Genomic DNA, 71629 nt, shown 5'->3' with positions numbered 1-71629 from the left:
GTCCCACGATGAGGCAAAGGGAGGGATGGATTGACAAGAGGCTAGAATTCTATTTCTCGCAGGACCGTTTTTCAAAAATATGCTATTAAACAGCCCCTCATCCAGTAACACCTGCCGACAAGTCAACCAGGTAAAATATAAGCTAAATGGGACAGTCTTAAAGGGATCCAAGAAGAGGGAAACCCAGAAATATTTGTCTACAAATGTTTTGAAGGTGGCAGGACAGATTAACAGAGCAGTTAATGAAGCATATGAAATCCTGGACTTCATAAATAAAGGCAAAAAGCCTATATTAAACCTTCATAAAACATTATTTCAGCCCCATCTGGAATATCCAATTCTGGGCATCACACCTTATGGAGGATGTGAAGGCTTTGGAGAGGGTGCGGAAGAGATTTACAGCGATGGTTCCCGGGATGGGGAATTACGTCAATGGTCTGGAGAATTGGGAGTTGTTTTCCTTGGGGCAGGGCTGCTTAAAGGAGATTTGATGGAATTGTTTCAAATTATGAGGGGTTTAGATAGAGTAATTAAAGAGAAACTGTTTCCAAGGGCAGAAGTGTCCATAACCAGAGGGGACAGATTTAATGTGATCGATAAAAAAACCAGGGACAACATGAGGAAAATCTTTTTCTATGCAACAAGTGGTTAGGATTTGGAATGCACCTCCTGACTGGGTGAGGGATACAGGTTCAATTGTGGCTGTCAAAAGATAATTGGATAAACACTTGAAGGAGAGCAATTGCAGTGATTTGAGGAAAGAATGAGTGAGTGAGACTAACTGGATTTCTCTTTGAAAGAGCTGGTGCAGACTCAATAGGCTGAATGGCTTCGATCTGTGCTGTACTAGTCTATGATTCCATGATATATTCCTTCACTTTCTTTTTGCACTTTTTAAGTAATGAAACCAAGGTGTATCAGATAAAGAGATCTCTCAAAGTCCAGTTAAGAAAGCAATTGTAAATAGAGTTGTTAATGATCTATTTTTAAACTGTGTGTCAAACAGGGATTGTAAAAGAAAATCAAGATCCTTATGTAACTGGAGCTCAGAAACTACTTGACAAGGACACTGTAATCTCTATGAACAGTGAACATGTTTGCTTGTCGCTGGTCGGTGATGTCAGTTTGCATACTGTTTTTTCACTTATGTATTAATTCAAATGATGAGATGTTCTGAAGAGGCAAAAATACACTCGCACTGTAATCAGGTGTCCATCAGAGTGATGCTAAAATACCGAGTTAAAGTTTAAAGAATCCTTTATTTTCTGCTAATGTGCTTTTTGTGAAGTAATTGTGCTCTAAACACTCCTGGGGTGAGAGGCAGCAGGATTTAGATCGTTCTGCACAGTGGAGTTCTGTGCTTTCCTTGCAACTGATACAGTCCAAAGTCCAGGACTACATGCAGAGGGGCACACTGAAGCTTGGGGCATTCACTGCAAAGGCTCACTGGGGAAAGGATAGTGTCTAAGCCCCTCCTGCCATTGTAGACTGAGGGTCTGGAAACTGTGTAAAGCCCATTGGGCTGTATACTTGGCATGAAACAGGTATTGTAAGGATAACCTGTGATTGAAGTGACTCACTCCACTTACAAAGTGCCACATGATGCAATGAGAGAAATGAATAAAGTACATTTTGGAAAAAAAATGCTCCTTTTCAGGAAAGAGAAGGAAGAGCAAATCACTCTAAATTCATCCTATGTGTATCTGACTAGGCACTTATGAGATTGGAAGAGATTCGGGAACGAGCTTTGCCAACCTTCCCTCCCTGCTCCAAGGTTGATCATTCATTCGCCATGTTCCTACGCTTTAGAATTCTCTCCACCAAACCCTGTCCTTTCTATCAAATTGGACTCACACACTTGAAAAGGAAAAAAAATGGCATATCTGTGGGATGAAACAGCTTGAGAGTGGGACTAAGAACTGGCACAGGCACAATGGGCTGAATGGCCTCCTTCTGAGCTGTATCATGCAACATAAGTTTCTTAGGCTGCAGTTATACTGACACCTTTTCATTGATGTTAGGCAGTTTTGCACGGGCATTGCCGCAATACTGGCAGTAAACTCAGACATAGCCAAATGCACTGGAGTCCCGAGGTGTGAGACTTGCCACCTGAGAGCACCTTGGTTTAATACTGCATCCAAAAGACAGCTCCGCCAACAGTACAGCACTCCTTCAGCACTGTACAGTAGTGTCAGTCTTCATTCTTGTGCTCAGGTCTCTGGGGGTGGTGGTGGGGGGGCTGCTTGAACTCACAACCCTCCGAGTTCTCTCCACTCCTCCAATCCTTGTCCCTTGCGCATCCCCGATTTTCATCGCTGCCCCACTGGGAGCTCAGCAGCTTGGGCCCTGAGATCTGGAATTCCCTACCTAAACCTTTCTACCTCTATGTCCTCCATTAAGATTAGTTCCTGTTATCTTGTTGAAAAATGTTCAAATAATATTTACCTCTAACGCCTTAAGAAAGGGTAAGGATCACGCTAAAGAAGAAAGATGGACAACTGCCATCTTTAAAGGTGTTCAGTGAACGTCAGCCCACCCCAAACTAGATTGTACGTACAAACATACGAATTAGGAGCAGGAATAGGCCACTTGGCCCCTCGAGCCTGCTCTGCCATTATGGTTTTGAAACTGCCCCTTTCTACCCGTTCTTGTGTACAACATTTAAATTGTGCACCATTATCATTTTCAGACACGGTTTTACATACGGAGTGGGATTTTGTCAATAACCTGCTAATCCCGACGCTGCAACTGGAAATCGGCACCACTTCCCATCTCCGGCTCCTTGCCCTTCCCTCCGCGGTGCCAGTGCCGCTGGTGCACTTGGGGAAACGTGTGTGATTTTGCGGTGGAGGAAACCTTTCATTGGTGAAACCCCCCATCAGCTGACTGTGCTGGCAGCTACCAGCGAGCTATCGAGGAGCCTCCTGGATGAAAAAAGGGAGGCTCTGCATCACGGGCTCAACTTCCCTGCCAAACGCCGTTGCCTGTTTCCTGTGATACCTTCCCTGGACGGCTGCATCCTGACCAGCTGCCCCCTCTGGGGCTGCCGGCTGCTGCTGGTGTTGCTGCCTCTGTTGTTGACCAGCAAGAGCCCTCCTTTGTCACATCCTCTCCTCCCACTCCTGAGGTTGGAGGGATATTGGGTGTATGAGACCCATTGGTATCCCAGCAATTGAACTGTGTGAAGGAGACAGACAGTGTCATGAGAGCATTTTTGTCCATGCATTTCACCCACGGAGCTGATCGACAGGGAGATTTTCAACTCTTCCCATTGCCCATAACCATAATTCCACCCCCCGCACACTGGGCTCCTCCCACTTCGACCTGTAATCCTGACACCGCACGTGCTTCTGAAGACATTACAAAAACGGTCATTGTAATGCTTGCACCATCCTCCTGTCACCTTCACAATCGTCCCATCACCCTTGACCCTTCCAACATCACTTTGCACCTTCCCTCCACAACCCCTCAACTTCCCCATATTACCTCGGACCCTATCACCGTCCAATCGGAAATGTCATCTCTCCCGCCTGAACCTACGCCCGTCCCCGCCAACATTTCCCCTCTGACCCTAGACTCTCCCTGCATCAGCCTTAGAGTTTTTATTAGATCCCTTGACCCGCCCAACAACACCTTTGATTGTCCTAGTCTCAGACCAGACCTGTTCCCTGGATCAAACCAACATTGTCCCTGTGACTGTGAACATTCCCTCTGCCAGCTAACGCCCTGAGATAGAGCCTCACGTGGACACTTCTGACCCCACTCTTTAGGCCTCTCATTTTCTTACCTTGACTGACTGTTTCCTACACCCACCCATCCACTGCATACGCAGGATATCAGGCCCTTCCCACTTCACTCCTCCATGCCCCCGATCCCATCATCTGTGCTACCTTGGATCCCTCTTCCATCCCTCCGGCACCACTCCACATCCCCACCCACCGCCATTGACTCGCGCCCGCTGGTCCTGAGCCTCCATACAAGCTGCCATTCTCCTGCTCCCCCCCCTTGTGCCGTAGAGTTCAACAAGGAAAGCTATTGACCTCAAACATAACAGCACAAAGCCAACTGGTGTACGTTACATTTAAACAAACCTGAACTGGATACAAAAAGATTCTTTTGCGCTTTCTTTATCTTGAGGATAGGACATAATTTTAAAAAGTTTCACACTCATGAGCATTCAAGCTATGCAAATGTATTACAATAGGAACCCGCCACAGGCCACGTGAGGTTTGACACGTCACAAAAACGCAGCTGATTTAATCTTTGCATCTCAACCTACCATTGGGAAAGCAACATTTTGCATCCTGCCTAATTAAGCCATCCTGCACTCTACATTTCCTATTCTTTCAGGATCCATAAAATCGGCCCCTCCCACCATGTAGAATAAGAGCACTGTGGGATATGTCACATAGTGGGGGATATGGAGATCCGTGTGATTATAGAACTATGAGATGTGGAGATGGTGGGATATGGTGCTGTATGGGATATGGAAGTATGGAGGTATGTGAGATATGGAGGTGTGTGAGATTTGGTGGTGTTTGGGATATGGAGGTGTGTGGGATATGGAGGTGTGTGAGATTTGGTGGTGTGTGGGATATGGAGGTGTGTGAGATTTGGTGGTGGTGTGTGATATGGAGGTGTGTGTGATATGGAGGTGTGTGTGATATGGAGGTGTGTGTGATATGGGGGTGTGTGGGATATGGGGGTGTGTGGGATATGGAGCTGTGTGGGATATGAAGATGTGTGAGATCTGGTGGTGTGTGGGATATGAAGGTGTGTGAGATTTGGTGGTGTGGGGGATATGGAGCTGTGTGGGATATGGAGCTGTGTGGGATATGGAGCTGTGTGGGATATGGAGCTGTGTGGGATATGAAGGTGTGTGAGATTTGGAGGTGTGTGTGATATGGAGGTGTGTGTGATATGGAGGTGTGTGGGATATGAAGGTGTGTGAGATCTGGTGGTGTGTGGGATATGAAGGTGTGTGAGATTTGGTGGTGTGTGTGATATGGAGGTGTGTGGGATATGAAGGTGTGTGAGATCTGGTGGTGTGTGGGATATGAAGGTGTGTGAGATTTGGTAGTGTGTGTGATATAGAGGTGTGTGGGATATGAAGGTGTGTGGGATATGAAGGTGTGTGAGATTTGGAGGTGTGTGAGATTTGGAGGTGTGTGTGATATGGAGGTGTGTGTGATATGAAGGTGTGTGAGATTTGGAGGTGTGTGGGATATGGAGGTGTGTGTGATATGAAGGTGTGTGAGATTTGGAGGTGTGTGGGATATGGAGGTGTGTGTGATATGAAGGTGTGTGAGATTTGGAGGTGTGTGGGATATGAAGGTGTGTGAGATCTGGAGGTGTGTGTGATATGAAGGTGTGTGAGATATGGAGGTGTGTGGGATATGAAGGTGTGTGAGATCTGGTGGTGTGTGGGATATGAAGGTGTGTGAGATTTGGAGGTGTGTGGGATATGGAGGTGTGTGTGATATGAAGGTGTGTGAGATTTGGAGGTGTGTGGGATATGGAGGTGTGTGTGATATGAAGGTGTGTGAGATTTGGAGGTGTGTGGGATATGAAGGTGTGTGAGATTTGGAGGTGTGTGTGATATGAAGGTGTGTGAGATATGGAGGTGTGTGGGATATGAAGGTGTGTGAGATCTGGTGGTGTGTGGGATATGAAGGTGTGTGAGATTTGGAGGTGTGTGATATGGAGGTGTGTGTGATATGGAGGTGTGTGTGATATGGAGGTGTGTGTGATATGGAGGTGTGTGTGATATGGAGGTGTGTGTGATATGGAGGTGTGTGTGATATGGAGGTGTGTGTGATATGGAGGTGTGTGTGATATGGAGGTGTGTGGGATATGGAGGTGTGTGGGATATGGAGGTGTGTGGGATATGGAGGTGTGTGGGATATGAAGGTGTGTGAGATCTGGTGGTGTGTGGGATATGAAGGTGTGTGAGATTTGGAGGTGTGTGGGATATGAAGGTGTGTGGGATATGAAGGTGTGTGAGATTTGGAGGTGTGTGTGATATGGAGGTGTGTGTGATATGGAGGTGTGTGTGATATGGAGGTGTGTGTGATATGGAGGTGTGTGGGATATGAAGGTGTGTGGGATATGAAGGTGTGAGATTTGGAGGTGTGTGGGATATGGAGGTGTGTGGGATATGGAGGTGTGTGAGATTTGGAGGTGTGTGAGATTTGGAGGTGTGTGAGATTTGGAGGTGTGTGAGATTTGGAGGTGTGTGGGATTTGGAGGTGTGTGGGATTTGGAGGTGTGTGGGATTTGGAGGTGTGTGGGATTTGGAGGTGTGTGGGATATGGAGGTGTGTGGGATATGGAGGTGTGTGGGATATGAAGGTGTGTGAGATTTGGTGCTGTGTGGGATATGGAAATGTGTGAGATATGGTGGTGTTTGGGATATGGAGCTGTGGGTGTATTCAGATATATTTAGATATCAACAGTGTTAATATTTGTTGGTTTGCATTTTTGTATTTTGTTCTATATAACAGTGATTATACTCACATAACAACACAGACTTACAGAGTGATTAATAACATTGTCAAAATACCTTTAGTGGGTAAAAATATTGATGTTAAAAATAGGACTAGAAGAAGCCACACCTTTATGATCTATCTTAAGCTGTTTATGTCTCTGAGGGACTGTCTTCTGATTCCTTCTGGCTCTCTTGTATAAACCAGCAGCTGTGAGCAGAGCAGTCTGTGGCTCACAGCTATCCACATGTGATATAATGTAATTTTCAGAGAAATTATCTGAGGTTCATTCTGGCTATGTTCTATATTACTCAATTTTCTAGTTATCCCTTGATCGAGCACCAGGATCAACCAGTTGCTAATCTGCAAGGCTGGTACAAAGAAACAAGAACATCAAATCTGTCTGGCATTACTCAGGCCACTCTGCCTAGGTCCTTCTACTATGCTGGAAATACAGCCAATGAGGAAACTCCGATTCTTGGGGGCAACAAATTTCAGAAAATATAACCAGGAGGCTGAGTAGATGAGAACATACACTCCTATGTCCAAAGCTCAGTACATATCCTCATTCAACTAGACCACAAGGAATATAAGCAGGATAAAAGCAAAAAACTGCGGATGCTGGAAATCCAAAACAAAAACAAAAGTACCTGGAAAAACTCAGCAGGTCTGACAGCATCTGCGGAGAGGAACACAGTTAACATTTTGAGTCTGTATGACTCTTCAACAGAACAAAGGAAAAATAGAAAAGAGGTGAAATATAAGCTGGTTTAAGGGGGGGGTGGGGGTGGGACAAGAAAAGCTGGATAGAGGGCCAGTGATAGGTGGAGATAACCAAAAGATGTCACAAGCAAAAGGATAAAGAGATGTTGAAGGTGGTGATATTATCTAAAGGAATGTGCTAATTAAGGGTAGAAAGCAGGACAAGCAAGATACAGATAGCCCTAGTGGGGGTGGGGTGGGGCGAAGGAATCGAACTAGGCTAAAAGGTAGAGATAAAACAATGGATGGAAATACATTTAAAAATAATGGAAATAGGTGGGAAAATGATCAATTATTGGAAAAAACAAAAAGGAGGGGGAAAATCAAAAGGGAGTGGGGATTTACTCCCATAACTACCTCGACTACAGCTCCTCACACCCCACTTCCTGTAAGGACTCCATCCCATTCTCTCAGTTCCTTCGCCTCCGTCACATCTGTTCTGATGAGGCCACTTTCAAAAACAGTTCCTCTGACATGTCCTCCTTCTTCCTTAACCGAGGTTTTCCACCCACGGTAGTTGTCAGGGCCCTCAACCGTGTCCGGCCCATCTCCCGCGCATCCGCCCTCACACCTTCTTCTCCCTCCCAGAAACATGATAGGGTCCCCCCTGTCCTCACTTATCACCCCACCAGCCTCCGCATTCAAAGGATCATCCTCCGCCATTTCTACCAACTCCAGCATGATGCCACCACCAAACACATCTTCCCTTCACCCCCTTGGCGGCATTCCGTAGGGATCGTTCCCTCCGTGACACCCTGGTCCACTCCTCCATCAACCCTACACCTCAACCCCCTCCCACGGCACCTTCCCATGCAACAGCAGAAGGTGCTACACCTGCCCCTTCACTTCCTCTCTCCTCACCGTCCAAGGGCCCAAATACTCCTTTCAAGTGAAGCAGCATTTCACTTGCACTTCCCTCAACTTAGTCTACTGCATTCATTGCTCCCAATGTGGTTTCCTCTACATTGGAGAGACCAAACGCAGACTGGGTGACCGCTTTGCAGAACACCTTCGGTCTGTCCGCAAGCATTACCCAGACCTCCCTGTCGCTTGCCATTTCAACACTCCACCCTGCTCTCATGTCCACATGTCCATCCTTGGCCTGCTGCATTGTTCCAGTGAAGCTCAACGCAAACTGGAGGAACAGCACCTCATCTTCTGACTCGGCACTTTACAGCCTTCCGGACTGAATATTGAGTTCAACAATTTTAGATCATGAACTCTCTCCTCCATCCCCACCCCCTTTCCAATTTTCCCCTTCCTCTTTGTTTTTTCCAATAATTTATATAGATTTTTCTTTTCCCACCTATTTCCATTATTTTTAAATGTATTTCCATCCATTGTTTTATCTCTACCTTTTAGCCTTTTTCGATTCCTTCGCCCCCCCCCCAGCCCATCCCCACTAGAGCTATCTGTACCTTGCTTGTCCTGCTTTCTACCCTTAATTAGCACATTCCTTTAGATAATATCACCACCTTCAACACCTCTTTGTCCTTTTGTCTGTGACATCTTTTGGTTATCTCCACCTATCACTGGCCCTCTATCCAGCTCTTCTTGTCCCACCCCGCCCCCCTTAAACCAGCTTATATTTCACTCCTTTTCTATTTTTCCTTAGTTCTGTTGAAGAGTCATGCTGACTCGAAACGTTAACTGTATTCCTCTCCGTAGATGCTGCCAGACCTGCTGAAATATAAGCAGGAGTTGGCCATATATGGCCCTCTATGCTCCTCCATTGAAAAAGATCATAGATCACTACATAAGCTCCACTTTCTCTCCTGTTCCCATATCCCTTGATTACCTCAATGCCTAAGAACCTATGGACCTCAGCCTGGAATGTGCTCAATGACAGAGCATCCACAGTCTACAGAGGTAGAGAATTGCAAAGATTTACAACCCATGTTTCAGAGACACAGCAACCTCCCCCGAAGCTCTGTTGCTCCACCTCGTTGGACATATCATCAAGGGTCTGGCATGTGTGCTTCTGACCTCTGGTTGGTCGGATGGGGACTTTTTTGTTTCATCTCCAAGGATTTAAAGTGTTTTATCGTGAGCCATGCTGTTCATCATCATGTTTACGAGGCGATCCTATAGTACTTCAGACAACGGACTGATGTTTAGGCTCCTTCTGGAAGGAATGTAAATAAGTTCTTTTTGGGTTAAGGTGGTTCTAAGATAAGGAAATAGGAACATAGGAAATAGGAGCAGGAGTAGGCCATTCAGCTCATCGAGCCTGCTCCACCATTCTGCAGTATCATGGCTGACCTGATTGTGGCCTTAACTCCATTTTCCTTCCCCCCACCCCCCCACCCACAAACCTTAAGATAAAAGCAAAACACCGCGGATGCTGGAAATCTGAAAGAAAAACAAAAATTGCTGGAAAAACTCAGCAGGTCTGACAGCATCTGCGGAGAGAAAGGCAGAGTTAACGTTTTGAGTCCGTATGACTCTTCTTCAGAACTAAAGAGAAGTAGAAATGTGGTGAAATATGTACTGTTTAAGGTGGGGGTGCGGTGGGACAGGTGGAGCTGGATAGAAGGCCAGTGATAGGTGGAGGCAAAGAAGAGATTGGCAAAGATATCATAAACAAAAGATCAAAGGGATGTTGATGGTGGTGATATTGGCTGAAGGTGGTGCTAATGGTGACATTAAGAGTAGAAAGCAGGATGAGCAAGTGAAAGATGGCCCTAGTGGGGGTGGGGGGGAAGTGAGGGAGAAAAGATTGAAATAGGCTAAAAGGTGGGGATGAAACAATGAATGGAAATACATTTTAAAAAGTAATTATAAAAATGTAAAAATAAATATTGAAAAAAGGGGATCAAAAAGGGGTGAGGATGGAGGAAAGAGTTCATGATCTGAAGTTGTTGAATTCAATATTCAGTCGGGAAGGCTGTAAAGTGCCTAGTTGGAAGATGAGGTGCTGTTCCTCCAGTTTGCGTTGAGCTTCACTGGAACAATGCAGCAAGCCAAGGACAGACATGTGGGCATGAGAGCAGGGTGGAGTGTTAAAATGGCAAGCGACAGGGAGGTCTGGGTCATACTTGTGGACAAACCGAAGGTGTTCCGCAAAGCGGTCACCCAGTCTGCGTTTGGTCTCTCCAATGTAAAGGAGCAGCAAATGCAATAGACTAAATTGAGGGAAGTGCAAGTGAAATGCTGCTTCACTTGAAAGGACTGTTTGGGACCTCAGACAGTGAGGAGAGAGGAAGTAAAGGGGCAAGTGTTGTACCTCTTGCGATTGCATGGGAAGGTACCGTGGGAGGGGGATGAGGTGTTGGGGGTGATGGAGGAGTGGATCAGGGTGTCACGGAGGGAACGGTTCCTACAGAATGCTGCCAGGGAGGGGTGGGGGGGGAGCGGGTGGTGAAGGGAAGATGTGTTTGGTGGTGGCACCATGCTGGAGTTGGCGGAAATGGCGGAGGATGATCCTTTGAATGCGGACGCTGGTGGGGTGAAAAGTGAGGACAAGGGGGACCCTATCATGGTTCTGGGAGGGAGAGGAAGTGGTGAGGGCAGAGATGCGGGAGATGAGTCGGACACGGTTGAGGGCCCTGTCAACCACCGTGGGTGGAAAACCTCGGTTAAGGAAGAAGGAAGACATGTCAGAAGAACTGTTTTTGAAAGTGGCATCATCAGAACAGATGTGACGGAGGTGAAGGAACTGAGAGAATGGGATGGAGTCCTTACAGGAAGCGGGGTTTGAGGAGCTGTAGTCGAGGTAGCTGTGGGAGTCGGTAGGCTTGTAATGGATATTTGTGGACAGTCTATCACCAGAGATTGAGACAAAGAGGTCAAGGAAGGGAAGGGAATTGTCAGAGATGGACCATGTGAAAGTGATGGAAGGGTGGAAGTTGGAAACAAAATTAATAAATTTTTCCAGGTCCAGACGAGAGCATGAAGCAGCACCGAAACAGTCATTGATGTACCAGAGAAAGAGTTGTGGGACGGGGCCAGAGTAGGACTGGAACAAGGAATGTTCCACAAATCCCATAAGGAGACAGACATAACTGGGGCCCATGCAGGTACCAATGCCACATCATTATTTGGAGGAAGTGAGAGGAGTTGAGGGAGAAATTATTCAGTGAAAGAACAAGTTCAGCCAGACGCAGAGTGGTGGTGGATGGGGATTGTTCGGGCCTCTGTTCGAGGAAGAAGCGGAGAGCCATCAGACCATCCTGGTGGGGGATGGAGGTGTAAAGGGATTGGACATTCATGGTGAAGAGGAGATGATTGTGGCCAGGGAACTGGAAATTGTTGATATGATGTAGGGTGTCAGAGGAATCGCAGATGTAGGTGGGAAGAGACTGGACAAGGGGAGAGAGAATGGAGTCAAGATAGCAAGAAATGAGTTCCGTGGGGCAGGAACAGGCTGACACGATCGGTCTGCCAGGACAGTCCTGTTTGTGGATTTTGGGTAGGAGGTAGAAGCGGGCAGTCCGAGGTTGGGAGACTATGAGTTTGGAAGCTGTGGAAAGAAGATCTCCAGAGGAGATGAGGTCAGTGACAGTCCTGAAAACAATGGCTTAATGTTCGGTGGTGGGGTCAGGGTCCAGGGGGAGGTAGGAGGAAGTGTCTGCGAGTTGACGCTCAGCCTCTGCGAGATAGAGATCAGGTCGGCAGACAACAACAGCACCATCCTTGTCAGCAGGTTTGATGACAAAGTCAGGGTTGGACCTAAGGGAACAGAGTGCAGCAAGTTCAGAAAGAGTCAGGTTAGAGTGGGTGAGAGGAGCAGAGTAATTGAGATGGCCGATGTCACACTGACAGTTTTCAATGAGAAGATCAAGGGTAGGTAAGAGGCCAGAGGGAGGGGTCCAGGTGGAGAGAGAATACTGGAGGCAGGTGAAAGGATCTGTTGAACGGGGAGAGGACTCCTGCACAAAGAAGTTAACCTTGACTCCCTTGTCAATCAAAAATCTGTCCAAGTCAGCCTTGGATATATTTAATGACCCAGCCTGCACTACTCCCTGGGAGAGAGAATTCCAATCACCAATGACCCTCTGAGAGGAGAAATCCCTCATCTCTATCTTAACTGGAAGACCCCTTATTTATAAATTGTGGTCTCTAGTTCTAGATTTCCCAGCAAGAGGAAACATCTCTCAGCATCTGCCCTGTCAAGCCCCCTCAGAATCTTATATGTTTCAATAAGGTCACCCCTCATTCTTCTAAACTCCAATGAACATAGGCCCAACCTGCTCAGCCTTTCCTCATAAAACAAACCCCCTTCATCCCAGGAATCAGCCGAATGAACCTTCTATGAAAAGCCTCCAATAAAAGAATGACCGTATTTAGGTAAGGTGACCAAAATTGTACACAGTGCTCCAGATATGGTCTCACAAAGGCCCTGTACAGTTTTAGCAAGACATCCCTACTTTTATATTCTATCCCCCTTGCAATATAGGCCAATATTTCAATTTGCCTTCCTAACTACTTGCTGTACCTGTTTACTAACTTTTTGTGATTCATATACAAGGACACCCAGATCCCTCTGTACTGCAGCATTCTGCAGTCTCTCCCCATTTAAATAATATTCTGCTTTTCTATTCTTCCTGCCAAAGTGGACAATCTCATATGTGCCCACATTATACTCCATCTGCCAAATTTTTCCCTCTCTCACTTAACCTACCTATATCCTTTTGCAGACTGTTTGCATCATCCTCACAACTTGCTTTCCCACCTATCTTTGTATCATCAGCAAATTTGGCTACAATACAGTTGCTCCCTTCATCCAAGGCATTAATACATACTGTAAATAGCTGAGGTCCCAGCACTCCCCTAGATACAGTTTACTAACCTGAGAACGACCCATTTATCCTGACTCTCTGCTTCCTGTTGATTAGCCAATCCTCTATCCATGCAAAATATCATCCCCAAAACTTATCTTGCGCAGTAACCTTTATGTGGCACCTTATCAAATACCTTTTGGAAGTTCCAATGCACCACACCTACTGATGGTGATGATGTGCATGGTGGTGAAACAATCGACATTTCGTACTGCACTGTGGAATCTGATACCTGAACCAGACTGGCCTTTGCTAGTTAATGACTAGTTAATTCAGGAAATGTGATCACTATTTGCGCACAGCAAGCTCCCACGAACAGCAATATGTGATCATATTATCCATTTTTATGATGCTGGTTGCTGGATACATGTTGGCCCGGAGACCGGGACAACTCCCACGCTCTCCTTCCAATAGTTCCATGTGCAACATGAGAGCTTAACATTTGACGGTGCTTCTGACAGTGAGCACTAAGTTAGCGCTGCACTGAGGCGTCAGCCTAGATTTTATGCTCTCGTCTCCAGATGCACCTTGATCACATGACTTTCTGACCCATAGGTGGGGGGTGCCCATTGCCCCTGCTACCCTGGCGCATTAGTGGAAGCAGTAAGCTCTCCGGCAAGCTGCATACATTGGTTAAACTCCAATGGCACCTCTGTGAACACATGGTGGGTTTGGAGGAGGAGTGGTCTCCCTAAACCTTGGCTCAGGTGGACTTTGGTAAGTAGTTTGTGTCCTTACAAGGAGAGTGTGTGCACTCCACACTGGACAGACAAAAGCCCTTCAAGCGGGCCTACATTTCTCAGTTGGTTAATTTTAAACATGGTGATGGTTTCAGCACATGTTACTCACTTGCATGACCATAAAAGGAAGTAATTATTAACTGATATTATCTTTTCTCTCTGCCGGAAAAGATATTGTAGATATTTATATACGACTATAAATATATCTAAACAATGAAATACCATTGAAATAGACCACTTCACAGATGTTGCAAGTCAGCCATGGTTCAGTGGATAGCATTGAGGCAAAAAGTTCATGAGTTCAAGTCCCACCTCCTGCCACTTGAGTCAAATGGGACCAGGGCCCGATAATCTACATCCCCAGGTATTAAAGGAGGTGGCCATGGAAACAGTGGTTGTCATCTTCCAAAATTCTGTAGATTCTGGAACAATCCTGGCAGGTTGGTGGGTGGCAAATGTGACCTCATTATTTAAAAAAGGAGGGAGGGAGAAAACAGCGAATTACAGACCAGTTAGCTTCACATCAGTAGTAGGGAAAATGCTAGAGTCTATTATAGAGGATGTGATAACAGGACACTTAGAAAATATCAACGGGATTAGACAAAGTCTACATGGATTTATGAAGGGGAAATCATGTTTAATAAACCTACTGGAGTTTTTTGAGGACGTGAACTAGCCGAATAGATAAGGGAGAACCAGTAGATGTGGTGTATTTGGATTTTCAGAAGGCTTTTGATAAAGTCCCACAAAAGAGGTTAGTGTGTAAAATTAAAGCATATGGGGTTGGGGGTAATAAATTGGCATGGATTGAGAATTGGTTAGCAGACAGGAAACAGAGGGTAGGAATAAATGGGTCTTTTTCGGAGGGGCAGGTAGTGGCTAGTGGAGTATCGCAGGGATCAGTGCTTGGGCCCCAGATATTCACAACATGTATCAATGGTTTGGATGAGGGAACCAAATTTAATATGTACAAGTTTGCTGATGGCACAAAATTTGGTGGGGATGTCAGCGAGGGTGTTAAGAGGCTTCAAGGCGTTTTAGACTGGTTGAGTGAGTGGGCAAATACATGACAGATGCAGTATAAAGTGGATAAGTGTGAAGTCATCCACTTCGATAGGAAAAACAGAATGATGGTGTATTATTTAAATAGTAATAGATTGGGAAATGTTGATGTACAAAGGGATCTGGGTGTCCTTGTACACCAACCACTGAAAGCAAACATGCAGGTGCAGCAAGCAGTTAAGAAGGTAAATGGCATGTTGGCCTTCATTGCGAGAGGACTTGAGTACAAGAGTAAGGATGTCTTAGTGCAGCTGTACAGGGCCTTGGTGAGACCACACCTGGTGTGTTGTGTGCAGTTTTGGTCTCCTTACCTAAGAAAGGATTATACTTGCCATTGAGGGAGTGCAGCGAAGGTTCACCAGGCTGATTCCTGGGATGGCGGGACTGACATATGAGGAGAGATTGGGCTGACTAGGCCTACATTCACTGGAGTTTAGAAGAATGAGAGGAGATCTCATTGAAACATAAAACTCTGACACGGATGGACAGGCTGGCTGCAGGGATGATATTTCCTCTGGCTGGGGGCTTCTAGAACAATGGGTCACAGCCTCAGGATATGTGTAGGCCATTTAGAACAGAGTTGAGGAGAAACGTCTTCACTCAGAGGTGGTGAACTTGTGGAATTGTCTACCACAGAAGCTGTGGAGGCCAAGTCACTGAATATATTTAAGGAGGAAATAGATTTCTGGACTCTAAAGGCATCAGGAGATATGGGGAGAGTGCGGGAGTTTGGAGTTGAGATAGAGGATCAGTCATGATGGTACCGAATGGCAGAGCAGGCTCAAAGGGCCGAATGACCTACTCCTGCTCCTATTTTCTAGATTGACACCTCGGTACAGGCCTGAGGGAGTGCTGCACTATCGGAGATGGAACTAGGGGGCACAGTTTAAAAATAAGGGATCTTCCATTTAAGTCAGAGATGAGGAGAAATATTTTCTCTCAGAGGGTCATGAATCTTTGGAGCCCTCTTGCCCAGAGCGGGGTGGAGACAGGGTCATTGAATATTTTTAAGGCAGACGGAATGTGGAGTTGAGGCCGCTCTCAGATCAGCCGTGATCTTATAGAATGATGGAGCAGGCTTGAGGGGTTGAATGGCCTACTCCTCTTAATTTGTATGTTCATATTTCACTGGCTGTAAACTCTTTGAGATGTCCTGAGTTTGTGGACATGCATTTTTTCTTAAACTAGTTATTTTGGGATGTTTATAGGAAAATTGACCTAAAAGGAAATATTTCATTTGGCCTCAAGGATGCAATTGTCTGGAGAGGAGAGACAACGACAAAAGCAGCTGAGTGTAACTCAGGCCAATATTGGATGGGCAAAAAAAGTGGTATTGGAAATAGAATAGCGGATCACTGTAGTAGCACCAGACAGGTTTTTTTATTAGTTATGTTAGAAGTCAGAAAATGATTAGAAACATCGATTATTTGAGGATTTCTTAGGAAGATAGAGATTTAAAGATTAGTTTCCCTTTCTGAAGACGAACCTACAGTGCAGTGTACAGGTAAAAATACTTCAATAGATGTTATTGGTGAAATGTTCTTAACTAAGATTAAGATGCTTCCAGTTGATAAGGTTGGAAGACCTTTTTGTCTGATTGGTCCACTGGCCTTAGTTCAGAGCAGCAAGATGTGGCCACCAGTCACAGCCCCACAGCCTGTCTGTGGTGGGGGAAGGGTGTGGGTTTGGGGGAGAGGTGATAATAGGAAGTGGTGAAGCCTTCAATTTATTTTCTGACATGGTAAGTCGTGAGGTTATGAAAGGTGCTATATAAATACTAGTTCTTTCTTCCTTCCAATGTAGCTGATCAAGCATCTCCTCCCTTTCCTCCGGCAGTTGTGGTTTTGTACTGCCTCCATCCCATTAACTTTCTGCCCAGTTACAATCCTTCAAAATGTCCTCTCTCTCTTACCCACATCACAATGTAGCCCACTCCCCACTTCGCTTGTACTCTATGCAACCTCCCCTCTCTCTTTCACACCCCTTGTGGCCAGAGATGGCCAGGGTGAGCCAACCTCGAGTAGATCCAGTTCAGAATGCATCAGAGAAGAGTCTGTGAGAATGACATAGGAGGTAATTGAATTGATGTGAATTGCAAGATCATAATGAACAAATTAAGCAGGTGAAACCATATATCTCATAAGAACATAAGAAATAGGAACAGGATTAGACCATTCGTCCCCTTGAGCCTGCTCCGCCATTCAATAAGATCATGGCTGATTTTCTTGCATTTCGATTTCCACATTCCCATCTAACCCCGATAACCTTTGATTCCCTTGCCTAACAAGAATCTATCTACCTCTGCCTTAAAAATATTCAGTGGCCCCGCCTCCACCACCTTCTGAGGCAGAGAGATCCAAAGTCGCACAACCCTCTGAGAGAAAAAAATTCTCCTCATCTTTGTCCATAAGGGTGACCCTAATTTTAAACCAGTGCCCCCCCTAGTTCTGGACTCACCCACAAGAGGAAACATCCTTTCCACATCCACCTTGTCAAGACTGTTCAGGATCTTGTACACTTCATTCAAGTCACCCCTCACTCTTCTAATCTCCAGTGGAAACAAGCCCAGTCTGTCCAACCCCTTTCCTCATAAGACAACCCATTCAATCTAGTAAACTTCCTTTTAACCGCCTCCAATGCAGTTACATCCTTCTTTAAATAAGGAGACCAAAACTGCACACAATATTTGAGGTGTGGTGTCACCAATGACCTGTATAACTGAAGCATAACATCCTTTTTATGTTCAATCTTTCTCGTAATAAAGGATAGCATTCCATTAGCTTTCTTAATGACTTGCTGTACCTAACTTTTTGTGACTCATTTACTAGGACACTTAGATCCTTCTGCACCTCAGAATTATGCAGCCGTTCTCCATTTAAGTAGTACTCTGTTTTTTTGTTCTTCTTGCTAAACTGAACAACTACACATTTTCCCACATTAAACTCCATTTTCCAGATCTTTACGAATACACTCAACCTATCTATATCCATCTCCAACCTCCTCTTGTCCTCTTCATAACGTACTTTCCTACCTATCTTTGTGTCATCTGCAAATTTAGCTACCATGTCTTCACTCCCCTCATCTAAGTCATTGATGTAAATCGTAAAAAGCTGAGGTCCCAGCACAGACCCTTGTGGGATTCCACTCGTCACACCCTGCCAATCAGAAAAAGACCCATTTATGCATACTCTCTGCTTTCTGCCAGCCAGCCATGCTAATATGTTACCCACTACACCATGAGCTTTTACTTTCTGTAATAATCTTTGATGTGGCACCTTATCAAATGCCTTCTGGAAATCCAAGTACAGCACGTCTACAGGCTCCCCTTTATCCACAGCACATGTTACTCCTTCAAAAACTCTAATAAATTGGTTAAACTTGATTTTCCTTTCAGAAAACCATGCTGACTCTTCCCTATTACCTTGAGTTCTTCTAAGTGCCCAGCTATAACCTCCTTAACAATCGATTCTAATAACTTCCCCATGACAGATGTCAAGCTAACTGGTCTACAGTTTCCTGTTTTCTGCCTCCCTCCTTTCTTGAATAGAGGGGTTATATTTGCTACTTTCCAATCTGATGGAACCGTTCCAGAACGTAGTGAATTTTGGAAAATTAACACTAGCGCATCAACTACCTCATTAGCCACCTCTTTCAAGATCCTAGGATGTAGTCTGTCGGGACCCGGAGACTTGTCAGCCCACAGCTCCATTAACTTGTTCAGTACTGTTTCCCTGGTGATTTCAATTTCACCAAGTTCCTTTCTCCCATTCACCTCCTGATTTGCAGCTATTACTGGAATGTTTTTTGTATCCTCAATAGTGAACACAGAAGCAAAATATTTGTTCATTTCTTCCACCATTTCCTTATTATCTACTATTAACTTCCCACTGTCACACTCTAGAGGACCAACACTCACTTTACTTACTCTTTTCCTGTTTAAATACCTGTAGAAACTCTTTCTATTTTTACATTTCTACCTAGCTTCCTCTCATACTCCAATTTCTTTCTCCTGATTAACCTTTTAGTCATTCTCTGCCGTTCTTTATATTCTGTCCAATCATCTGTCCTGCCACTCAACTTTACGGGGTTGTATGCTTTTTCCTTAAGTTTGATGCTTTCCTTAACACCTTTACCATCAGAGCCTCAGACTGATTAGACCACGATTACCTCCCAAGTGAAATCAAGTTACTAATGAGATCAAAGGGACCTCACAGCCGCTAACTTATCCCAACGGAATGAATCATCACTGCAGACCAGTAATTTCCCCTCTCTCGTATAATATTTAGGCTTTTAATTGTTGTGAAGAAGCGGCTCGGAAGGTTTTACTTGTTGCCTAATTTTGATCATTTGCAGGATGATTTTGAATAAAGCATCAGGACTTTAGGGACAATAATCACCACTTAGTGTGATTGGACATTCCAGGAGTGACAAATGTGCCTTTTCTATGCTTTATTCCACCAGTTTCATTTCTCGCTGGGTGAATGGACAGACTGAGAGGTCCTGAGTCCAAGTACCTGCAAATGTTCCCACTTGTAGCGTGTTGTTAGGAGATGCTTAAGTTTGTCCTCCTTCCAAGTGATGGAACTTCACTTGACATCTCCTCATGGCTCCTCAGTCGATCCTGTAGGGAATATTTTGTGCATAGAGGGGTGACAGCCAAACTACAAAGGCTAAAGTTTCTGACAACATCCTGCTAATTGTACTGAAGGCTTCTGCTCCAGAATGGCCCCACTCGTCGCCAAGCTGTTCCAGTACAGGTACAACACTGGCATCTAACCAGCAATATGGAAAATTGCCCAGGTATGTCCTGCCCACAAAAAGCAGGACAAATCTAATCCAACTAATTACCGCCCCATCAGTCTACTCTCGGTCATCAGCAAAGAGATGGAAGCTGTTGCCGAGAGCTATAAAGTGGTACTTACTCAGCAATAATCTGCTCACTGATGCTCAGTTTGGGTTCCGCCAGAGCCACTAGGCTCCAGTTTCCATTATAGCGTCGGTCCAAACATGGACAAAAGAGCTGAGTTCAAGAGGTGAGACGAGAGTGACCGCCCTTGACATCGAGGCTGCATTTGGCTGAGCGTGGTGGCATCAAGGAGCTTTAGAAAAACTGGAGTCAAAATATGTGGTTAGAAGCTCAATCCAAGTACAAACACGACACCAAGGTTGCCCGAACAGTTTGCCTCAGCCTCAGATCAGACAACTGCCAGCAAAGAAATTATAACTCTTATCAGCAATATGTGGTCTGGCATTGCAACAGATATAAATTAATCTGCATTTCTACATGTGTGCCTATGCCTCCAGTATGTATTAATTTAAATATATGTGTACACCTCTGTACATGTGTATATACACACACACACACACACACACACACACACACACACATGTCAGACAATGTTGGGAGAACAAAGAACATTCTGATCACCAACAGCGATTTAGGCTGCAAACACATTAAATGTTTATGAATGTATTTTATGTTAAAGAGATGCTCCATAACACAATCCCTTTTGTGAGGTGGTTACTTTCAGTAATTGTTTATTTTTGCCCTCAGCCTCTTCCTGCTGTTGCTGTCACTTCTTTTTGTTTTGGTTAGAGGCATAAAGGGATTTTCCCAAATCGTTTTCACCTCTGACAAAGGGTCAAAATCAGAGCATCAGCCTGTCTTTCTCTTTCAGATGAGAGACAGACTCGATGTCTAGTTTCAGTTCTAACTTTCAATTTCCTTTTGGTTGCCTTTTCGTTTAAGCATGTTGATTGTTTGTTTCCCACATCACAATGGGGTTTTTGGAGCGAGTGCCTTGGAATCCCAGGGAAAGCCAGCTGTCAAGCCTTGTGTGTATACGGTTCCCTTTAAAGGGTGTGAGGATTATCGGCAAGGCCCAATTTGATAAGAGGATAGCTGGGGTGATAATAGAACCGGCAGATAAAAATCTCTCCGTAGAGGATTGGGCAATCCTGACAATGTTGCAGGATCAGGCTGACAGGACTGTACAGTAGAGTCTGTACAGGGGTGTGTTTGTGGTGGGGGAGTCTCTCTCTCTCTCTCTCTCTCTGTATCAAGGGAGGTTTGGTGTGGGGGGGGGGGTCTCTCAATCGGGGGGGAGTTTGGTGTGGGGGGGTCTCTCACTATCAGGGGGGAGTTTGGTGTGGGGGGGGTCTCTCTCTATCGGGGGGTCTCTCTCTATCGGGGGGAGTTTGGTGTGGGGAGTCTCTCTCTTTCGGCGGGAAGTTTGGTGTGGGGGGTCTCTCTCTATAGGGGGGTGTTTTTGGTGTTGGGGGGTCTCTCTCTATCAGGGGGAGGGTTGGTGTGGGGGGTCTCTCTCTATCGGAGGGAGTTTGGTGTGGGCGGTCTCTCTCTCTATCAGGGGAGAGTTTGGTGTGGGGGGGTCTCTATCAGGGGGAGGGTTGGTGTGGGGGATCTCTCTATCGGGGGGTTTGGTGTGGGAGGTCTCTCTCTATTGGGGGGGTTTGGGGTGGTGGGTGTGTCTCAATCGGGGGGGGGCGGTTTGGTGTAGGGGGGATCTCTGGTATGGGGGAGTGTCTCTCTCTTTGAGGAGGGTTTGGTGTGGGAGAGTCTCTCTCTCGCTATGGAGGGGGGTTTGTTGTGGGGGGGAGTCTCTCTCTCTATGAGGGGGGTTTGGTGTGGGGGAGTCTCTCTAAATCTGGGGTGGGGGTCAGGGGGGTGAGTCGATTGGGGGATGGTTTGGTGTGGTGGAGTCTCTTTTGCTCTGTGAGGGGGGTTTGGTGTGGGAGAGTCTTTCTCTCTCTCTATCTATCAGGGGGTTTTGTGTGGTGGGGTCTCCCTCTATCGGGGGGCGGGGGGGTGTGGTGTGGGGGGTGGGGGGGGGGTCTCTCCCTATCCGGGGGGGTGGGGGGGTGGTTGTTGGTGTCGGGGTGTCTCTCTCTATCGGGGGTGGAGATTGGTGTTGGGGGGTCTCTCTCTATCGGGGGGGGAATTGGGTGTGGGGGGGTCTCTCTCTATCGGGGGTGGAGATTGGTGTTGGGGGGTCTCTCTCTATCGGGGGGGGAATTGGGTGTGGGGGGGTCTCTCTCTCTCTCTGTGGGAGGGGCTTGGTGTGGGGGGGTCTCTCACTATCGGGGGGGAGTTTGGTGTGGGGGAATCTCTCTCTCTCTCTATGGGGGGGTTTGGTGTGGGGGTCTGTCTCAATCGGGGGGGGGCGGTGGTTTGGTGTGGGGGGGAGTCTCTATCTCTCTATTGGGGGGGTTTGGTGTTGGGGGGAGTCTCTCTCTTTATGGGGGGAGGTTTGGTGTGGGGGAGTGTCTCCAAATCTGGGGTGGGGGTTGGGGAGGTGAGTCGATTGGGGAATGATTTGGTGTGGTGGAGTCTCTTTTGCTCTATGAGGGGTGTTTGGTGTGGGAGAGTCTCTATCTTCAGGGGGTTTTGTGTGGAGGGGTCTCTATCGGGGGGGGAGTTGGGTGTGGGGGTGTCTCTCTCTATTGGGGGGAGGGTTGGTGTGGGGGTTCTCTCTCTATCGGGGGGAGTTTGGTGTGGGGGGTCTCTCCAAATCTGGGGTGGGGGTCGGGGGGGTAGTCGATCGGTGGGGTGGTTTGATGTGGTGGAGTCTCTTTTGCTCTATGCGGGGGTTTGGTGTGGAAGAGTCTCTCTCTCTCTCTATCTATCAGGAGGTTTTGTGTGGGAGGGGTCTCTCTCTATCGGGGGGGGGTTCTCTCCCTATCGGGGGGTGCAGTGTGGGGGGGTCTCTCCCTATCGGGGGGGGGTGGTGTTGGTGTTGGGGTGTCTCTCTCTATTGGGGGGGGAGTTTGGTGTGTGGGGTCTCTCTCTATCGGAGGGGGAGTTGGGTCTGGGGGGTCTCTCTCTCTCTCTCTATGGGGGGGGGGTTTGGTGTGGGTGGGGTCTCTCTCTATTGGGAGGAAGTTTGATGTGGGGGGTCTCTATCGGGGGGCGGGTTTGGTGTGGGGGGGACTCTCTCTATCAGGGGGAGGGTTGGTGTGGGGGTCTCTCTCTATCGGAGGGGAGTTTGTTGTGGGGAGGTCTCTCTCTCTCTCTATGGGGGCGTTTGGTGTGGGGGGTCTCTCTCTATCGGGGGGGGTTTGGTGTGGGGGGTCTCTATCGGGGGAGGTTTGGTGTGGGGGGTCTCTCTCAATCAGGGGGTGGTTTGGTGTGGGGGTGATCTCTGGTGTGGGGGAGAGTCTCTCTCTCTATGAGGGGGGTTTAGTGTGGGAGAGTCTCTCTCTCTCTATGGGGGGGGCTCATGTGGGGGAGTCTCTCCAAATCTGGGGTGGGGGCTGGGGGGGGGAGTCGATTGGGGGTGGTTTGGTGTGGTGGAGTCTCTTTTGCTCTATGGGGGGGTTTGTTGTGGGAGAGTCTCTCTCTATTGTGGGGGGGTTGGTGTGGGGGTCTCTCTATCAGGGGGGAGTTTGGTGTGGGGAGGTCTCTCTCTCTCTCTATGGGGGGGGTTTGGTGTGGGAAGGTCTCTTTCTATCGGGGGGAGGGTTGGTGTGGGAGGGTCTCTCTCTATTGGGGGGAAGGTTGGTGTGGGGGGTCTCTATCAGGGGGAGGGTTGGTGTGGGGGTTCTCTCCCTATCGGGGGGAGGATTGGTGTGGGGGCGTCTCTCTCTATCGGGGAGAGTGTTGGTGTGGGGAGGTCTCTCTCTCTCTCTAGGGGGGGAGGGTTGGAGGGTTGGCGTGGGAGGGTCTCTTTCTATCGGGGGGGAGGGTTGGTGTGGGAGGGTCTCTCTCTATTGGGGGGAGGGTTGGTGTGGGGGGTCTCTATCAGGGGGAGGGTTGGTGTGGGGGTTCTCTCCCTATCGGGGGGAGGGTTGGTGTGGGGGCGTCTCTCTCTATCGGGGAGAGTGTTGGTGTGGGGGGGTCTCTCTCTCTCTCTAGGGGGGGAGGGTTGGTGTGGGGGGTCTCTCGCTATTGGGGGGAGGTTTGGTGTGGGGGGTCTCTCTCTATCGGGGGGAGTGTTGGTGTGGGGGGTCTCTCTCTATCGGGGGGGAGGGTTGGTGTGGGGGTCTCTATCGGGGGGAGGATTGGTGTGGGGGGTGTCTCTCTATTGGGGGGTGGGGTTTGGTGTGGGGGGTCTATCTCTCTCTAAGGGGGAGGGTTGGTGTGGGGGGGTCTCTCTCTAGGGGCGGAGGGTTGGTGTGGGGGGTCTCTCTCTATTGGGGGGTGGGGTTTGGTGTGGGGGGGTCTATCTCTCTCTAAGGGGGAGGGTTGGTGTGGGGGGGTCTCTAACTATCGGGGGGAGTTTGGTGTGGGGGGTCTCTCTCTAGGGGGGAGGGTTGGTGTGGGGGGTCTCTATCGGGGGGAGGGTTGGTGTGGGGGGTCTCTATCGGGGGGAGGGTTGGTGTGGGGGGTCTCTCTCTAGGGGGGAGGGTTGGTGTGGGGGGTCTCTCTCTAGGGGGGAGGGTTGGTGTGGGGGGTCTCTATCGGGGGGAGGGTTGGTGTGGGGGGTCTCTCTCTAGGGGGGGAGGGTTGATGTGGGGGGTCTCTATAGGGGGGAGGGTTGGTGTGGGGGGTCTCTATCGGGGGGGGGTGGTTGGTGTGGGGGGTCTCTCTCTAGGGGGGGAGGGTTGATGTGGGGGGGTCTCTATCGGGGGGAAGGTTGGTGTGGGGGGTCTCTCTCTATCGGGGGGGAGGGTTGGTGTGGGGGGGTCTCTATCGGGGGGAGGGTTGGTGTGGGAGATCTCTCTCTAGGGGGGGAGGGTTGGTGTGGAGGGTCTCTCTCTAGGGGGGGGAGGGTTGGTGTGGGGGGGTCTCTCTCTATCGGGGGGAGGGTTGGTGTGGAGGGTCTCTCTCTATCGGGGGGGGGTCTCTCTAACTATCGGGCGGGGTTTGGTGTGGGGGCGTCTCTTTCTCTGGGCGGTACAACAATCCATGGAGGTCGCCATGATTGATCCTGGCAGCCGATGGGCATTTGACTGTTGACCCGGAAGGTGTTCTTGGGTTACACTTCCGCGAGCGAGGCCGGCCAATCAGATGTCTCCACGAGCCGCTAAGCGGGGATTTAAGCGCGTGCGCAGTGGTTCGTCTCCTTCTTTGCCGCTGCCACGTTCTTGGTGAAGCTGAGGCCGAGTGTCCCGGGCCCAGATACACAAACCACCCCCGCCCAGCCCGATCCAGTCCCCGGCCTCCCGTTCTACACCGAGACTCAAGCCCAACATGTGGCTCATCCGCCTGCTCTATTTGGCCGCCTTGGCCTTGGCAACCGATATTCCCGAGGAGGAGGACGTGTTGGTTTTGAAGAAAGACAACTTCGAGGAGGCGCTTCAGAAATATCAGCACCTCCTGGTGGAGTTCTGTAAGTGAGGGGGAGGGGAGTCTAACCAGGCATTAACTAGTAAACTTCCGTAACGGAGTAATATGGCATGTCTAACTAGCAACTAGCTTCTCTAACTGCTAATATGGCATGTCTAACTAGCAACTAGCTTCTCTAACTGCTAATATGGCATGTCTAACTAGCAACTAGCTTCTCTAACTGCTAATATGGCATGTCTAACTAGCAACTAGCTTCTCTAACTGCTAATATGGCATGTCTAACTAGCAACTAGCTTCTCTAACTGCTAATATGGCATGTCTAACTAGCAACTAGCTTCTCTAACTGCTAATATGGCATGTCTAACTAGCAACTAGCTTCTCTAACTGTTAATATGGCATGTCTAATTAGCAACTAGCTTCTCTAACTGCTAATATGGCATGTCTAACTAGCAACTAACTCCTCTAATTGCTAATATGGCATGTCTAACTAGCAACTAGCTTCTCTGTAACCAGCAATAAACCAATCGTAATTTGTAATTAATTGTAACTAACAATAAATCTCTTGTGTAATTAACAAGGTAGAGAAGGAAGTAGCTGTGAGCTGCCAGCCAGTTTTATTGCTATTTGGAGGAATTATTTCCCTAACTGTTTCTAGCGGTAAACCTTTTGCCACAACAACCATCTGTAACTAGTATTGAACCACCAGATGTTCAACAGTTGACCCTTTTAAGTGTTGACCACCCTCGGGGTGGTCGGTGCTCACTGCGCCGAATTCTGTGCCCTTAAAGCGAGTAGGGTTGGTCCCTGTCCCGGGCTCTGCGATTGTCTGCTTCTTCACACTTGGCACGATTTGCCTGGGTCTCGTTTAAAACGCCAGCTGCAGATCAGTGCCCAGCCGCCTCTAACTTTCACTGGCCCAAGAAACCCAACCCGTGCCGAGTGAAATTATTACAGCTTCACTGACTAACTGTAGTCTTTCAGCTTTAGTTTTAATTTGATTTGTGTTCCTCCTGCTATCTTGCTGATAGTATCTCGCGTGTGGCTTTCGCCTTTTACTGAAATGGGGAAGTGCCTTCATGTGAGACATTGCTGATTTCCCCCCCTCCCTCCCTCATTGTACAGGAGCAATTAAACCTGCACGTTAAACACTGCTGGAGATCTGCATTATGAGCAGAAAATGCACTCAGCAGGTGGAAAGTGAAACGATTCCGGAAGGTGAATGTAAGCCATTTCTTGAAGGAGACAGAGTACCTTTTTTTTGGAAAAGGAGTCGTACGTGTATAAACTGCACGTACTTGAGCAGGAAAAACGGCAGGAATTGGGCTAACTGACAGGTCATGTTGGCCACTAGCGACTAACAAAAGAAGTGAAGGAGGCGGGTGTTCTGCAACTCGGGTAAAGTTGACGTGTACGAGAGTCAGTGGGTGGGAGAGTGGCTCCGCTTCCCAGACCCCAGATTGCGTGGTGGACTGGGGAGGGAGCCTCCTGTTTGGCAGCACTAACAACGGGTTATTTAAAAGTTAGGCTAACGTCGCCTCCTCTTCAAAAGCAAACCAAAATAAAACACACGAGAATGATACAAAGACGAAGGCCTTTACTTGGAGCGAGTGCCTTTTAATTTAAAATATTGCCAGTGGTTGCTCTGCGACCACTGTTGATGAGGCCTGACTTTTTAAAATGAACTACGTATTGTACTGGAGGGGACTGACATGAATGGGAAGCTCCGTTCATGTAGTGACAAAGGGATGTCTTTAGAGCTTCTACAGTTTGTAACTGGCTTCATATGTCATTGGGATAAATGTAATTTTAACAGCATCTTGCAGCTGTAAAGTTGTGTCAAGGGCACTTTAGGCAGCAACAGTTTCCAGTAAATCATCAGGCTGGCAATTATTTTAGCTTCATTGCACCAAATCTATTTAAGTCTGGAATTGGGGTTTGCAGCCCTTTAGAGTCAGGGAGGTCTACAGCACAGAAAAAGACCCTTCGAGTCTGGTGCTGGTCAGACAAGTAACTAACAATTCCAATCCCATTTTCCAGCACTAGGCTCATAGTCTTGTGTGCCATGGCATCGCAAGTGCATCTCCAAATACATTTTAAATGTTGAGGGTTTCTGCCTCCAACACCCTTTCAAGCTGTGAGTTCCAGATTTTCGCTACCCTCTGGGTGAAATTCTGCACCAGTTAGTTGTCTTAATGTCTCACTTTGAATCTGGTCTGTTGTACAATTTAATGTTTTGTGTCTGGCAGAAAGGGAAAATAAAAGGTGTCTAAAAGTACTGTTGATGCTGGAAATCTAACAGCAAAATACTGGAAATACTCAGCAGGTCAGGCAGCATCTGTGGAGAGTATTTTGCTTTTGGATTTATGTTTAATTCACTGCCACCTGACTTCCAAGAATGCTCTGTTTCTGTCCATGGATGGCGCCTGACCTGAACATTTTGTTTTTAATTCCTACATTCATCTATCTCCTTTTTTTAATGAATTATTTGGTCGCAGTGACTTGGCCAAACACTTAAGTAATAAACTACTTGACCTGCCCACCTAATACAAACATTTGTTTAGCAAAAGTTTCAGTGATGGCCTGAGATTTTATATAGAAAGCCCAGGCATGTTGCAGTCTGGTTGGCTTCAAACTTTCTAATTTTGACTTGATTGGGACATGCTGGTATAATTGTGCACTGTACTGACTCTTACATGCTAGCAAACTGATCATCTACTCATCCTGCTTGCAAAAGTTGAATTCAAGTTTGTGCATTGAAGCACCTGCTCTTTCTTGACACTTGCATTTTTTGTAGCTTGTCAGATTGTGACTAAGCACTGAAAGTTAGCATTTAACATTTAAAATATGTAGAGATTGGGAGGGATGTGGGGATAGAAAACCACTCTTGAAGGATTATATCCATAACCATGGATTGCAATCAAGCCATTCAGTTAAAAGCCAGTAAGACTACAAATTATTATTATATTGAATTATTATTCAATTGTTGTGTTAGAGGAGGTACATAAGATTTATATGGATGATACCAGACTTGAGCGGTTATATCTATTGGGGAAAGGTTGAACTGACTTGGGGCTGCTCTTGGGAAAGAGAAGGCCGAGGGATGACCTGAAGAAAGTCTTTGAGGACGAAGGTTGACAAAAAAAATATTTCCATTAATTAGGAAGATCAAAACCAGGACTATATAAATAGACTATTAAAAAAAATTTAATTCCCTATTGGATTTATTTAGAGAAACTTCTTCCCCTAAATTTGTGGGGGAGGGGGTTTAGATGAGATGGGGGGTAGCTTGTCAGCGGTATAAACACTGGCATAGACTAGATCTAATCTGACATCAGGACAGGGCTGAATGAGGATGGGAAAATGCCACCAGTATGAGGTTTGCCTGAAATCAGTGCTGAGTGGGAAGTGTCCTAGCCTGAATGTTAATCTGGTTATTTTCAATAGACGCAATCATCCTACTTATCTCATTGGTTCACTTGGATCAAGATGACATTTCTGGTGCTGAGATTATTTGCTAGTGATGGTGTAACTTTGTGGTGGACTTTGTTATCACAAAGAAATTGATTTCCTTCCTGATAGTTGGGAGCCATGTTGTGTAACCCCCTTTTGTCTGATGATGCCACAGAATGCAGGAAGACAAAGAAATGATTCCTACAGAAAGTGACATTTTGTTAGATGCTTGCCTTGCTTTAATCTGAAGATGCACACTGCTACCGGATGGAGCTACAGAATGTGGTCACTGGAAAGGAGTTATGGATCCCAGTGAAAGGCCAATGGTGCTGTCACCTTATCAACAGAATTTTCAAACCGTCATCAAGATGTAGCTTGGTGAGAAGGGCCTCCCTGTCAGATCCTTCATGTACACCCAGTGTCTTACCACACTGCCCACCATGTGGTGGGGTAGAAATATTGCTCACCTCTGTTTGGAATGAGCATTTGTGAAGAGTTGACGTTTTGAGTTCTCATGACCCTTCAACAGAACTAGGTGAATCCAAGGAAATTGGATCCCCTTTCCTTGGATTCACCTAGTTCTGTTGAAGGGTCATGAGGACTTGAAACGTCAACTCTTTTCTTCTCCGCCGATGCTGCCAGACCTGCTGAGTTTTTCCAGGTAATTCTGTTTTTGTTTTGGATTTCCAGCATCTGCAGTTTTTTGTTTTTGCTTTTATCATTTGTGAAGAATGCCTGGAAAGAGATGCGGTGGCTTTTGACAAAGCTCATCCTGAGCAGCTTGCCTATTGCAGGACTTGGTACTCGTATGGGCTGTTCCTAGGAATGCGCACAAACAAACCAATTGCTGCTTGAGTGCCATCGCCTCTGAAAGATGCTCTTTTGGTCTGCCTGAAACCCTTTTTTGGGCTTCCAATGCAGAGCTGTCCATGACTCATACAGACTGGCACATTCCAAAGTCCAGCAGACAGGCATATTCCAAGGTCCAGTGCCACGTGTTGGGCAATGTACTGGAGCTTGGAGCTATCACCACCAACGTTCATTGGGCAAAGGCCACTGCTTAGGGCTCCACTCCTGTCGGGAATGTAGCCATGCAAAACCTTTCTGGTTGTATCTGAAAATGTTTAAATGCCATGTAAATGTAGATGTAATTTGCTTTCTAAATGGAGTGAGGCACCCTGGAGTGTCATCTGCAATTAACCATATGATCTGTAATGCACTTTAAATGTTGCTAAATTTGTACCTCGGCCAGTTTTTTGAATAAAGGGTACTTGGGCTAACAGATGGGGATCCTCACACATGGGGGTTAGACTCTGGTTATGGTTAACTAATTGTTTTTGCCAACTCCATTCCTGCCTTTGTAATAATTAAAATGCAGATTGCTCTGTTCAATGTTCAGTGGGCAGCCTCTAATGGAGCTGCATGCTGTAATCAGCCTTGCTAAATTCCAAGTGTTTGGGAGCTATAGTGAATTCTAGTTTAAGGCTCATGTTGGCTATCCTCTGAATGTTGGGTTTGCCTCCCATGAGAGTATTTAATTGCCCAGTTCCAGAGGTAGCCTACTGGACAACGTGCTATCATATTCTATATGCATATGAATATAGAATATTTAGCTTTATTGATTTGTTACACAGTCAGAATTAAAAGCATTTGGAATGCAGTGATTTTATTTCAACTTCAATCTGAAATTGGTGTTAAAGTGGCATTGACAGGCAGGTATTCCAGAGATCTTTTGCTGAAAGGGCTGTATTCACTGACTAATGTTCAGAGGTCTAATTTTGGGATCACCAGTGGACCTAAGAAATGTTTTCCCTGTGTACTAGCTTCATTCTGGGAGAATATTTGAGGAAGCCTTATTTTCACCCTTTATAAACTGTCATTTAAAAAAAAGTCTGATGAATGTTGTGCCCTCAATTTTGTTTTTCCTATCAAAATACATTTCTGGTGTCCCCCCCCCCATCCCCCAAAAGAGCTTGGAATGGTGGAACACTGTTTAAATGCAGACCCCTGTTCAGAGAATGCAGCAATAGGCCTCTGTCTACCTCTGCAACTTAACTGTAGTAAAGGAGCTATCCCAATACTCATTGACCATGTGCTTTCTTTTCTCTTACTCCAGGAGTAAACCCAATTGTAGTATGTCTTGCTGCATTGTCCCATTAGATTAGTGAGATGCAGGTTCAGTCCTGTGCTGCACTCTTGGATGTTCCCTGTGCTGCTTTTGAGGTGGAATGCAGGCAGGCCAAATGCATCCATGGGCTTGAATCAGTAAGCTTATTTTGCCCTGTGGCTAGTTTGATCAGCACTGACACAATTAACAAGTGGCAAGACCAGGGATGCAGAGCAATAGCATTCTGGAACGAGAACACTAATCAACCCCTCTGACATTCTTAAAAATATCAGTTTCTAATTATCTTTAGTTGAGATTCTAGGTTAACTTTTACTGCAGCTTTTTAAAGTTATGTTTCTATGCTGTGTATGGGGCAAGAGGAATAATTGTACTTGGACCTTGGGTCCTTTCTTCCAGTATCCCCATTACCCACTTGGACATGCTTTGCACCTTCACTGGGGAATACTGCAGAGCCTGTCTCCCCAGTAAGGTTGGGCTGGCTGTATGTAATCTGCAAATAAATCCGTTTAATCACCAAAGATACAAATAGTTATTAAATTTTTAAAGTTGCATGATTGAGCTGAATGTATTCACTGGGTGAGTGCACCATTTGAGTTGTAATTGGGTGTTGCAGACTAAAGGCCCTATCCCTGGTCTGTGCAGATTTGATTGAACTTCGTAAGGGCAATGGTGGGGCTACTACAATCTGACCAAGTTGTCTCATGTTTTAGCTCCCATTGAAGTATCTGATCGCTCTCGTGCTCCCGCCGCCCTGGTTGGGAAAGTGCAGGTTAAGTGAGGACAGAATTGACCTTCACTTTATCTCCTTTCCCAGCCTGCCTGACAACTTGGTTCCTTTCAGAAGAATGGAGAGCTGTTGATGTGGAATAATCTAACTCAGTTACTGCTGAGGAAGAAATGTAAATGGGGATTTGTTGCCAGCTGTTTGCAGTAATGTGAAGGTATTGTTGGTACTGTTAAAACTAGTCCATCAACTTGCTGAGTGACAACATGTTTGCATTGAAACAGTCAGATTTTTGCAGCCCAGTGTAAGCAAACCACTGCAATCACTTCCTTACTTGTACACAATTGAGCAAAGGACCTTTGTCCCCTGTGTGCTGGTTAATGTATTAACTGGCAGGCTGACTCACTCATTCCTTGGCCTTTCAATCACACTTCCTACAGCATGATATTGGAATGTTCTGAAGGTTATCTGCCCAGTACCAGACTATGAAGAGTTAATTCATACTAAATTAAAATGGCGTTGTGGTAGCTGGTCAGAGGACATGTGACTCATAATGTGAATGGCTGCAATCAATGCCTGGTGTTGGGTTAATGTTTCTTTCTGCTGTCTGGAGCATCACATTTTTAGTACTCTGCTTGTTGTTAGTTGGAGTGAGCTGAATTTAAAGTGGTTATACTGCACTTTGGTCTCCCAGTAGTCAGTACAGCCTCAGGAAGAATGTATATATGATATGATTTGCTGCCAATAGTGGACTGCTTATTGGGCGGCTTGTGGGATGGCTACATTGGTTGAAGGTGTTACTGTCTTCATCTGCTGTAGTTTTGAATGTTTGAATAATGTGTAGTTAAAATGTGGTTGCCTCAATAGGATCTGCATTTTTTGTTTTAAAATTTTTATGCTGTTCCCTGGCTTTTGCTTGTTTTTTTTCCCCTCTGGCTATTGGAGTTGACTAGCTGGTCCCTACCCTCTACACTTTGAGGGTTGAGGTTGGGAGAGGTGGTGGGGGAGTAAGACAGCATGGTCTGCAACAGGACTTGGTGATGTTTGAGGGGCTGAAACTCAGGCCGCCTGCACCACATTTCTTGCTGTCTTCCTGCTGATGTTCTGAGGGCACGAGCCCTTCTCCAGGAGGTTGCTGCCACTGTTTAAGGAAGTGAGATGCAGGTGTCTTTCCATTGGCTGTTCCTGTATAAGGAATAAGAATATAGGTGCCCACTGGTCCTGCTGTTTTGTTGCTGCGCACTATTCTAGTAATGCACTGTATCCTTAAGCTGGAAGCTGTTTACAGTTGGTTTATTCTGGTAAGTCACCAGAGTACTTTTACCATCTTCCTCCTGTTTCAATGAAATAACCTAAAATAGTTTGAATCTTTAACTTTTCAACATGCGTCCTAATAAATTGGTTGTTAATCTATTGCAATGTTTATCCCATCATCCTCCTGAATGTGAAATGTGGCCATTTTAAAATTCCGTTAGCTTAATATTTTCAGCGCAAATCAAATGGTAAATTTGTGTTCCACAGATGTTTTGGACTCTAGATTGGGAATCTTGGCATGGGGGATGTGTTGTGAATGCTGCATCGGAAAATGTTTTGGGCTCGTTCTGAAACATGAGCCTTATTGGACGTTTGCTAGTTTTGATCTGATGTGACTTCTCCTCCCACAGATGCTCCCTGGTGTGGACACTGCAAGGCACTTGCCCCTGAATATGCCAAAGCTGCTGCAAAGCTGAAAGAAGAAGGCTCCGAGATCAGACTTGCAAAAGTAGATGCCACCGAGGAATCTGACCTAGCGCAGATGTTTTCAGTACGGGGATACCCAACCATTAAGTTTTTTAAAAATGGTGATAAGAGCAATCCTAAGGATTATTCAGGTAATGAAGATTCCTATTGCAACAGTACAGTGAATGCATAAATAACTGGGTCTGTAACTGTCATTAAACAACTCAATTTCCACTTTTTTGAACTTGAGCAAACTATGTAACTAAGTTATCAGAATTAGGCTGCACTATCTTGGTATGTAGTTCAGCGTTGTAACAGGAATTGCTTATGGATGGTATAGTTCAGATTACGCACAAAACAATACACTAAATTTACTTTCAGATTAATTCATTGCTAGTATTGTTACTGCTTTTATGCCAATTCAGTAGCCACTTGTACTTTGTGGTCTGCTCTCTGCTTGGAATACCAACTGTACTGGCAAGCAATGTACCTAGTCTCTGTTCAACAACTTATCCCACTCTTCAGGTGAGATGTTAAACTTGGGTTTTCTGTCAGTGTGGATATGCATTGTGTACTGGACCAAAATCCTGGAGTGCCCTAATCATCTCCCTGGGAGTACCTTAGCCCCACAATGCGGCAGTTCAAGAAAGCTGCTCTCCACCATCTTGGGCAACCAGTGATGGACAATAGATGTTAGCAACATCCATCTAACAATTTTTTTTTTTTTTCAAATGAAAGCTCCTGCAGCTTTGAGTCAACAAAAGTAGTTTGCTCAAGTTCCAAGAAAGGTGGAGTTTAGAAAAAACTATTGTCCATCTCCTTGCTGTTGATCTTGCTAGTGCAAATATTTCAAAATAGTTTTTGAATGCATCACTTAATGTGTTTCTTCAGTCTGTCAGCATGGACAGGTTGAATTTACAATCTATGGTTTCACTCATGAGTTTATTTTAGAAACCGAATTGTGCAATACAAATGAGCCATGTTTCACTTTGTGGTTGAGACTTGTAGAAAGTTAGTCTTAGGGAAATCCCATCTCACTGTTTTGGGTTTCATGTAGATTTATTGTCACCATCAAAGTGAAATTCTCATTTTCTGACTATAAATCTTAGTATGACTTCCCTATTGGATAGCATTCATAGATTTTATCCATGAGTATGTGATTGTTATTTACATCTGTGGTCTGAGCAAAGGAGTTCCTGGTTTTCTGTTATAAGTTGTAAGTTTTTTGGGAAAAGCCTTTATCTCCGTCTAACTGTATGACTTGCTGAACAATTCTGATCCGATTCAGTCATAACATTGAAATGCTGAAAGTCCTCTGCAGTAGGAATTGACTTATTTTCTATTAAATTTGCCAGGTGAGAATGGGGAAATCTGACCTCTGCTTATACCAAACTATTTTTATGACTCTGCTATTGCTATTTACACCATCTCTAGCTTCATCTTTTCCCTGACCCAGTGCTATCTCCTTTTTGTCTTCCACCCACCCCTTTTTGTCATCTAACCTCCCCTGTGTTTCATCTATCATAGACTTTCCCTTTGTTCTTTTCTCCCTGTTCCCTCACTGCCTGTTATAATCCATTGAATCTTCAACTTTTCCAGTTTTGACTTAAGGTCACCAACCTAAAACGTTAACTCAGTTTCTCCCTCCACAGATGTTGTCAAGACCTGTTGAGTATTTGCAGCATTTTCTGTTTTTGTTTATTGTTTGGGGTGGATGCTAATTGAAGTTTCTGTGCACTTTAGCAGCAGAAATTTTCTTCCCAGCTCTCCTTTCTTGGGCATGGTTCCCACAGCCCCTGGTTGACGATGCTTACTGGGTAAGGCACTCGTTCAGGTATAAACCTTGGCAGTGAGTGGATTTTTGATGGTGTGTGGGTTGGGTGGGGGTGGTGGTGGGGCACGTGACATCTCTGCTGATTCCAATCTTGACCTTGGCTGATGCTCAGTTGTGATTTTTTTCAGCAGTTTGGACCACTTGAGCAGTGTGTTTGACCATGATTTTTCTCCTCTCCCTGGAGATGTTCCTGGCCTGAGAATCATGTGACCTGCTTGCTGAGTTATGAAGTGATTGCTTATAATCTACTTAATTAAACAGAGCACATTATCTCCTTCCTACTTGTGGCATCTCTTGCCAATTCAGTACCAGGTTATGGGCACATGCACTATGTTAGGATGAGATTGCACTTGTTTGGCAATTGTTTTCTCATCTGACTGCAAGGAAGTAAAACTTGGCAAGGACAGATCGGATGTTGGGGATTCGAAAGGCAAGTCCAAAAAGTATGGATCATGCTGTGGTCAGCATTGCTTTTAGATTCTTTGGTTGCTGGTTTCCAGAGCCCAGATCACCTGAAGCCAGTGGCTAAATGATACTAAAACAGATATTTAAAAAAAAACCCAGCGTATTGATGATTCTGTCTTTTAACTGGGTCTTAACCTGGGTTAACTTCTGCTTCCAGCTATATGGCTGGGAGGCACTAAGGCCATTTGTAACTTGATTTAACAGCCATTGTCCAAAACTGGGCTGCTTTTTGCAGAGCTTTCTCGTACCTTGGGCCTGCATTCAAAGTGAGACTTGCTGCTTTTCAGTTTTTAACAGCAAAAGATGTTTTTGGGGAGAGTGTGTGGTGTAGTGGTAATGTCATTGGCCTAGTGATACAGAGGCCCAGGTGAATTCTCTGGGGATGTGGGTTGAATTAAATTCAATAAATGAATCTGGAATTGAAAGCTAGTCTCAGTAATTGTGACACCATCATCAATTGTCATTTTTTTAAAAAAAAACCCGTCTGATTAATTTCCTTTTGAGAAGGAAATTTGTCAACTTCACCTGGTCTGGCCTACATGTGACTCCAGACCCACAGCAGTGGTTGACTCTTAACTGTCCTCTGAAATGGCCTCGCAAGCTGCTCAGTTCAATGCCAAATAGGGATCGATAACAAATGCTGGCCTTTCACATCCCATGAAACAATAAAGGGGAAAAAAGCTATTACAGAATTTAAATTGCAACAGTGAACATCTCACTGTCCTGTATAATTGGAACAGAAGCTTAATTATTCAGTCCTCATCAGCCAGTGATTGGTTAGTATCTTGAAGGGAATAAATTGGGAACTTAGTTGCAACTTGCAGTTCACCAGCTCCAATTCACCAGCAATATTTCATGGTTAATTAAAAGGGCCTTTCAAATCAGTCAGGTGTAGAGTGTGCACTGTTTACACTTGCTGAATTATTCACAATTTTATAGTGCACAGGGTAATAACAAGCCCTTAAATCTACCTGGCTCTTGTCAGTGTTTGTTTCACATGAGCCTCCTCCCAGCCCACTTTGTCTTGTTCTTATCCCTCCGTTTCTCCTTCCTCATGTCCTTGCCTATTTTGCTCTTTAATGCATTGCTGCTGTTCACTTTGAGCTCTTTTTGTGAACTAACAGCAGAGGAAGGACAGGTGTGAAATGCTTCAGTGCCCCCTGTCCATGTAGTTAGGAACTGAACTCTACTGCACAGGATCCTTGGGTTATATCTCTTAAATACAAGTTTCACTGGTTGATACTGTATATCTTGGCTGCAAAAAAGATACTACAGATGCTGTCAGACCTGAGTATTTCCATGATCTGTGGCGAGAGCAGAGTTAACATTTCAGGTTGATTACCCTTCATCAGAACATCTTTTAACTTCTCCAGCTTTGAAGGGTTATTGACCTGAAATGTTAACTCCTGCTCTCTCCACAGATGCTGTCGAACTGCTGATTTGTATCTTAGATGCAGCCTGAACTTGGCAGGTAGTGATAATGAGATTGGCTGGATCTTCACGACAGGAGCACATGATATAGGGTCCAGTCACTTGGTTAACCTGAGGTGGCATCTCTTATTACTTCATGAGCTAGCTGCATGTGCGCAAGTATTCCTTTTTTTGAAAAAAATGCTTTGTTCTTCCTCTTGTTAGCTGGAAGACAGCATGAAGATATTATGAACTGGCTGAAGAAACGCATGGGACCTGCAGCAGACATCATCACTGAAGCAGATGCTGCTGAGAAACTAGTGGACTCTTCTGAAGTGGTTATTATTGGCTTTTTCAAGGTATTAATTATTTCTTAAGGTTCATTATATACATGGGCAAACTGCAGCTTTACCCCAGTGAAGACAGTGTATAATGTGAATAAGGGTGGTGTAGTTTTATTGGCTGCTTGCATAGTGAGTGATGAAAGGCTGTGTTCATTACAAGCAACAGTCTGAGCCCTGCTTAGCAACCACTGACTGCAGTTGATGTTTAAGAATGAGCAAAATTGTCCATTCCCTTCCCCTGAATGAAGAATTATTTCTGCAGGAGTGGATTGAAAACTGGCTTTGTGATTGGAGTTTCCCCACTGAATTATCAATGCAGCACTGGCCTGTGTATATTGCTGCTACTACATGAGCCTGAATGCTAGATATGTTGCTAGCCACCAAGTCTGTATGAGTGGCCGTGTACTAGCAGTAACTTGTGTAGAATTGCAATTGGGTATTGCTTCACATATTTGAGCAAGATGCTTTTATTTAGCTCTAATTGTCTCTTGCTGCTTAACACCCAGCAGGGTGTGCAGTGAAGAGTAACAAGTCAATGTTAAATCACTTGGAAATTCTTTGTTTTTAATCAGTGTTATTTGAAGGATCATTCATAGGAAAAGACTAGGTGTGAATTGGCTAAGTATAGCACTGAGTTTTGCAACTCATATATGTATATGTGTATATAAAAACCTTATTTAAATAAGGAAGTAGAAAATGTTTGGCTAATGTTAGTAATTTAGCTCCATTCAATGTATGGAAACTGCATAGGCCTACATATTGCAGAAAACCCACCTGTGTGTGGGCAGGTTGAGGATTCTGAGCTACTGCTGCAAAAATTGCAGTGTTTTAATGTCTTCAGTGTTACAGCACACTGCTGGATGCATTAACTGGTGTGAAAGGCAGGACTGCCTGTGCCAGTGCTACATTAAAATGCAGCAAGTGGGTGTGACAGCTCTTTGATAGAGATGGGTATCAGCTGGCGAATCTTGGGTCATATGTGAACCCAGTGGTGACCAACAGGATTTGGGTTCCCCCACACACAATCTGGAGTTGAATGAAGGGTTGAGAAATGGGACCCCAAGGGGCTAATTGTGGGATTTGGTGTCACTACTCAATACACAAGCAGCTGTAGTAAGGAGTTGTGGCTAGAGATGTGCTGTTGGGGACTACTTCTGATTCTTGATGTTTGCACAGTCCTGGAGTAGATGTGGGGCCCTTTGGGTGGGGGTGATACTGGCACTGAACAGAACTAGAACCAGTATCCTGTTGGGAGGGTACTAGTTATACAGTAGGATTAATCTAACATGAGGGGTGAAGTGAGAATAGAAAGACAACTTAAGTGTATAGGGCATTGAGGGTGAGATGGACTAGATGATGACAATGATTGGGATTTGGAGCATTCCCTGGAACTGAGATCAAGGTTTTAGGGTTGAGTTGCTTCTGTTATTGAATGGAAGTGCAAAAATAAAGATAAAGGCAAAAGTTCCACAGGATTTGGTGAGGGTGGGGGAGGAAATGTTTGTATAATGTTGAATTCTCTGCAAATGGTATTGAAGTTTCTGAAATAAAAACAGAATCCTGGAAATGCTCAGCAAGTCAGCCATTATCTAGGGAGAGAAACAATTACTATTTTGGGTTAAGTACTTTTCTTTTGCGTATTCAGGCTTCTTTGCCTGTTACTCAGTCTGTCCTAGTGTCTTGAGTCTGGGGAGTTCTGTTTGACACTCATTCCTGTTTATCTTGCACGTGGTCTACTGTCTAAAACTATTTTCTTTGCTCTACATCCTGTATGTACGTACAGGATGTTCATAATTCATCTTTGTCATCTGGAGCCTTGACACTTCCCAAAATAACTCATCAATGCTACTAAGTTTTAAAACTCACCACAAACCCATATTCTCCACATCACCAAGCACTGTCTTATACCAGTCATGCCCTATCTATTCTCTACACCAGCTCCCATGCATTTAACAAGTTGACATCAAAATTTCTAGCTACCCTCCACCTTGTCTCATCCCGTCTGAACCTCTTGCTTTGTATCTCTTCACACACCCTCCATTAGTGAGCCTCTCCTGGTTTCACTTTTCCCCACTCCCCTTATTGTTCATTGAGCCATGACGTACTTGACAGACTGGTGTTGTGACACCTGCTTTTGACCATGCCCCTCTTGCTTGGTCTTTCCTTTTCCCACTCGTTGAATATTTAACTCTTCCAGTACATGAATGCTGTAGACATGCACGCTCCTCGGTACATATCAAGTGCAAAGGCTGAACTCTGTGCGTCAGAACTAATGTGTTTTCAACAATTCCTAAACTCTGAATCAGGTCATTTAGTTCAGATGGTTGAATGTGGTGCTTGATGCTGCATTCAATCCCCATATGGCTGAGTGGGTTCTTGGGAAATGTAGGAAAGGTAGACCCCATTGTGATATAAAGTTATAAGAAATAGGAGCAGGAGAGACCATTTGGCCCATTAAACGTGCTGTCATTTGATAAGATCATGGCTGATCTGATTGTGGCCTCCCTCCACTTTTCTGTCCGTCCCCCATAAACCTTGACTCCCTTGTCAATTTTAGCCTGGCCTTGAATATATTCAATGGTCTGCCTCCACTTCTCTCTGTGGAAGGAAATTCCAAAGACTAGTCCTGAGAAGAAATTCCTCATTCTTTTTAAATGGGAGACCCCTTATTTCACAACTGCCCCAATTCTAGATTTCCCCACAAGAGGGAACCTCTTAATGTTGTGGCCTGGTTTTGTAGCTGGAGAGCCATGATTAGCAGATGGAGCAGGGCTTTCTATGACTACCTGAATTTACAAAAGTCACTGCATATTTAGTTTGTTACATGCAAACATGAGATATAAACATATGAAGCAGGAACAGAAGTAGGCCCCATTTGGCCCCTTGAGCCTGCTCTGCCATTCATGGCTGATCTTTGTTTTGCATTCTACATTCCCATCTACCTCTGATAACCTCTGATTTAGAGAATCAATCTACCTCTGCTTTAAAAATATTCAGTGACCCTTCTGAAGCAGTGTTTCAAAGTCTCTCAGCCCTCAGAAAAAAATTTCCCCTCATCTGTCCTAAAAAGCCTAATTTTAAAGCAAGTGCCCCCTAGCTCTGGACTTATTCACGAGAGGAAACATCCTTTCCATGTCCGTTGTCGATACTGTTCAGGATCTTATACTTCAATCAAATCGCCCCTCTCGCCTCTAACCTCCAGTGAAACGAGCCCAGCCTGTCCAACCTTTCCTCATGACAACCTGCTCATTTCAGGTATAAATCTAGCAAACTTCCTCTGAGCAGCCTCCAATTTAGTTGCATCCTTCCTTAATTCAGGAGACCAAAACTGCTGACAGTAATCAAGATGTGGTCTCACTGAAGCTTAACATCATACAATATACTATCCTTGGATGGGGCAGACAAGAAAGCAAAGTTTCTCATTGGCATAAGTCATGCTGTTTATTTGGACTATTAATCCTCTGCAACTTTGTAGTTGCTTGTTTGCACTCACTGGGTGAGATGCCTGCCTTAATTTTGTCTTGATCCTTGTGTATATCACTGCTCGGCTGCCTCAGTGCATTTGTGCTGATCAAGTTGGGTTTTTTTTTAAAAACTCCAGTTTCTCTAGTTAAAATCTTTTAGTTTTCTCCTCAATACCTTACACAACTCTGTAGCTCCATTACCACAATAGGATCATATTAGGTGTCAACACTTGAAGCTAATTTCAACAAGGTGCTAAAGAAACAAGTGTCTTTTTTAGAAAAAAGAAATCCCCACCACAATCACTAAGTGGGTAATTCTGAGCCCCAAGTGTGTAATGTGTTTAAAATAGCTTATTTTAAAACCTTTGTGTATCTCAAACCTGTTGCTTCAGTGCAAGGACCCTGCAGTTGTAACTTGTGTGTGGTCACTAGATGTCATCAGTAGTTCTTGCAGTCTGGGACAGTCTTTTTTTATTTGCTCAGCTTGAAGCCTGAGTGTCTGATTTCATTTAATATAAAACCCAATGGGGTTGAGATGTGGAAGAGATGTGAAAACCCTGCCAATCACTTTCATAGCAAACTAAAATTTGTAGCTCTCAGTAAATGTTGAATGGAATGAAAATGTGTGAATAAAGCTGTGCATCTCTTACAGGATGTAGAAGGGAACGATGCCAAAATCTTCCTTCAGGCTGCAGAGGCCTTTGACGAGGTGCCGTTTGGGATCACAGCGAAAGCAGACATCTTTACCAAGTATGATGTGAAGAAGGATGGAGTTGTCCTTTTCAAGAAGGTAACTGATTAAATTGGCCTCACTTGTAGCTACAGTAAAATAACATTGACATCTAAACCAGCATTTTGATTGGTGATAGCCTTGAATATTGTTTTGGAGGCAAATGTTCACTGGTTGTAGACCCATTGCACAAATTACCACCAGGTCAACTGGTAGTAACCACCACTACTTCAGGCTATGCCAAGCTGTTGATGATAAAATTTTTAATTTTTATAAAGATTCAAGGTAACTATGGGCACATAATATTTTGTTGTAGTTGGACTGTTCTGGAAGTATCTATGCAGCTAATGAAAGCTTTAATTCCTATTCAAAAACTGAAATATGCAGCAATGCAATTAAATTCTTTCTAAACTTGGTTATCAAGGTGAAGTATTTCTGTGGAGTCCAGACATTGGCAGGGGGGTGGTGTGGCAGCAGAATCATAAGGCTCAAGCTAGGTTGTTGGAGGGTGATTCCAGGGAGCAAGATGGAAATCTGGAATCCCCTTTCCTCTCTCCAACTTACTCCAAAAAAAAAATTAAGCCAATTTGGAAAATTTCAAAGCTTGATGGTTATTTTTGAGCAAGGGTATTAATGGATATGGAGCCAAGGTGCAGATCATTCATGAACTTCTAGTTGAATGGTAGACGAGACTCTGAAGGGCTGAATGCCTACCCTGTTCTAAAGTGCGAATGATTAATTTGTTCACTGGAAGTGGTGGAAACAGCTCAGTGAAGCAGTTGTGAAACTGCTGGAAGTGCCCTTCCCAACAGTTAATGACAAGCTGAGTGCAGTGACTGCAATTAAATTCCAAACTTAGGTCCATGACTTCAGTGATAGGCAATTAATGGATTGTAAGTGTAAATGGATGGCCCCACCCCAGGTTACTGAAATAACCCTGTATTAATACCTTCAGTTTGTGGTGTAATACATTCTTCTGTTGACCTGCTGACAAACTGGTATGGCCCTGAATCACTAACAGTTTAAGTATAACTCAAGCTTGCTTACTCTTGCTCATTTGGAAGTGAGTTGGTGGCTATTTTCTCTCAATTAAACAAGTAAAAGCCTGTTAATTAGCCATGACAGCACTGTCATCCCCACCCAGACAAATGAAGTGCAGCTGTTGGTAGGTTAAACTGGGCCTAGGATCTAGAACTTATTACCAGTTGGTGGCAGTATTTGTAGACCAGACCCCACTACCTTCCCTTTAATATTAAATGGCTTAAATCAGGAGTTCTCTACCTTTTTTTTGCTTCTGAACTCCCTCCACCATGAGGGGTCTGTGGATTTTTACTAACAAGTGTTTTCTGTGATATAGTTAAAACTTTAAACAAATCAAAAATTGTTAGCCCTGAGCAACAATTCTGCCCAAGACATGGGAGATTGGAATTCCTAGATATGCAGGGAAAGAGCTCCCTTTGCTCCGTTTGCCAGATCCATAGCTGAATTATTGGGTACATTTCAAGCAAGAAAATAGCCAATGGCTTTTCTGTAAGAAAAAAAAACTGAGTAACTGGGATTCTGATTCCCAAGGTGAGGCTACCTCTTGTTAAATATCTTTACCTCTGTTTCTGCTCTGGCACTAGTGTCCATTTCAAGGGTCCACTCATACCTTCAATTGTTGTGGTTCCTAGAAGAGCAAATGAGTTCACCTCTTGCTTTCCTCTCCCTCGCGTGTTCTCTCTCCTCTTGTGTGAAGCTTTCCTGAGTGTCACGTTACATTGGATATTGATTCTAAAGAGTCACTGGGACTGGAGGCTCTGCTTCTTTGTGCAGCTGGTTGAACGGTTGTGTGAATAAGATTTTCATCATCCCGTAATTAAGTTCTGACCCTGCTGTGTGGACATTTTACAGTAGAGTCGAAGTCTTCAATTTTAAATTGAGCAACACAAATGTGTGAACTTGAGCAACTGTTTAATCACTAGACATAATCATATAGGCTGCAAACTGAAGGGGAATTCTGTGGATTGGTTTTGTACCCTCCTAGAATGAGGAAACTCCTGGGACACTTTCGGTCTCTAGTTATCCATTTTGATGTTAAACGTGAGTTTTATAGCTGCAGTTTCCATGGGAGCCACTGAGTGGCAGCATCATTCTGGCTACATTCACCAGCTTTCGTTCTTCCAAGCTTTTTTGGCTGCCCTATGAAATCGCCTGAATCCCTAGGCTTAAATCATTATTTACAAGTCAGTTTGGTAGTCATTACAGTAGAAGTGTGCTTCCTTTATTGGTAACTCCACACAATTGGTCACAAAATTAGAATGGTTTACATGTTTGAAGTTCAGTCCTCTACTTCTGTCACCTGTCCTCTCTCACCAAAACCCCTGCCCTAGTTGGGTAAAGGCACTGGCTAATATCGTGCTAATACATAAAGACTGCAAAGTTCTGTTTGGTTCCTAATGGGCAGCACTTTTGAATGTTGTAATCACCCTCTGGCATGGCAGAGAAGCTATCCGGGGTTCCAGTTTTTGCCTACAATCCCATAATTGCTGAGAAATATTTGGAGAAGCTCAGGTTTAGTTTGTATGTAGAAACACATGAATTAGGAGCAGGAATGGGCCATTTGGCCCCTTGAGCCTGCTCTGGCATTCAGTAAGATAATGGCCTATTTGATTGTGGCCACACTCCACTATCCTGCCTATCCCTGATACTCTTAGATTCTTGACTAACAAAGGAGCCAATCTACCTCTGCCTTAAAAAAAAAATCAATGATCCTGCCTCCACTGCTCTCTGGGGCAGGGGAAAAGGTTTCGCAGACTGACTAGCCTCTTCAGAAATTTCTCTCCATCCCCCATCTTAAATGGGAGACCCCTTATTTTTTTAAACTGTCACCCCTCGTTCTATTCTCTCCTGCAAGGGGGCACGCCATCTCAGCATCCGCCCTGTCAAGTGCCCTCGCAATCTTAAAAATACTTCAGTAAGATTACCCCTCATCCCAGGAATCAACCAAGTGAACCTTCTCTGAACTGCTAATGCAATTAATCTCCTTTCATAAAAGAGACAAACTATGCAGTATTCCTGTGGTCTCACCAATGCCCTGTACAGTTGTAGCAAAACATGTTTAATTTTATATTCTATTCCCCTTGCAATAAACATAAACATTCTGTTTGCCTTCCTAATCACTTGCTGTGACAAAGGTTCACTAGAGGATGGTAGAGTGGGTCATATGGGCGCTAGATTCTTACACTCTAATAACAGGGAAGGACAAAGGTTGCCCTTACTATCTGGCTACAGGTGTTTAAATACTTAATGCAATCTAGAAGTTCTTTTACTAATCTACTGGGCTTGCCACGTGGTGAAATGCAAACTGTTCCATTTTGAGTATGGGCAGCAGTGTGAAGACACAATGCAGCTTGTAGGGTTCTATTTTGGACTCTTGTAGAGAACAAATTGAAGTCAGAGATTTTACCAGGATGGTGAGTTGTCAGACAGCGGATATAGCAGAGCAGGCCAAGCAGAAATTTGAAGTGTCTTTAAAATGGGTAAGCATTTTCACAAGGTGAATGGGGAAGTGTGTTCCTTTCGCTGGAGAGTTATTGACTGCAGTTGTGTGGAGGGCTTGGGGGTGGGTGGGTGGGATGGGGCAGGTAATGAGATTTTACCCTATGCAGTGCTTTGTGAAGGGGGAAAAATGAAGCAGTGGGATTAGCTTTAGATGACTAGCAAAAGGAGAGAGCAGACAGTATACCACATGCTACCTTCAGAACAGCATAAAGGTGCAGGTGACCTTTTCATGCCCTTTTAAACTAAGAACCAGAAATATAGATTTTTTTTTTTGCCCTCCAGATTTGGCTGTATCTGGAATATGAATACGCTGTTGACAGTAGTTCGGTCTAGTGTTACACAACTACCATTTAAACAGTGTTCTGTTTTGACTGCTTTTGTTCTTGTTCGTTCATCCTCCCCATTCCCTCTTTACTGGTACCAAAATGTTAACGGCAGTGACAGTATTTGGATACTGTAATGTTATCTTTTACTGTGATGTGTCCTTAGTGGGTAGCAGATTTTTTTGGATAAGCAATCTGATTCTTGTTTAAGGAACTGATTCCAATAAATGAAATAAAAAATACTCAGCAGGCCTGACAATATCTGTGGAGAGAGAAACAGTTAATATTTTAGGCCTATGATCTTTCATTAGAACCACCATCTGTTCTAGCATCAGTATTTTGCTTCCAGGGAATGATTTATTGAAATAGTACATGATAGTGTTGTATGTATGAATGGTGCTCAGCAACCTGTGCTTTCAACTTTACTGCACTTTTGAGATGTTACAAATTTAATTCAGTTTCAGAATAATGGAGGGATAAATTTCATTTGAGTCGTATGTAGAAATAAGTTATATTTAAATTGTTCTTTTGCTGGAGGTGTTGAGTGGAACTGGCCCCTTAGTGAGGTTCCACTAGGGTTGAGTACAGAAGTTCTCTTTTTCTGATGGGCTGTGGTGAAGGTTTTAAGTAACTGTACTTTTGAGCTTCATTATAAATGGAGTGAAGCCCTAGTTGGTTATTCTCATCCCAGCAACAGCTTATTTTATATTAAGATTTCTGTAAACATGAGTTATAGGAGCTAGTCATATTTGATATGTTGGCATCTGTGTAAGCTTGCTGTCTGAGTGAGCTTTTCCTGGGCTATCTCTGATATCAAGTTATTTCCAGTAACCAGAGCTGAGATGTGTTCCCTTCTGTTGTAGCTGATAGATGGAGAACTGATTTGGAATTTAATACCTTAACTCCATTCTCTTACTAGTCATACCTTGTATCACTAACGTGAGCATCCACAGGTTATTTGACTGGAGATTGTATCACAGCTGAGCTTGGTTCTGTTATTGAAATTCCAGAACAGTACTTGAGCAGGGTGCTGGATAGTAGCCTGGGCCTGCCCTCTGCTGCTCCTGCTGGGACATGCCTTGTTCTGACTGCCTGTCCAGTCAAGCAGTGCATGTGACCTTTTGATTTCTGGCAATGCTTTCAGTACTGAGTGACCATTTACAGTTACGGTTTTAAGTTTCGTGAAGAGGGAAGGGTGAGGAGCAGTAACTTGAGAGCATGACCCCCATGGCCTTGAACTAGTTTGCTTCGCTTGTCACTGGTTCTTATCACTAGATGTATGGATTTAGAATGTGGGTATCAAACTGTTGCTGAGTCAGAAGGGGTGATCGTCTTTAATGAAGCACATTAGCCACAATTTAAAAGGGAAATGAAACCAGATGCATCCTGTTGCCAATTTTAACAATTTCTTGATTGTCCCGTCACTGTCAGCAAGCAGGAGCACATTTATTTGAAATTCTTACTAAATAGAAAATGCTTCGTCTAAAGTGGTAATGTCATTCAACTGTTAATGTAGTAGAGTTTAATTCTGATTCTACGGTGGTGTGGGAAAGGTAATTGGGAGTAAAGTTCTTGCTTAATGCCCTAGTGTGTGGTTGCATGAAGAAAAAAATGAAGAGTCATGTTACAGTGGAGATATAGTAAAGGTTGCATTTTTCAAGAGGCTTGTTTCTGTAGTCATCTGGAGCAGTTACAAGCCATGGTGATTGGGAGACTTGCCTGACCTACTTAATGTGAAGTGGTGCACGTATGCAGAGTAATGCTGTAACAGTGCCATTTGGCAGGGGTGGCCTGTTAGTGCCAGGGCACCACTGCTGCAGCAAGTGTTGCCCACAGATGGTCAATGCAGAGTTTCTTTCAAAGCCTGGATTGCTACCCTTAGCTCATGGTGGAGAAAATTCAGGGTAACTGGAGTTTTTCTTCAAACATACAAGTTACATCACTCAAATGCAAGAGGTGATGTCAGAGCCTTTATTAAATGAAGCTTGAGTGCTGTCTGGTGCTAAACCGGATCACAAGTGTGTAATTTTACACTTACTGATGGGAGTTATCCCTTTAATGTGGCTTAATATGCTGGCAGGACGTGTTGATGTGCAAAAGTTCCCATCTAAATTGGGGGACCAGTGCCTGCTTGTCTACTATAAATAGACTGCTGTTAGTGAAAGTACTTTGGTTTGTGATGTAGAGGCAGCGTTCTTTCTAGTTGCAGGTGAGTTGGGTACAGGTTTGCTGTTTCTTGTTCTCCCATCCCAAGATACTGGAAATCTGCCTAGTGATGCTCCTGATGGGTCCAGCATTATACATGAGGCACTGCTTTAATTATGAAGTATTACCAATGCAGAAATGGGCCATTCAGCCCAACTTGTCTGTGCTGTTTGTTTTTCTCCCCTGCCCAGCTGCTTCCCACCTTTCAGCTAACCCTGTCAATATATCTTCCTTTCTCCCTCGTGTGCTTATCTAGTTTCTCAAATGCATCAATGGCATTTGCCTGAAATGCTCCTGGGTGTCAAATTCCACATTCTCACCGCTCTGGGTAAAGAAGTTTCTCCTGAATTCCCTGTTGGATTTGTAGTGATTATGTAACCATTTTCACCCGCCCCCAAAGTTCTGGTCTTATTGCAAGAATTCTGGCTGTCATCTTTTAAGTGTATAAAATCACTTGTGAACCCTTCTAGAAAACATAAATGTGGAAATTATGGTTTGGGAGGCACTGAAGTTGTACCTAATAACTGGTATTGCAGAATAGTGTCTCATGTCTGAGTGTTCCTACTTATTTTCCATGGTGGTTCAGTGAAATGAAATGCAGTGACTCTTGTACCCTTGAGCAGGTCACCAGTGGCTGTGGAGCAGGTTATATCCAAAATGATTAATGCTGAACCTCAACATGACACAGTTTATTGGACAGATTTAAAGAATGGGAGTGTTGGCAGGAGGAGGAAAGGGCAGCTGTTCCATTGTGCAATGAAGGGGAAAGATTCCAGAAGCCAGGACTATTAAAACTGAAGTTTCTTTCCAAGCAATGGTCATCAGAATAGTTGTTTCAATCCAGTCCTTATAGTATTGGGGTTGCTGCCTGTATTGGCCTGGATAACCTATAATGTCATAAGATTCACCTGTATTTCACACTGGGGTGTTTGTGGGAGCTTGTCAACGGGGTGTGGTTGGGCAGGAGTGTGACTGCTGTTGCCAAGCGTTTAGATGGATGTTGAAATGTGTTTATTTTTTAACTGACCATATTGTTTCTTTCAGTTTGATGAAGGTCGTAACATCTACGATGGAGAAGTTACAAAGGAGAATATAATTGAATTTATTAAGAACAACCAGCTGCCTTTAGTTATTGAATTCACTGAGCAGGTAGGAAAACCGTTTTTAATACTTTTCTGGAAATAGCCTCTCCCCAGTGCGTGCTTCCCGAAGCTCAACTTCAAAATTAGCAATGGAATTTGAAGCTCACGTGTCCCCCATGGTGAGCTTTGAACCAGAGGGTATCTCCACACTGCTTTTAATGAGACCATCTGAAACCTTGACACCTGCTTGTCAGCACCCTAATCACATTACCTGTGACAGCACCAATTGCTTTAAGGTGGATTCACTAGCGCAGTGTTTGTCTGGCGACAGTTTCTCTCTTTTTGGAGGCTGACAAAAATGGCCCACGTTAAATAATGTATATTTGAAACTGAAAAGCATAATTTAGTGAACAATCCATTTTGCAACAAATCAGTTCATTCTAGAATGATTGTTCTCTTGCAGAGTGCTCCAAAGATTTTTGGTGGTGATATCAAGACCCACGTGCTGCTCTTCATCCCCAAGAGCTCAACAAGCTTCGAGGGAAATTTGAACAGCTTCAAGAAAGCAGCAGAGAGCTTCAAGGGCAAAGTAGGTGGACACTGCCGGTAACCTTTTGTCCTGATCTAGGGAAGTTGAGAGATTTTCTGTGGCTTAAAATCCACAACTTAATAAATAACAATGTATTCTAGTTTGATTATCCTCCAGAATTCTTTCCTATTTTCTCCCTTTATCTGAAGATGCAGTCACTACTTTGGATCTGAGATGATGGGGGGGAGGACTGCTTGGGCACAAGTAATCTAAAAGCCACTGCAATGTTGGCCATTCCCAAATTGGTTGAAATGCAAAAGTGAGCAACTAATGCTTCAGTTGTACAAACTGCATATTGTTCCATTTTTGGGCACCAAACCTTTTGGAGCATAATGTAGATTCACCTTAATTACGAGACTTAAAGGGTTATATTATAAGAACTGGTTGCACTTAAAGATATAGCAGAGCATAGAAAAGTTCAAGGCCATAGGGCAGGATCAACATGGTTTTTTTGAAAGGGAAATCCTGCTTAACCAAATGTTATTTGAAGTCACGTGCTGTGGATGAAGGGGAGCCAGTGGATGTACTTGGATTTCCAGAAGGTATTTGATAGCCACAGCAAAGGTTATTGCGGAAAATAAAAGCTCATGGTATAGAAGGTAACATTGGCATGGATAGAAGATTGGCTAGTGGAAACCAGTTGGCATAAATGGGTCTGTTTCTGGTTAACGGGATGTGATGAATTGGGTGCCACAGGATTGGTGCTAGGGCCTCAACTTTTTACAATTTATATAAATGACTTGGATGAAGGACCAGAGGAATAGTTGCTAAATTTGCTGCCGATGCAAAATAGGTACAGAAGTATGTTGTGAAGGGGACATAGGGAGACTACAAAGGGACATAGGTTAAGTGAGTGGGCAAAAATCTGTCATGTGGCGTATAATGTGGGCAAATGTGAAATTGTTCATTTTATGGCAGGAAGAATCAAAAGCTGATCTAAATGGAGAGATTGCAGAGCTCTGCTTCAGAGATCTGGGCGTCCTTATGCATGAATTTCAAAAGGCTAGTATGCAGGTACAGCAAGTAATTAGGAAAGCTAATAAAATGTTTATTGTGAGGGGAATTGAATACAAAAGTAGGGAGGTTATGCTTCAGTTATACAGGGCACTAGTGAGACCACATCTGGAATATTGTGTACAATATTGGCCTCCTTTAAAGAAAGACATAAATATGTTGGAAACAGTTCAGAGAAGGTTTACTAGACTAATACCAGGATTGGGTGGGTGGGTTGGTTTATGAGGAAAGGCTGGACAGGTTAGGCTTGTATCCACTGGAGTTGAGTAAGAGGTGACTTGATTGAAACCTTTAAGATCCTGAGGGGTCTTGACAGGGTGGATGTGCATCTTGAGGGAAAGTCTAGAACTATGAACCACTGTTTAAAAATAAGGGTTGCTCATTTAAGACAAGAAATGTTTTTCTCCCAGGGGGTAGTGGGTCTTTGGAACTCTGCTTCCACTGCCTTTTGAGGAGGAGAGACTTTGAATATTTTTAAGGCAGAGCTAGATATATTCTTGACTAACAAGGGGGTGAAAGTATCAGGTAGGCAGAAATGTGGGGTTGAGGTTGCAATCAGATCAGCCATGATACTGAATGGCAGAGCAGGCTTGAGGGGCTGAGTGGCCTACTCCTAATTATGTTTGTATTCCTTAGAATTTCGATCTGAGGTATTTAAGATAAAGGGATGCATGAGGGTAGATAGAGAATCTGTTTCCAGTGGCTGGGGGATGGGGTATCAATGGTGCAATCTGAAAGTTGAAGCTAGGCATTTAAGGAGTGAAGTATTTTAAACGCCAGATGGAAGATGCTATCTTTTCGAGGCTGTGGATGCTGGGTCAGTTAGAGATTTTCAATTTGTTGGGATCAATTTGTTTGCTGTATAAGGGTTTTGAGGGATGTGGAGTAATGTCTGATAAATAGGAGTTGAGGTACAGAACAATCATGATGTAATGGAATGGTGAAATAGGCTTGAGGGGTTGAATGATTTTCTGTGCAGTTACACAACTACTGGCAGCTCATTAAACCATATCAGGCAATTTAGATGCAACCAGGCTGAGTCTAATGGAATATACTTAGACTGTACAGGCAGTAAAAGCCCAATTCAGACACATGCTATTCAACAGAAGTCACTGGCTAGCGATCAGGAACAAGAGGCTTGAGTGCTTTTCCTTTCCTGTTGATCCTGACCTTGGGCTGCTCAGTTCATTTTGTGTCCAGGTGCTGCCCACTGAAATCCACAAATTTGATATGAACCAGCTTTGATAATTCTGGGTTTGGGAAATAACTTTCTCTCTTGACTCTAGACTTTTTTCTAAATAATGACTTTTTTCTCAGCATTTGGAGCTGTTCCTTCTACTTGACTCATGAATTGAATTTGCCCCTTTAAACTCTTCCCGATAGATCCTGTTCATCTACATTGACAGTGAAATTGAGGACAACCAGAGAGTTCTGGAGTTCTTTGGTTTGAAGAAAGAGGAATGTCCGGCCATTCGCCTCATCACCCTGGAGGAGGAGATGACCAAGTACAAACCTGAGAGTGAGGACATCACTGTAGAGAATGTCAGAATATTCTGCAACCAGTTCTTAGAAGGGAAGTTGAAGGTGAGTCTTTCCAATTCCCAGCTTTTGTGAACTGTTTCAATCGTGATTTTACAAAAAGTGAACAGTAGCGAAGAGCAAAGATTCATTTAAGGGGAAGCTAGATAAGTACGTGAAGGAGAACGAAATTGAAGAATATGCATGGTGAGTGGAGGTTTTATTTTTTTTGTGGAATGTGGATGTTGGCAAGGCCAGCATTTGTTGCCTGTCCCTCATTGCCCTTGACCTGAGTGACTTGTTTAGGCCATTTAAGTCAACCATTGCTGTAGGTCTGCATTCATATGTAGGCCTGACTGGGTAAGGGTGGCAGATTTCCTCCCCTATAGGACATTACTGAGACTAGTTTTGTGTTCCAGATTTGTTAACTAAATTTTGAATTCCATCAGCTGCTGTGGTGAGATTTGGACCCCTGTCCCCAGAGCATTAGCCTGGGCTGCCAGATTACCAATCTAGTGACTTTACCACTGCCACCATCTGCTCCTGGAGCACAATAGGATAGGCCAGATGGTCTTTTTACATGCTATAAAATCTGTGTAAACTGGTTAAATCTGAAGGCCATGTGTTCAGGTGTCTCCTTCCTCCTGGTATAAGAATCATTTTTTGTCATTGTATTCTCCTTCTGACAGCTGGGTTGTATTTTGTAATGTTGGCAGACTCCTAACATGCCATGTTCAGTGTGTATTCTTTTGAAAACATGGAGTAACACCATGCTCCATTTTCCAGCAGCAACCATTTAACACTTGTGACCAGTGAACCCTGTCACTGTACTAGTAATCCAGAGGTCCAGGCTACTGCCCTGGGGATGTGGATTAAAATCCCACCAATAGCTGGTGGAATTTAAAATTTGGTTAAATCTGGAATATAAAGCTGAGCTCAGTATTGGTGACCATGGCAACTATCACTGCTGTAAAAACCCATCTGGTTCATGTATGTGCTTTTAGGGAAGGAAATCTGTCTTTACCTGGTCTGGCCTACATGTGACTCTGGACCCACAGTAATGTGGCAGTTGAATCTTAACTGCCCTCTGGAATGGCCCAGCAATCCACTCAATTCAAGGGCAATTAGGGATGGGCAACAAATGCCGGTTTTGCTAGTGATGCCCACATACACTTTTTTCCTTTGTTGTCTCTCATGGTAAGTGTGTGACAGGCCCCAGAAAAGCTGAAATGTGTGGAACAATTGTGACCAGACAGCACCAAGATGAAGTATGAAGAGACAGGTAGGTATAGTGTGATGACATAAAGCTGAAGACAGTTAGTAAGGTGGGCCAGTGAAATAGGGAGGAAATTGGAACAACCTGGGGAAATGAATTGTAATTTGTGAGAAAAGGGAAGAATTAAGTGGAACAAAAGTGGGACTATCAGTAATGGTGAACCAAGATGAAGCACGTGAGAGAGCAGCCAGTTTTAAGGTTGCAAAATGCAATATTAAATTAAGATATTTGAGAAGCTTGTTTGTCCTGTCGTTGTGTAAGTCTGTCAGTGCTCATAAGGGGAAAAGCTAACTTCTGCTTCAATTAATGCATTTTTCTATCTAACCCTGAAATTGAAAAATAAAACCCCATGACAGAATAGAATACAGAATAATGTGGTATCCTCTGAGCACTCATCCATTGCAGCCACAGGTATACACTGCTAATTGCACTAATGTTTCATTAATACACTGCATGTCAAAGATTGCTACTGAAGTTTGAATCCAAATTTGAACACTAATAAATGTTAAACTCATTGCAGTAACTGTTCTGAAGCAAAATTTTAATGTTTGTTTTTGTGCTGTTGTTACTACATTTCAGCCTCACCTCATGAGCCAAGATGTTCCTGAAGACTGGGACAAAAATGCTGTCAAAGTGCTTGTTGGCAAAAACTTTGAAGAAGTTGCCTTTGATGAAACAAAGGATGTTTTTATTGAATTCTGTAAGTATGATGTTTTTTCTGTGCTTAATGGAATGCAGTTCTCTCTCCCTTTTGATCCTTGCAATTGGTTCCATCTGCCCCTTGGAGGATCTGGGATTTTAATTTCCTAGATAATTTTTGATCATTGAATGTTGACCAGTACATGTATATCTAAAGGCCCTTAAAAATGAGCTACGCTTTGTTTAAAATTGAAATTAGTGTGAAGTGGTCCAATTGGATCCATGTGCTGGGGCTTATAACAGTGCACTATTGGGTTTATACCTTTTTAAAAATTTGGAGTAATTTCACCTGTGTATTCTTTTGCTACAGATGCTCCATGGTGTGGTCACTGCAAACAGCTGGCTCCTATCTGGGAATCTCTGGGAGAAAAGTACAAAGATAATGATAAGATAGTTATTGGGAAAATGGATGCCACTGCCAATGAAATTGAGTCTGTGAAGATCCACAGTTTCCCCACCCTCAAGTACTTCCCTGCTAGCCCTGAGCGAACGGTGAGTAGTGGCCCAGGTGATCGTTGCCCCTCAAATTCTGGATCAACAAAATATTAACATTTTGATGGCGGGTCAAGCTTGATGCCCTTATGGGGTGGGGCGATGGTGATGTAGTGCCAATTTCTCTGGGCTGGTAATCTGGAGGCCCAAGTGAAACCTCTGGGGGCATGGTTTCAAAATTCACCACAGCAGCTGGTGGAATTTAAATTCCATCAATAAAAATTTGGAATATAAGGCTTGTCTCAATAATGGTGCACATTAAACTATCAGCTTGTCGTAAAAATATCGCTAATGTCCTTTAGGGAAAGAAATCTGTTGTCTTTACCTGGTCTGGCCTACATGAGACTTCAGATCTGCAGCAATGTGGTTGATTCTTAACTGCCCTCTGAAATAGCCTAGTAAGCAACTCAGTTCAAGGAGGGCAATATGGATGGGCAACAAATGCTGGCAACAAAACAAAGTGAATATTTATTTAAAAAAATATAGGCATTTGTTTCTCAGATGATGAACAGTGTCTTGCAGGAGGGTGATTCTCCATTAGAATTTTTTAAAAAATCTCACTCTTTGGGGTTTGGGTTAGGAGGGACAAGTTTGTATACAATTGGAAATGATTTGAGGTTTAAGGATTGTGTTATGTTCTAAATGGCACAAATGTTCCAGTCACCAGTTCAAACATCACTAGACTGTGTCTCAGGAGCCTGAATGTTCAAATGTTTGCCATTTTTCCATGAAAGTCAGCCAAAAGTTTTCATTTTTATGTTTATAGATAATAGATTTCAATGGTGAGAGGACACTTGAATCTTTCGTCAAATTCATAGAGAGTGGAGGAAAGGATGGAGGTGCTGTTGATGAGGTGAGTACAGCTTGGGACTGCCAAAGACCATGGGGATCAGTCTGGTTGCTCACTACCAGCTTAAGGCTTTGGTTCAAGCTAGAAGGTGGCAAAATTGAACTTCTGAGTACTTGCCCTGGGATGGTGGTACCCAGAATCTGCTGGCCAGCTGTAATGAATTTCAGTGGTAACTTCAGCTGCAATGTGACACTGAGCAGATCATGCAGCTTGTCATAAGCGCTGGAGGCAGTTATGCCCATCACAAGGTTTTATGCATTGGGAAATACAACATACTGTCCATGGATTAATAATACTTTATTGGCTTAATTCCTTTGAACATTGTCATTACTCACTCACTATAATATTTCAGAGCTATTAATGGGAAGAAGGTGAAGAGATTAGGAGGAGAAAATAAAGATGTTTAGATATATTTATCCAGACTATTAAAAGTACTAAATATATTTTTGGCCTTGATTTGAACAAATGCAATCTGCATTCCTTGGTGCTTAGACAATTTTATCTTCCCAGAATAGGTAAAAGCTATCTTGTCATAGTCAAGTTTAATCAAGTTGGTAAAGGGCAGTATATGTCTGTCCTGTATTGACTGTTTTAACTCTAAATAAGCCAACAGTATATTGTCCACACTGGTCAAGTGTGCTGCTTGCAAATCCCTGCCGAATTCATGTAACACCTGTTAAATGATTTAGTGCTTGGGGTGAAACTCCTAGGTCAGAAATGACCCATCTCCTGATTTGTTGATCAGGAGCACTTCTCCCCTGAAGTGTAGCTACATGGGTGCCATCCTGTACCCCTTTTGATACATTCTCAATGTACAACTGGCTTGGTGAAAGGGAAAGGGCATTAGCTGTCTAGTTAAATTTAGATATGATGAGAGCTTGGTGATCAAGAACATGCCAATGTTTCTTTTCCAATGCCTCCTGCTGGTTGCCCTCAAGTAGCAAATCTTCATGTGGGGTGGGGACATTGAGAGACCCCATCTGAACCCAATTGTCATCTTGGCTGATGCTGCATATGTAAAATGTTCCAGATGGGTAACAGTTGGGAATGAACCCACAGGCTCTCGTGCTCCTTTTCCCACCATCTGTCTGCGCTGTGACAAATTGTAGTATGTCAGCTGAGATCAGCTTAAGTTGAACCTTCTGGTCTTTCATGACTCGTATGGGCACTGCCCTTCACCATTGAGCTAATGGTGGAAGGGTGGGAATGAAAGCTGAGATTCTACCAAAAGCATATTGGTATAATGGGGTCGATCTGACTGTGGCATTGACTGCTTGTTTACACTTGAGTGCAGTTAAACTATTGGTCCTATTTTAAGCATGTGATGTACCCAAATACCTTTCCCATTCTACCATGCCAGTAACTGCTGGCAATATACTGTATGCATTGGCAGGTGTGGGACTGTTCCTGGAAATGGAATGACAGGGGGAGGCGGGGAAGCTGATGAATTAATGATGTGAACAGCTCGTAAGCCAGAAATTTGGTATTGCTTACACCTGTTTCTGTCTGTTTACATAGGACCTTGAAGATCTTGAAGAGGATGAGGAAGGAGAGGAAATAGAGTCAGATGAAGATGATGAAGCTGATCATCTTAAAGATGAATTGTAAAAAAATTGCAGCCAAAAACACTACACTTTTTTTGTACAATTCAAAATGCAGTAAACGAGATATTTAACATCGAGCCTGAGTTGATAAACCAGGGAATATCCAAACAATTCAGTGCACACTGTGCAATGCCATCAATTAATTTATTAGGGATCTTCATCCTTAATTGTTCAAGCCACAAACTGATATCTACACTTGGGAACTTTTTTGTTTCTTGTTACTGATTCATGTAATGTACTTTTGTACAGGGTTTTTAACTTGTTTATATTAACATTACGTATTTGGTGATGGAAGGTCATCTCGCACTTCGTGTCTGAGTGCCTAGAAGGAGATGAGTGCTGAACTAGGGGCCACAGATAGGGGGAAGGAGAAACATATGGGCCATTGAAAGCCTCCAACTGCAGTATTGTTAAAAGGAAAGAGGCTTCTAGTTTAGTATTTCAGGGACTCTCCTGCTTCAAGTAAACTTTCAAATGTTGAATCTGGACCCAAGGTGATTAACTTTTTTTTTCTTTTTGTGTGTGTGTGTTTTGGTTAAAGGGGTGGGTGGGGGAGGGGGATACCATGCAACAGAGGGTGGGGTGTTGAAGCTTCGTAAATGAACTGTGCAATTCTTTCAGCATTCCAACCTGTTTAAACAAGAGGCAGAGATTTGGTGGTCAGAGTGAAATTAAAGAATTAAACTTTTTTTTCTCCATTCTGTGACTTCTGTTTGTATTCTGTCTAGCTTTTTTTGTGCAAGGATATTGAGGTTTGTAGAACCCAAGGCAGGTAGATGAAGTTGAGATGTTGATCAACCTTTATCTAATTGAATGGAAGAACAGTCTCTGAACTGTGCCTAGTTATGGTACAACTCCCAGTGAGTTTGGTTGTGCCAACCATACATTTGGACTCTGAGTTCTGTGATCAGTGCCTGAATTGCAAGACGTTTATAGATTCATAACTGAGGGTGTTCTTCAAAATACTAATTCAGTTTATAGATGTGATCCAGATTACATGGGCCAGAATTGTACAAACTGCCAGGAATTGAAAAGCATTTGATCTTGGCAGCTGATCACTGCTTTGCACAGTAAGAAATGGGTATCAGCTAAGCCCAGTCCTGTCCACAGATGCACTTTGCAGTAGGAGTCAGTGGGTTATGGGAACAGAACAAAATGCAAACCAGGCAGCTACCTGCCCACCAGACCCACTGAACCATGGGCAGTAGGTTACAGGGTTATCTGGAGGTAAGTGGAGAAAAAAATTGCTCTTTTTGTGATGAGTCTACCCCTACAGCTCCCATTGAGCCAGATCAACACTCTTGTGAAACCGATGGGGAAGATTTTGACTCCAAGAGTGGACTAAGGCTATGAATCTGAGTTGACCTCCACCTAAGTTGGAATAATTCCTGAATAAAATCCAAGATCTGACTTTCCACTTGGAAGAGCAGTAATGGTATTATTGACCCAGTACTTCAAATAATTGGGAAATCAACCAGGGTTGTTCAGTGACCCTGGCTGGAATGTGCCTGTGTGAATGATGGATGAGGGTGTGATAGCTGATCCCTGTGCTATCATGTGAAGAATTGAGGATAGATGACAGCTATATCAGCTCTGCCAAAGCCTACTTAGCATGTTTTGAAGTCCATGTCTTGGCAAATCCATTGGCTGAAAACTTGATGCCTCTGGCCATACAAGGACTTGCTCAATTGTTACTCTTTCAATTTTGTGTGAACTTGCAGGGCCTGTGGTTCCCTCTTTTGAGGAGCTCCCTGGAAGTGAGTTGAAATTTTTTTGATGGGGCAAAATAAAGTTTAAAAAAAATTAATCCCATCCTATGCTTCAGGTGTAGCTGCTTTTGAGTGCAGCACAACACTCCAGACAAAGCAGCCCATGCCATTGGCACCATATTCACAAATATTCACTTCCTTCACCATGACGCATAGTAGCAGCAGTGTGTACCATCTACAAGATACACTGCAGGAATTCACCAAGGCTCCTTGGACAACACATTCCAAACCCATGACTGCTACCATCCAGAAGGACAAGGACAGCAGATAGATGTGAACACTGCCGCCTGGAAGTTTCCCTCCAAGTTACTCACCATCCTGACATGGAAATATATCACTGTTCCTTCAATGCCCCTGGGTCAGAATTCTGGAACACACTCCCTAACAGCACTGTGGGTGTACCTACCCCACATAGACTGCAGTGATTCAAGAAGGCAGCTCACTGCCACCATCTCAAGGGCAAGTAGAGATGGGCAATAAATGCCGGCACAGCCAGCAAAATTCACATCCCATGAATTAACAATTTTTAAAGTCAGTAAGAAGTGCATAGTCACTGCATTGAATGTTGGGCCTGATGAGCTGTTAGCTTTTTATCAATTTTTCCCTTGTACTTTTAAGACTCCATTTTGTGTACCTGCTGTATCAGATTGAGCTCCTTGCCTCAAGTGATTCTGTTACCGTACACTTGTTTTTACTAACTTTAATTTCAGATTTGCTAGAGTGGGTACTGGGTGAGTTCCAGGGGCCTGATACATTTCTGGCTGGTGCCTAATTCCAAGGGTGCTGTCTCTTGCCCCAAATGACTCATTCATCTGTAAATTTATAATGCATGTTAGGTTGTTTGACTATTTCTCCAAGTCTCATCTTATTTATCATTTCAATAGCCTTGAATGGAAACTGCTCACTCATTGGGCCAAATTATGTAGAAAGTGACACTGCCTATGCTAGCTGTTAGTGTTTAGTCTGAACTAAATGTCAATTCTCAGTGACCAACTTAAAGGATCTCACAGCATGATTTCAAATTGAGACTTTTACTGCAACAAAGACTAAAGGCACTATTCACTAAACACTCTTGTAGGCAGCTTCTACTTTAGACTATTGAACTGGAGTCCCTTTACTTTCAACACTGCTGAAAATCCCACTCCATGGTTATACTTCACTTTGTCCCTTTGGGAGGTATTTTAATTCTTCCAGACCAGTCCAAAGTGATTCTTAACTCGAGGGTTTACTCCTGTTCTCCTTTTCAGCCTGGTAATTTTAAACTTCAGAGCTGTCTTTCACGGTGAGGATTTTCTTGGAGAATCTCCCTCTAGTTTAAGCTAGGCAAATCTTCCAGCCTCTCTCGAATGCTCATTTGGTCTCTTATCTTGAGCATAAGCTTCTATCTGCATTTGTGCATAGTGAGCCATAGGTACTTGTCTCTATATGCTCCCTCTCTTCCAAGTCCTAGCAGACTGACCTATCAATTCAGGATCCTACAATGACTTCCTGCGTAACCTCCCTGCCCCCAGCCCATCTTCATGACAACATAAATTGCATGAATCTTGTGGTAGACATGCTCATTAACTATCCTTTTGACTTCCATTCTAAAAATTAAATTAACATTTGAAGTATAATCATTTACAAAACCTGACATTCTTAACACCTTCCTGATACTTTGGAGACTAACAGTAGCCACTGTCAGCATAGATGCTTCTGCCATTGCCCTTCATTCTTTTATCCTATGTCACATTTGGGGCTGTATCAAACTGTCAAACTTGTAACACTCCCCTGGCCTTTCCTTATAACTGTGCAAGTTTTTCAAGTATTTATCCAATTGTGCTTGAAAATGATGCTTCCAATCCCTTTCAGGCAGTGCATTCAGCATCTCCAATATCTCAATTCCTACTTAAAATGAACCAATTCCATGAATGATAGGTTATTCAATGTATGAATTTTTAAAAACATTACTGCACAGCCAAAATGTTAAAGATATGTTGACATGACTGGTCTTCATTTCCATTCTGTCCTACATTAGCCTGGATTAAGCCTGGACGTTTCCCAGCATCTATGATTCCCTGTAATATGGTGATAAAGTTAAACCTCACTGCAATATAATCACATGCACTTCAGGTCACGTACTGGAGCTGTGGAGAAGAGGTAACTATCTAAGTTTAACTTTACATGTGTGATCAGAAAGGAAAGCTAGTATTGGAAAGGATGCAGCACAAAAACAGGCACGTATACATTGGAGTTCAGGAGAATGAGGGGTGATCTTATTGAAACATATTAAGATCCTGAGTGATCTTGGCAGGGTGGATGCTAAGAGAATGTCCCCCCCTGTGTGTTGGGGGGGGGGGGGGGGGGGGGGGGGGTGGTGGAGTCTAGAACTAGGAGACACCGTTTAAAAATTAGGGGTCTCCCATTTAAGACTGAGATGAGAATATTTTTGAGTATCATTTAGTCCATGGAATTCTTCCAAGAGAGTGCTGGTAAAGATCCACACTAAACTCCCACCCTTCATCTAATCCCAATCCTTTTCTCATGTTTATCTAGCTTTCCCCTTAAACGTTCTATGCTATTTGTCTCAACCAACCCCTGTGGTAGCAGGTTTCACATCCTAACAACACTCTAGGTAAAGCAATTCTTCTTAAATTCTCTATGGGATTTGGTGATGTCTCCTGTGCAAGTGGAGCTATCTCTGTCAACCCTTTCAGCAACTTGAAGGCCTAGACTGAGGGTGACCATCATCCATGTAAAGAAATGAGCATTAGCCTCTGGTATCGTCCAAATAAACCTTTTCCAGTGCCTGTATATCCTTTTTATAAACTGAAAACCAGAACTGTTCAGTTCCTCAATGGTGGTCTAACCAAGGTTCTATACAAGCTTGATGTAACTTCTATTTTTGAATTTGAACTCTCTAAGAATGAACCACATTGTTTTGCTTATTTTGTGGTCTTATTAGTGTGCACCATTACTTGTGATTGGTGTGTCTACCCTAGATTGCATTATTCTTCAACCCCATTTTCCAATGATTGTGGCTCTTTATTCTTCTCACTAAAATTGTTAATTTTTGTAGGTGGAAAAATTTTCATTTTCATCACCAGGATTAATAAGGAAAGCTATGAATATCGGAAATCCAATGTAACAAAATGTGCTTTAGTGTTAACCTCTCATCACCAGATGTATTTAAGAGATGGAAAGGGTGACATCTGATTCCTGGTCATGGCTAGATTGCCTTGTCTACATTGGGAGTCACTGCTGATTGGTCCCAGGGTAAAATTAGCTGGGGTTCTTGTTTCCAGATTGTGTCCAGTGACCTTGCTGTAGTGTGTGGGCATTGGGTGAGGACTCGATTGGGCCCCGCTGTGCTGTCTTCACCCTCACCAGCTTCACTGGAAGGTGGATGCTCAAGAGTAGCCATTAACAAAAGAGCTTGTATTGACTCTAGTACCTTCAATGGCCTCAGCATGTCCCTTACCACTTCAGTCAAATTGTTTTGAAGTGTGTACGTAAGAACATAGAATTAGGAGCAGGAGTAGGCCATTTGGCCCCTTAAGCCTGCTCCACTATTCTATAAGTCCATGGCCGATCTGCTTGTGGTCTCAACTCCACTCTCCTGCCTGTCTCTTATAATTCTTGACTACTTTGTGATCAAAAATCTAACTGGACCTAGAATATGTTCAATGACCCAGCCTCCACCACTGTCTTGGGAAGAAAATTCCATGGACTAATGATACTCAGAAAAAAATTCTCTTTATCTCATTCTTAAATGGGAGATCCCTACTTTTTAAATGGTGTCCCCTAGTTCTAGACTCCCCCCACAAGGGGAAACATTCTCTTAGCATCCACCTGTCAAGACCTCAGAATCTTAATATGTTTCAATAAGATCACCTCTCATTCTCCTGAACTCCAATGTGTATAAGGCTTCATACATTAGTTACGATAGGCTGCCTGGGGTCGATCATTATTTTATCCTTGCAAACATTGCAGTCAATGTGTGCACAGCAAGATCCCATAAACAGTAGCTAGGTTGGCTGCTCTTCAATGGGCAGTTGAGTACTGTACCTCGAATCTACACCTCCAGAAAAAAAGTTGGCATCAAAAAATAATTCTCTTGGAGAAGAATCTTCCGATTCGACCACAGGTCAATGTGGCAGATGTGGAGAATTATTGGAACTTGGATGAAAGTACACGGAGGAGCTGGATGTGGATTGAACCCTCGAGCTGGATTGGAAAGGTGGAGTGGATTCATAAATTGATGTGTGCTACAGGGTGAGATTACATCAAATAGCCAGAACAGTGATCGAAGGATCACTGAATATCCCAGAGATATAAGTGATCATGGAGGAACCTGAAACTTCATGAGGAAGGAGCTGGAACCAGAGATTAGTCTTGTTCAGAGAAACTGAGACAAACGCCGGAGACGGTCAGGCAACATCGGTGAAGATGAGGGAAAGTTCTGGGTGCTGATCTTTTTAGAACTGAGGATAGAAATGTAGCGGTGAGCAAGAAGAGGAAAACAGTAAATTTTAAATTGAGCAAGAGGCACAACATTTGAGACATGAAGGAGAGAGCTCCTTCAGGACTTAACTGTTAAAGAGGAGAAAAAAATGGAAAGCTGGAAATGACTAGAAAACTGCAAAGATACAACAGGTTGGTCAGGATCTGAGGAAGGTATGTTAGCTTCAGAATTACTGCATCAAAAGCACAATTCTGATCAAGCATCCCGTTCAAAACTTGTTTTGCCCATTCGCTGCACATTTCAATAATTTCCTTCTTAAATTTTGAAAATACAGGGGTTTACTTTCCAACAGGTGGGGCTTCGGTACAATGACCAACAGGCTGGTCCGAAAAGCTTCTGCTTTTTTTTAAAGCCAGGCGCTAACCTCAGTACTATAGATAAAAACAAAAAACTGCTGATGCTGGAAATCCGAAACAAAAACAGAATTACCTGGAAAAACTCAGCAGGTCTGGCAGCATCGGTGGAGAAGAAAAGAGTTGACGTTTCGAGTCCTCATGACCCTTCGACAGAACCTCAGTACACCTGAAAGCGGGGAGGGGTGTTGGTATGAACGCAAGAAAAGACTTGCATTTCTGTAGCGCCTTTTGTGATCTCGAGGCATTCAGAAGCACGCCCGCCGCAGCCAGTGTTGTGGGAAAGCGCGCATCTGATGTGTGCACAGCAAGAATCCACAAAGAGGCAATAAGCGAAATTTTGTTCAAAGGGGCAGGAAATGAACTGATCTTCTTTCAATAGTGTCGAGGAAACTTTGATGTCCGCCCGAGGGTTCGGTTTAACGTCTCGTCCGGAAGCCGGCACCAAGGAAAGTGCAAATTATGTGCCAATGTCCCTGAACCAGGACCTAAACCCCCACCCACCCCCCACCTCCCCCCCCCCCAGCCCTCAGAGTCAGGGGCGACAGTGGAACCCACTGAGCCAGAAGCTGGTGCGGGTGTTCAACATTCGCCGCTGAACATTGCTTTGGAACTTGGCACGGATCGAAACAGGTCATCCGAGAATGAGTGGGTAAGTCCTCTTTAATGAGCGAATGGTCGCAGACATACTGAGACCGACTCACAGTGGAGCTCAAATCGGAACACCGATGGACTTGGTCACCTGGTGCCTGCGACTGCATCTTGGTCAGCTACCTCATTCGTGTCAGGTGCACATTCTGTGTAACTTTCAATGCAGTTCCCAACTCTCATATCTCCTCCCCTACAACACCACAAACACTTTATTTTAAGCAGGGGACAGCCTGTCCATGCACTGACGGCAAAAACACTCAGGAGGATGGATTGTAAACGGGAGGATTGCAACACTGTACAATCGGCCTTGGTGCGTGTGATATAAAGCACAACAAGCTCAAGACATGAGTTGCCCTGGGGTCTATATTGCGGTCATCTAGTAACCGTACATCCTTTTTTGGGAACTATCAGTTAACTACAGGACGGTGAGTGGACAAAGCTCAATTCAGGAGGGAGGGGTGGTGTGGCTGAGTTGGGCAATATTGTTGAGATCTGACACTCTTGACCATGCCTTTGGGTACTTTTTTTTTGGTGGGGGGGGTCCTCAGGTCATTCGCTTCCGCCTCCCTCCCTCTCTCTCTCTCCCCCTGCCAAGCACTAAGGCAAGATAATGTACGTCCATTCCCTTTAATGGTGCAGATCTGCAGACGGAACCCGAGGACTGAGGGCACATGTGAGAGGGGTGGGGAGAGACATCAAGATCCGCCTCCACCTCCCTGCCTCGCTCAATGAGCACAGTGCCCATAAATAGAGCTGGGGAACAGTATATAGGGCGAGTGGAGGGGACTGTGTGAGTTAGCACCTAGAGCGAGAGGCGTCGGGCAGCGCCGTTATCCAGAGGGAGAAAGGGTTCTTTCCGCCCCCCCCACCCATTTGATCCACTTATAACGTCAGCCTTTGCTATGAAGTACTATTCCGCGGTTTCCAGGTACGCGGTCCCTGCGGTCAACCTGAAGCCCGCCCGCACCGTGCATTTCCCCAATGACATTGTCTTCCAGGATCACATTCGCCAGGGTGACCTTGAGCAAGTGGGGCGGTTCATCAGAGCGAGAAAGGTGAAGCTGGACACTTTGTACCTGTCGGGTGAGTGCAACCCAGTCACTGCTCCTGTCTCAGAGTGTGGGGCTGAGGGGGAGGGGGAGGAAGGGGGGGGGGGTGGGGGGGTGGTACTCTCCGCCCTTGCTGGGAGTAGGAGGGATTTTTTACTTTTTCATAATTTTCAGAAGCATTTACTTGAGTTAAAAAAAAGAAAATATCAAATTATTCGTCCATCCATTACATCTGCCATTATGTACACTGTTCCATAAGGGGAATAAATATGTTCTGACACATCCTGTAGTTTTATATGGAAGGGACAGTCATTATATTACTGTTACACTAACATTTGTTACAAGTTCATGTTACATTTCTGCTGTCACGCTTATTACTGTACATTACACTCATATTACAGTCACATGTTCATCGTCACACAGCCCACCAGTCACACTTGTACTGTCACACTTCCACTGCTTTCGATCCCATATCTCCAGCATTACGCAGTGCTTTAATCTCAAAATGCATGTCTGTTTACTGTAATTTATATTGGGGGCAATTTGCAGCCAGAAAGTTGAGATTTTTCCACTTTTCATACCACCAATTGACTCTGGCATTAAACTCTTCTGCAGATGCCCAACCCCCTTTGCCTAGTGCAGTCGGTCTCTCTCTCTCCAGGGTGGCTTGTGAACTGTACAGATTACAATACATTCTGTAAATTAATCGGATGTCAGATTTATTCTTGTGAAATTAAGGCATTGTTCTTACAGTGGGTTTTGGAAGCTTTAATTTAATTAAACGGTTGGTGTACATTTAAATTTTAGGAATGGCAGCTTTACACGAAGCTGTCCTGTCTGGGAACTTGGAATGTGTAAAACTGCTGATCAAGTACGGGGCTGATATTCACCAGAAGGACGAGAATGGCTGGACTGCTCTACACATGAGCTGCAGTGATGGGCACGTTGAGATTGCAAAGTAAGAATAAATTTCACATTCGATAGATCATTCTGTGGAGAAGATTAAAGCTTCAAAATCCCCCACATTGTTTCCTATATCGTTGTCTAATTAAAACATATATAAACTTCTTAAGGGGCTTGACAGAGTAGCTGCTGACAGCATGATTCCCCTTCCAGGCGAATCTGGAACACGGGGGCACAGTCTCAGGATAAGGGGTCAGTCATCGAGGACTGAGATGAGGAGAAATTTCTTCACTCAATCTTTGGAATTCTCTATCCCAGAGGGTTGTGGACACTCAATCGTTGAGTATGTTCAAAATGACTCAGCAGAGTTTTGGACACTTAGGACGTAGGGATTTGGCAGGGAGTGAAGCTGAGGCAGAAGATCAGCTATGATGATCTACCCCACTCCTATTTCTTATGTGTATAATGTAAGCTGTGGTTCAGTGCGTGTCACTCTTTCCTCTGACTTAGAAAGTTGTGGGTTCAAGTCCCACTTGAGCACAAAATCTAGGCTGACTTCCAGTGCAGTATACTGGAGGTGCTACACTGTTGGAGGTGTTGTTCATAGAAGATGTTAAACCAAGACCCCATCTACTCAGATGGGTGTAAAATAATGTATTATAAAGAAAATCAGGGGAGTTCTCCCCAGTCTGTTGGACAACATTTACTCTTCAACTAACCCCTAAAAACAGATTACTGTACCTCTTTCTAATTACATTACTGTTTGTGGGACCTTGCTGTGCACACATTTTATTTCCTACTTTAGAGTCTTTTTTTCATTTGATGTAATGTTCTCCAACCATTCATCTGTCTGACACCAACTGCAGCTCATGACCTGCTCTCCCTGCTGCAATATTGCTGTCTGCTCCTTAAGCAACTGTGTCCTTCCCTTCTAAAACACCATGCTCAGATTGTCCAACTGTGACAGACTGTATTGGCCCATGAAGTACTGTCTCACGGAGTGCCTTTCTCATTCACAATCTAAACAATATCCTAATTATCTGCTCATTATCACATTATTGTTTGTGGGAGATTCCTGTGTGCACATTGGCTTTCACATCTCCTGCATTATAGCAGTAGCTAGATTTTAAAATTGCTTCATTGTCCATAAACGTGGGTTGTCCTGAAATTGTGAAAAGTGCTATATAAATGCAAGTCCTTCTTTTAAACACAATGAAATCTTTTTGTGTAGCAGTCATGTGGTAGATATTTTCGTACCTGTGTCTCATTTGCCTCTGACCATCGCAGATACCTGCTGTCTCAGGGAGCCCGAGTGGACATGCTGAATGATAATGGTGAGGCCCCCATGGACCTGATTGACTCTGAAGATGTCAAGCTGCGGGCACTATTCGAGCTCAGGGATGGCTGAGAACACCTAACAGGATTCCTCGATTGAGGCATATTTCACCACCAGATGGTACACTGACTGGATCTGAAAGTGGAACTAGCCTTCAGCTCAGCTGAGGAAGTGCCAGCATTTTTTCCATTAACTAGAAGAGTTGCAAGTGCAGGACACTTTCTGCAGAACTTGGTCAAGGGCCTACATAGTTCCTCTGAGTTTATTTTCTTCTGAGTCTTGGCTTTATGAATAGCATTATTCTGGTAAATTTTAAATGGTGCTATCAAGAGGTTAACTGGTGATTTTAAAGAACTCTACATTTCTGTTGCCAGGTGTATTGGTGCCAGCATTTCAACCTTCCAATGGTAGCATTTAGCACTGCCTGCTTTTGCCAACTCCTTGTTACGAACTGAAAGATAACAAGTCTTACACACATTAGCGTCTTATTTGCTGTGATTCCTCACCTCACCCCCTGCTTTCTACATATCCAGAGCCACCACAGGCTTGCTTCTAAATATCATTGCGATTAGGGCCACTTGATTGGAAAAAAGCTCATTACTTTATGTCGGAGTGTGAAATTTTGAAACTATAGTGAGCAATGGTCTGCTGAATTTTAAAAACAGAAGTTACCAATTAGATCTGGAATTCTCTTCCTAGGCCTCTCCTACTGTGAGATCTGCTTTGAAACCTACCTCTTTAATGAAGTTTTTAATTGCCTCCCCTAATGCATCCCTTGTTTGACGATATCAACTTTGTTCTGATTAAACCCTTAGTGCAGTGCTTATGGGATGCTTTATTGTGTTAAAAGTGTTCTATAAATGCAGCTTCTTGTTATAATATGTACTGGACCATGTTTTGTATATTTATAAATGAATAAAGTTCTACATTTTGTTACTAACGGTTGTGCAAGTTGACTTCTTGTCTTGTATCTGAAATCTCAATATTCCAATTATGTGCCTGTTGATCACGGTATAATTCACTGCGTATTTTTTACACCCCATTTAATAAATAACCCAATTCAAAAATGGGCTTTATTTTTACCATTTGGTATTTTAATAAATTGTTCTGTTTTTAAAAACTTTTTAAATTCTACAGCATAAAAAATATTACTTGAACAGATTTCACATTTTTTGCATAACATAGTGTCAGCATCAAACATATCCTGTACAGCAAAGGAAATGGACTAACTTTCCTTTTATGCTCCTGCAAAACATGACTTAACCACAGAAGAGTATCCCACGATTCCAGTTTCTTATATGCATCACCTTTGTAGTTTCTGAATGAGATTGTCATGTTAATACTAATTGGAACTAGTGCTGGACTGTGAGCAGCTTACAGAATCACAGCATTGTTAAAGCACAGAAGGAGGCCATTCAGCCCATTGTGATTGCACTGGCCCTCCGAAGTTCACTCAGTGCTATCCCCCTTCCTTCTCCCTGTAACCCTGCACATTCTTCCTTTTCAGATAACAGTCTAATCACCTTTTGAATGCTTCAATTGAACCTGCCTCCACCACACTCAGGCAGTGCATTCCAGATCCTAACCACTCGCTGCGTGAATAAGTTTATCCTCATGTCACTGTTGCTTCTTTTACCAATTATTTTGAATAGGTGCCCTCTCGTTCTTGATCCTTTCATGAGTGGGAACGGTTTCTCCCTATCTACTCTGTCTTCATGATTTTGAATACCTCTCACAAATCTACTCTCAACCTACTTTTCTCTAAGGAAAACAGTCCCAATTTCTCCAAACTATTTTAATGGCCATTATGGTTGCTATTGGAGTGTGGGCAGTTTAATGGTCCTTGGGATTGGTACTGGACTGTTGTGGTACTTTTTCACAGTAGTCACTGATCTAACAACTTGCACAAAGTTCCCACAAACCACAATGTAACAAGGTTCAGGTAATCTGTTTTGGTAATGTTGGTTGATGGTTAACTATTAACCAGGACACAAGGGAGAAGTCACCTGCTCCTCTGTGCGATAGAATCTTTTACATCCATCTGAGAAGACAGATTGACCTCAGTTTAATGCCCCGTCTGAAAGACAGCCCCTGGTAACAGTGCAGCAACCCTCAGTGATGCACAGCAGCGTCAGCCTAGATTACCTACTCAAGACTCGGGAGTGGGACTTGAACCCACAACCTTCGAAAAGCAACTAGACCTATGTGGGACAATGATGTCAGATGAAATTAGTCTGACTAGGAACGCTAACTAGAGTGCTTAAGTTTGTAACTAGTTTGAGCAGTTATAGGGATGGATGTGACTATGAAGTAATATCCTCCTGGCAGTTAGAACTGAGCCCTGGAATTAAAACGGTTATGGAAGTGGTAGCTTTAGTTGTTAATGGCTATCCTCCTCAACTCAACTCTCCTGACATCTTAGTAGGTAAAGACACCACTCGTTGTGGGACACAGACCAGAAACTTCCAGTTTGGTGCTGAGTGCACTAAGCACAGCAGTCAGAGCACCATGAGTGTAGAGTATATGAAGGATGAGAACAGGGTGATTCCTTCCTCAGTAGAATAGCCTCTTCGCACAAATCCTGTCAGCCTAGAGCTTTAGTGATTAACTAATGGGTGCTTGTACGTGGTTTATTCAATTCCCTTTTCAGAATTAGTTATTTATAAACCATTTCATGTCTCAAACCAGCTCCAGTATTTAGAAAAAAAGCAGAAGAGTTCTCCCCAGTGTCTTCAACAATATTTATTGCTCAACAAACAGGTTATCTGGTCATTATCACATTGCTGATTATGGGAGCTTGATGTGCACATATTTGGCTGCCACATTTCCTACATTACAACAGGGACTCGATTTCAAAAAGTACTTTTTAAAATTCATTCACAGCATGTGGGTATCACCGGCTAGGCCAGCGTTTATTGCCCATCCCTAATTGCCCTTGAGAAGGTGGTGATGTGCCGCCTTCTTGAGCTGCTGCAAGCCCTGTGGTTTAGGTACACCCACAGTGCTGTTAGGGAGAGAGTCCCAGGAATTTGACCCAGTGACAGTGAAGGAACAGGGTGATATATTTCCAAGTCAGGATGGGGTGTGGCTTGGAGGGTATTAATCCACATCCCTCCCATTGGACTGAGCACAGAAACTGCCTCTTTCACCTACGCTAGTGACAATGTCACATCTCCTGCTGCCTGGGGCAATTGCCAATTTTGGTGAGAAACTTAGGTTTACGCTGCCTGCTTTCCTGCCACTCTATCTATCCTGAAGGCTTGGGAGCGGGAAGGAAGGTGGGATTAGAATATGTATCTCCAGTTGGAGAGTTAGTACAGTCAGGATGGGCTGAACAAGCTCCTCCTGTGCTGTCATTTACATTAGGTAGTGAGTGTGACCATCCTTAGTTTAGGGTCCTTCAGGAAATGGTTATAAAATAAACCTTTTTAGATGGAAGACCAACTGTTCCCAGCTTCTGACACAAAGATCCAACAACATTGTCTAATATGGATTGTTGAGAATGCGTCTGCCTTACTTACTCAAACATGGACACCAAGCAAAGAAACATCTGTTAACATGCTAACTGCATCATTACAAATGTTCTTTGGCTCTGTGACTGTCATGGACAACATAATGAAGGCTTGATTCTTACCCAAAATCCACACAAGTTCACCAGCACTAAACAGGATGGGAATCCTGACAGATTATTCCCCTTCCTACCCAACTGTGCAAACTATTGTAGTTGTCCTATCATAGCCCTGGCAGTGTCCAAGTAACAGAGCACTGACCTGGGATTAGATGTAGGTCCTGCCTACTCTGTGCTTTAACCAACTGAGCCGTTGGGGGGAAGTTAAATTTTTTTTACTTCTGAACAATTGGCAAGCTCAACACAAATGGTTTCAAAACGAAGCGTTGGTTCTCATATGTATTCATTAAAACATGATTCTGTTCTGAAGTCCAGTGCATAGACTGCAATCCCTCTCTTATTACACAGATAATCTCGGGATTGCTACCTGAGCCACGGGCAAACTGGCATAGGGTAAATAAAATCAAGGAGTTAAAAGTGTGGCTCAGAGATTGGTGTGGGAGGAATGGGTTTTAGTTCATGGCGCACTGGCACCAGTACCGAGGTAGAAGGGAACAGTTCCGGTGGGATGAGCTTCACTTGAACTGTCCTAGTGAACCGAATAACTAGGGCAGTAGAGAGGGCTTTAAACTAAATGGGGGTGTGTGGGGGGCGGGGGGGGGGGGGTTGCGGTTCTGGAGAGGGGATATGTAGGCTTACAAAGCAAAAGGATATGGCAGCCATGCAGGGCAGCTATATAGGTAATGATATCTAGAGTGTGACAGGAAGGGACAGAGTGTACAAACATAAAAGAAAAAGCAGCAAATAGGGTCAAAGGGGGAAAAATGGTAAAAAGGTAAAATTAATGGCCCTTCACTAAAATGCACGTAGTATTCAGAACAAAATAAATTAATTAACGGCACAAATACAGATTAATGGGTATGATCTTATAGCCATTATGGAGACATGGTTGCAAGGAG

General features: G+C 44.1%; 2 protein-coding genes across 2 annotated transcripts; both read left to right on the top strand.

Annotated features, from left to right (window-relative positions):
* The first annotated feature begins 24829 nt into the window (after nt 1–24829).
* On the top strand, nt 24830–57235 carry p4hb (prolyl 4-hydroxylase, beta polypeptide). Its single transcript, XM_041217339.1, has 11 exons — nt 24830–25117; nt 33041–33247; nt 37030–37163; nt 41265–41402; nt 48458–48562; nt 48959–49084; nt 51482–51682; nt 53472–53592; nt 53902–54083; nt 54850–54936; nt 56452–57235. The coding sequence occupies exons 1-11, from the start codon at nt 24979–24981 to the stop codon at nt 56539–56541; spliced, it is 1530 nt and encodes a 509-aa protein (XP_041073273.1). The 5' UTR covers nt 24830–24978; the 3' UTR covers nt 56542–57235.
* Nucleotides 57236–64592: 7357 nt separating this feature from the next.
* LOC121293806 (protein phosphatase 1 regulatory subunit 27-like) lies at nt 64593–68042 on the top strand. Its single transcript, XM_041217142.1, has 3 exons — nt 64593–64897; nt 65671–65821; nt 67054–68042. Exons 1-3 carry the CDS (start codon nt 64717–64719, stop codon nt 67172–67174), a joined length of 453 nt encoding a protein of 150 aa, XP_041073076.1. The 5' UTR covers nt 64593–64716; the 3' UTR covers nt 67175–68042.
* Nucleotides 68043–71629: the final 3587 nt, after the last annotated feature.

Source organism: Carcharodon carcharias, chromosome 22 (genome assembly GCF_017639515.1).
Source record: "Carcharodon carcharias isolate sCarCar2 chromosome 22, sCarCar2.pri, whole genome shotgun sequence".
In the NCBI taxonomy this organism is placed as follows: domain Eukaryota; kingdom Metazoa; phylum Chordata; class Chondrichthyes; order Lamniformes; family Lamnidae; genus Carcharodon; species Carcharodon carcharias.
This window is presented reverse-complemented; position numbering and strand designations above follow the sequence as displayed.

Excerpts from the sequence above, each read along its gene's own strand:
- p4hb (XM_041217339.1), top strand. The coding sequence starts at position 24,979 with ATGTGGCTCATCCGCCTGCTCTATTTGGCCGCCTTGGCCTTGGCAACC. Across the intron at positions 33,248-37,029 it reads CAATCCTAAGGATTATTCAG|CTGGAAGACAGCATGAAGAT; the intron begins GTAATGAAGATT and ends TCCTCTTGTTAG. Across the intron at positions 49,085-51,481 it reads CAGAGAGCTTCAAGGGCAAA|ATCCTGTTCATCTACATTGA; the intron begins GTAGGTGGACAC and ends TCTTCCCGATAG.
- LOC121293806 (XM_041217142.1), top strand. The coding sequence starts at position 64,717 with ATGAAGTACTATTCCGCGGTTTCCAGGTACGCGGTCCCTGCGGTCAAC. Across the intron at positions 64,898-65,670 it reads GGACACTTTGTACCTGTCGG|GAATGGCAGCTTTACACGAA; the intron begins GTGAGTGCAACC and ends TTTAAATTTTAG. Across the intron at positions 65,822-67,053 it reads GGGCACGTTGAGATTGCAAA|ATACCTGCTGTCTCAGGGAG; the intron begins GTAAGAATAAAT and ends TGACCATCGCAG.